The following is a 72,089-nucleotide window of genomic DNA, read 5'->3' as shown; positions in this document are numbered from 1 at the left end:
TGAAACAGACTAATCTGGCCCGCCAGTTTATTTACGGTGACTGCAGAAAATGGTAAAATTGAAGTAAATAACATGTTAAATTTTGGTCTGTTTCTGCACAAAGCCATGGCATGGCTAAGACTTAGGTTATACAGCCTATATATTGAAGTTTTTATTTCGAGTGAACAAGTATAACAAGTATAATGAAACCAAAGAACCACAAAGCGTGTTATTCACAACACATTCAATAAAACCAGAGATAAACGTGGTTTGCCTGAGGCTTAGTGAAACTCTAAAATGAAATGGACTTGAATAATGCAACATTCAGGCAAATTTATCTTTTCACCTCTGTTGAAACTAATTTGATGTCTAAAACCCAATGAGCTTCTGTAAATGTCAGCCATCAGTATCTTATCTTTCACTGTTGATCTAACGCGCTGGGTCTAAAGCAAGCAATTCTCAAGGAGCATGCATCATGATTATTTACCTACAGACCATTGCCCAGAGCTCAGCCTGAACTCCTCTCAGATTGAGGTCCGTCAAGGTATTTTTGGATGGTGAGACGGCTGCCGTGTGATCAGCTGTAATGATATTTTGAGGAAGAGCAATAAGACAGAAAGTAATGTGAAGGAAAGGTTAACAGTGGTCTGAGTGAGAATGCGTCGGTGCCAAATCCTTTGTAATGCTAATTAAAGGCAACTTTTATTCAAAACAATTTACTTTCTTAAAGCGGCCCTAACACATGTCGCTTCTGCCAATTTCATATTAATCTTGAGTACCTATAGAGTAGTATTGCATACTTCGTATCTTCTAAGAGTAATTAGTTTGATCACATCTATAAAAGATAGAAACAGCTGTACGATTATTTCCGAAAGTATACAGCGCTTTTAGGGGGTTGGGGTAGGCTGAACTAAGGCAAGTATGCACCCATTGCCAACAACACAGAGACATCAGTTTCACTCACCGCATGCGGTTCATGTCCAGCATCTTTAAGCTCTGGGACGGCTCTATATATCAGCTTCATGCGATCTCCAAATCCAGCGTTATATCCATCCGTTTATATAACGTTCATCACCCAAATGCAGTGAACAAACAAACACCTGATCATATTGTTTTTGTTTTAATTTCGCTGTATATTGTGCTTTACATTACTTTGAAAGTATCAACGCTGCATGCGGTTTATGGAGACTGTGTTATTGGCTGCAAATGGTTAGTTATGAATTAGTCAATCTGAGGTATCATTATCCGCACCACTCGAATGCCTAATAATGGATTCGCCGTTAGCTGTTACTGATTTAATTGCGGAGTGTATCATTTAGATGTGTTATATTACCCTTCACTTTTATTCATGAGGTGAACAGTGGCATTTGAATTATGTAAACTATACTAATCTCCAAAGTCATAGAGAGGAAAGAACAACTAAAAAGTATTAAATGAATGTTAGGTGGAAATAACCCCGCTGTGATATCTGATCATCAATATGTAGATTGTTGTATACTAGGGACTGACATACCCTTTGCCGATAGGTTTTCTTCATTATTGGATACGTGTCCTTTTCCCTTTAGGAACGGCAATGACAAACATAACCTGTTAAATTCCCAGCTATCATTAGTTTGTGGTTTTCTCATTGATTTGGTGCCGTGTGGTTTTGATTCCAAGCTTTTGTGATCCGACAGGTTGCATAATAGGTCGTCTTGCTCTGGCAGAAAATGAGGGAGCAATGTAACATCTAGTATTCTTCGGTCAAGCTCAAGAATAACTATGGCCTTTGAGCTGTGTCCTGATCAGATGAAAAGAAAACAAGGTTGTCCCCAAGACAAAGCAGCAATACAAATTATTTAGCGTGGCTGATCTTCACCTAGATTAAATCAATGTCCCAAATAAAGGGGAGAAAGGAGATCTACAATGGACAGATCCAACATCAATGATGAGTCAGTAATTATTTAACACGTTTACGGTCCCCGGGGCCGTTAACCAGGGCCCTGAAAGCAGAAAGATGGTTGTGGGGGTCCGGTGAGACTTATCGCAGTGAGTCTCGTGAGTCTGAAAGAGGCAGAAAATCAATCGAAAATCAGTACTATACCAGAACCACTGAACATACAGCAGACAGAGACGAATACGATTTCTTGTTGTATTGGTATAGTAACACCTCACATTGAAGTGCCCATGTTAATGCATTATTCCAATTTATTAATGCAATTGTAATATAGTGAAGGGTTCTGGTGTAACGGATAAAGCTAGTATGTGTTCATTGAGTGGTTAGTGGTTTAAGCCCTATAAGGAACGCTTTGGCATTATTCAGATTTATTCTGTTTACTTGGTTCGTTTGCATTCGGATTAAATAAGTAATTTTTGTCAGTGTTTATTTTGGTTCACAGCATGGTATGCATGCGACCAGATGCAGAAAATAAATATTGAATTTTAGTGCTTTTTAATGTGTTTTGTTAATCGTCAGTGTTTAATGTACCGTTACGTTGGGATTTATATCCAATTATTTATTACACAAATACCATGCAGTGCGGCGAACAGTGTCCTCCTTGTGGTTCCTATACTAACATCATATGTTACATTTATTATGCGAACGCACGCGTTTGCTTACTTCTAGATAACTGATTTCGATTCAGATTAATTGACAGAATTTCATTGGGGTTTACTCAATGAAGTCCGATTTTGGCTACACAAGTTATTTCAGTGAATATTCCAGAAAACCAGTTTAACCAAAAATGAACATTCTGTCAGCATTTACTTGCTCTTGTGTCGTGTGAAACACTTTCTTCTGTGGTTCACAGCACAATGACATTAAGTGATGACTGAAGCTGTCAGTCACCAACATTCTGTCTAACCCTTTGTTTGTCACGGAAGAAAGAAATTCAGAGGTTTGAAGCAACATGAGGAAATGATGACTGAATATTTCTTCTTCAATGAATTATTCCTTTAGGCAAGACTATAGTAAATGTGTTTTTAATATAAAATTATTTAATATCATATATTTTAGAAAATGCATGGACAAATAATTCAAACTCAATTTAACCTAGTATTCAAAACCAGAGTCTGCTCCCATACTCACGTGTTTTCAATCATCTCTAGCAACCTTGATTCTGCCCAGTGTTTTGTCAGTCTGCAATATTTACAGTAGCATTATTAAGTCATTTTCCTAATCTTATCTTTTGCACATTTGTCATTTTTCCCATCACATTTATATACGGCAGAATTTTGTGATTCATGAAAATTTTATGAGGTAACAATGTATTTTATTCATGTCCTGGTGGCTGAAAACAAGCAGTTTTTTCATAAAAGATGTGGTTCAGTAAATTTAAGAAATGTGTTCTCTGAACCAGCTATCTTCTCAGGCACAGTTTATTGTGCATTGTGAAGGAATAAACAGGGGTGGGGCAGGCATAAGAAAAATGAGTTTTGAGAATGGGCTCCCATTTTTCTGTTAAAGCAGTGCATACCCTCAATACGAAAGGAAGCAATTTAATCCGTAATTTCTGTGTATTTTAGCTGAATAGTTGTTTTAAAAAGTAATACACCTTCAGCTTTTATTTGTGCTTGTATTTCATTTACCGATTTAAAGTAAAAAAAGTCCTCGGTAGAGAACAAAGATAAACTGACTGATCATGATGTCATACAGTTGCTTCTCTAGGGCCAGTGGTTATTCAGGGTTTAGCACAGACATTTGTAAATGCATATTTTAATGGAATATTGGAATAAGCTACACTTTAAATATTTACACATTCCATCTGTTACAATTCATTTTTAATGACATGTTTTTTCATTATTCCTGAAGTTCAAACTAAAAAGGTCATACACAACCAAAAGTGATTTATATTGCTATATAATTTAAAGGTGCCATTCCCTGTGATGACAATTTTTTCAAACTTTAGTTCGTGTGTAATGTTGCTGTTAGAGCTTAAATAATATCTGCAAAATGATGAAGCTCAAAGTTCAATGCCAAGCCAGACATTGTCTTTAACAGATTTCGCTTTTCAAGGACTACAGAGAACGGCTGGAATCTGACTAGAGCCTTTTACTTCCCGGGTTCATGATGTCACTATTCCGAGTGCTTTTATTAACCTCCGCCCAAAGGAATACGCCAAAAATGGGGCGATGCCTTCCTTAGAGAAGAGGAAGAGCCGTTGGAGTAGTGTTTTGTTATCAGAGATTGTAAACATTTGACTGAGCTACGCGCTAAAGTTCTTTCGTCACAGTCCTACAGCTGGTAATAAGAATTCAGCTACAAACATTCTAAGATAACAAACAGTCAAATATCAGTTTCCATGACTTTTACATCGGCTGTGAAAGCTGTTCTGTGTAATACACTGATGCGCGCGCATACCTCTAAAACACTTCCATGAAAATCCTTTGAAATCCTGCTTGAAAATGTCTCTTGGCCAATCTGCTTGTTTTATTATCCAACTTGGTTCTAATATAAAATGGCAAAAATAACGTTCTGTTACTGTTTATTGCTAAAAGCCAATGCTTTTGAATACACATGCACTGAGAGGGGGACCGACCAATCACAACAGCATAAGAAGCGGAAGCTCACTGATATGGTATTGGTGGGACATCTTCAGGACTTCAAACAAACCGAAAAAAAATCCAATCGTTTTTTTGAAACTAGAAACATGAACATCCATTGTTAAACACCAAAAAAAACTTAATCAAAGCTTCGAAAACAGCTAAAGAATGGTACCTTTAAACACCATTGTGACACTTTTTTGTTTTTCGTGGTCTGATGCTCTTCGTTCGTCCATGAGTTCTGTTTAGCAGAATAAACAGAGCAATTCTGAAACTAAAGTTTCTTAAAGTTGGTATTGTGCATTATTAAGAAACTTCAAGGTTGCATCTTAAGGCATTTGCGGATTCCTCAAGCACAACAGTATTCTGCTATTTTCAGGGTTATACAAATATTCTGTCATTATTACATATAGATGGAAGAAAACGTCACAGACCATACTGTAGTTCCACTCATTTCTCCGGTGACCGCTGTGCTCAGCTTCTATGCAAAAACTGACGCATACTGCTGTTTATTCTGCAAAGTAGGAAAGTTGCTTGTACAACCAAAGTCATTTATTGTCGCAATATAGTGTACAAAGTACAATGAAAGGCTTTCTAGAATATTTCCCCACAGACTATAGACGAGACAGAAAACAGTAGACAGCAAGAAATGTGTCAAAAAGTGTCCCAAAAGTGGGAGTAGTGACCTGTGTCATTACTGATACTGCACTTTAAGTCTTGAATTTCGAAATACTTTTGAATAGTCCACATACATTGACAAGCAGCTTTGCAGCTCTGAATGCTTTTAATGTAAACAATTACTTCATTAAAATCTTGAACCAAAGTCTGACTTGAGCTGTCAGGTGTGTTTGATTCAGGTTGGAACTCAACCGTGCAAAGAATGGCCCTTCGGGACCTGAGCTAACTAGCCCTGGACTTGCACAAATAGCGATTCAGTTAAGTTTGCTTGCCTAGTGACTCACATTCTGTCTGCTCTGTGTCTTCGCCTCCCTGCCTCTCTCTCTTCTGAGGTGCACATGTAGCCAGTCTCCAAAATGCTTCTCTTAAGAACCCAACATTATCCGAACAGAAAGGCTGCTAATAGAAAAGCTCTCTCCTCTCTCTCTCACTTCTGTGGATCTGCAGAACTATCCCGAAGTGGTGGAACATGAATATTTATGAATTTTCACTGCCATTTCTGAAGGTGTCAGGGGGAAGTAGAGCATTTCACGAGCCGCATTAGCTTCTGCCTTCTCCAAAAAGAGCAGAGGAACCGTGAGAGAGAGAGAGTGATAGAGAGAGGTCGACGGAGGAAGAGGAAGAGGAAAGGGCACAATAGCTCACAGTAATGTCACACATCCTATGAGACCTCAAATTTAATCAGACGCAAGAAAAGCTCTCAAGAAAGAGAGCATTTCACGGCAATCGCAGAATGATAACCTTACCCCTTTAGAAAGCTGAAATGTAAACCAATTCGGAGGACATGTTTGACATTTTTTGTCAAGTTATTTCTGTTCGATAGGAGCGCTGAATAGAAATTGCATTCTGGGTCGACACTGGGAAAATTGTCGGGCATTGTGTTACCTTCTGCAATCCATTAAGATGCATAAAACAGTTCATTTGGTCAGTTTGAAAAAACCAAAGCCCTCAGAATAGATTTTGAGATGTCTTCCAGCAGTCATCTCTGATCTCTGGTCACAGAAGAACCGGCATGGTGAAGGATAGATGATAGCACAGATGGAAGCTGACATTGAGCTCTAACTGTGCACTATGTAGGTTCACCACCAGCTCTTACCTTTTAGATTTCTTGTGCCTTCACTCACCTGTCAGTGTTATCTTCTGTGTGCAAGCTGTATCTTTTGACCTTTGGCACTACGTGTATTTCATATATACGCTTTTGATAAAAGCATCTGCTCAATAAAATGAAACTGGCATTCGGTCTCTATACCATTTAAACTTAGAATTACACGAGTGTGTTTTCTCAGGCGGTAATTTTCTATTTTGGTTTCACATAATTATTTTGGTGAATTTGATCCTCTGTGGTTTTGCTGTAGCTGTTGGAACCCAATAAAACCATATTAGCTTGTACTCCGACAAAGGTCGACTGTGTAATGAAGGTAGAGTTTGTTTTTAGGGCAGGACTTTTTTTATAAATCTCAGGCTGGGTGACTTGTAATTAAATATAATTTATTTTTTATTTAATATTTAAACAAGTTGTTTATTCTATTGTATTTATTATATTCCACCCTGGAAAATGGGCAGAAATCTTTAATGGCTTCTTTGTAGCCTAACCTTCAAGACATGTTTTTCATGTTTCTTTCAAAAATCAAGCTACTCTTAAAAAGATCAGCTGGTAAAATGCGACTGTCTCTCTTTTGAGCGCAGTCATTTTTTGAAGTTTTGTTGAAGGGCGAAGGAGCGCTTACAGTCAAAATCGCTTGTCAAGGTCGGTGTTCGCTGATAAAGCCTGAAGTCCATCTTATATTTTATTAATGCCTAACCTTTTAAAAGATGCAGGGAGCACACAAACGTGTTAATGTGATCGTTTGTGCTCCTCTAACTGGTTATCAGCCAGTTTGAAATAATGGAAGAAACGACCTTGAATTTTCTTCCCCCTTGTGTAGGTTGTGAAATTTCAGTATGGCAAGCTTGGAAGAGAGCTAATGTGAAACACACATAACGCATGATATGATCATGCGTTATGTGTCATGCAGAACGTTTTTTTACATATTTGAAATGAAATAATTCTTAAAAATTTGTGCTCAACAAGCATCAGGAATGCATCTGCATCATTTCATTTCACAGTTCTCGTATATTGTTGTCGCCAGATGCTGACATGAGTCGAGAGGCTGTGTTAAGGGCCTTTAAGTTCAGTTTTACGCATGTCTCAGGTGTTGTTTGGAGATGGAAATGGGAGGTTGACAAACCGATATGGAAGCTGCATGCTTCTACAACAAATTATTCATGGTGTATTTTAAAACACACCCTGCTGTAAAAATCACCATCGTAGCATGAATTTCCACGAAGGTCCAAGACTGGTTGATTTAGGCCTTCCAAACTAGCTAAACAAGCAATAATTCATTGCTCAACCAACCCTAAGAGCATGCTGGTTTAATATGTTTTGCTGGTGCATGGCTAAACTGGTAGGGAAAGTCTAGCAAAAACCTAAATCATGTCATTCCATGCTGGTATAAGTGCATATTTTCAACAGGGGTACTCTTAACCCAGCTCCCCTTTGAAGACACCCCGGGCAATGGCCTTTTCCATTTATCAAAGTCAACACATTTTTTTTTGTTTTAGCACTGAGCAAACTGACATAACTGAGACAGATTATATGATTTCAGTCCCAATATTTGTGCTAAAATGAGAGTCTAGATATTAAGGCCGGAATAACCTGTGACCTCGACCATCAGCGAGCTTGTGACCTCATCATTTGAGATTCAGATGTGTGCGTGCTGTTGGACTCAATTTCAACCCTTTGTTCACTTATGCATGTCTCTCTAGTTCCCTCTCTGCCAGTTCTGTTCACGCAGGCTCCATTCCCATTCCAGACAGCACGCGGTACTCATATCAGCATCATTGCCATGCAGCTCGAGTTTGTCCTCATCCTTACTGGTGCTCAGACCTCTGCCTTCCACACCTGGAGTGCTCTGGAGGATTTCTTTTCTCAGCTGAGCTTGTGCAATAGTGAGTGAGAGAGCGGCAGACACATCCCCCCCCCTCTCTCTCTCTCTCTCTCTCCTTTGCTCTCTCTGTTATTCTATGGTAGTGCAAACATGAGTCCTGCCGAGACAGGACATTAATCCTGAAAACAAACAGAGTGTGTCTGCATTGCAGCTTCTCCTGTCTCTCTTGCCTGGCACACACAGGCTTGTGCTTCCCTGGAGTGCCAACTCGCCCTGCCGATTCAGTATTTACACTCCCAGGCACAGACGAGAGAGCTTGGTCTTGGCATAACTTTACCAACCCATCTTGATGTCAATAGCAAGCTGGTTTAACTACTGCTCAGATGTAGTTTTGTGTTTTCCTTTTGAAGATTCAGCGGAGAACGGTAGCAGAAAAAAATGGGATGGGTAGCATTTTGTGAGGATCTCAGAAAGAAGCTAAATTTTTTTGCTTTTCTGTTTGTGTTAGATTGATATATGATCACTCCATAAAGATCCTTTAACTTGAAGATCCTTTTGTTTCTATTTGGGGAAAAAAGGTTCTTCTGATTATAAAAAGGTAAGAAACAACTGGTTCTTTAAAGAACCTTTGACTGAAGGGTTCTTTGTTGAACCAGAAATGGTTCTATGGCATCGCCGTGACCTTTATTTTTAAGAGTGTTCCAGTAACACCCACAGTCATTTATTAAGTATCGAATCTTGATTTTATACGCTTATTATTATAAGACAAAGACTTTTGTATGTACTTCATAGAAGCATAGTGCAAAATAATAAAGTGAGTTGGGACAGGGTGGGTGGTTGTTTAGCATCCTAGACAAAAACAAGACTGCTTTAGTGAGGATGTCGCAGATGGCTTTCTTTACAAACAAAGAAGCACAATGTCTGACATGAGAAACAGACAAGTCACGTTTTGTTTGTCAGCTTGCCACACAAGGCAATGCACAACAGAGGCAAAAACAAAAAGGACTTGGGAGGTTCATTGTGCACGAATCGCTCACCTCATTATTGTCATTTCATACTGATTTGATCATTTTGGAACTCCTGGAAAATTGCAGGTGGCGCACCGGCTGTACAGCCTCACGCTGACTTTGTGCTGGATATTTTTAACATGCCTTGTGTGCATGTATATTTTTACATTTATTCGAGGACGACATGTACTGCAACAATCAACACAACCCCAAACAAACACTGTGATTTTCTACATAGTTTGGGTTTACACCTTGGAAAACCACAGCCTGTTATTTTTTCAAGGACTTGGGTTATATCGAAATATATGTCACTGTGTATGGGAAAATTTGTATCTGTAATATGCAGAATTGCATGTTTTGTACATTAACGGTGTGGTCTAACAGGATTTCACTTTTTTACTTTGGTTAGTGTGTAATGTAGTAGCTGTTTAAGCATGAACAACATCTGCAAAGTTATAATGCAACATTTCAATGCTCTCACATCCATCACGGCATGATGAGGAAGGGTTCAGTTGTATTAGTTGTGTTATGCAACACATAATTTGCCTCATTATACAAATACGTTTTTTGTTTGTTGATGTGTGGTCACAGTTATTCGTATATCAGCTGTTTAACAATGTCTTATGGCTTTGTGACTCATCTGATAATTTGTTTGTTGCTATTTTGAGTGTATTTTGTTGTTTGTCTCAATTGTGGTGGATTTCTCATTCTTTATGAATCGTAGCATTTGGTTTGCATGTCAACTTGATAAAATGAAATACATTTAAGTATTTCATTCACTGAATGATCTAAAAATGGCCACGTTTATTTAATAAATAATTGTTGATTGAATTTCTAGCCATATATGACCGTATACACAATTGTACGTTTGTTAGGAGATCCTATTAGGAGTAGATCAATGTGTGAAATTAGTTTCCGAAATACATAATGTGTCTGTGCTTCATAAGTGTTTCATAAACACATTTACGAAAATACATTTACAATGATACAATGTAGAGCTATGTATAGATTATCCATGCGCTGAGCGCTGGATCTTTTCTGGCCAGCTCTCTGCATGGATGGGGTAAGGTCAGGCAAGCATAGCGGATTACAGTATGTGACAGAAACAGATGCTACGGAGAAGAGAAGCCTGTGGCCAGAGCACAAGCAGTTATGAACACATAGCAGACATATTTACTGCAGCTCCTCAAACAAGCGGTGAGCTGTATCCTCTCAGAGCACACACACACAATACACAGACAAATTGTCGATCTAGTACGGAGAAGCACGGATAGTTTGTTCAGTTTTTTTTGGCGTTGTTAAAAGGAATATATTACCCTGAATTCATGAGATGCATTAAAAATAGAGTTTGGTATCGTTTGCATTTGATTCATTCCGATTCCACTTATCGATTCACAGTTTTGATTTAAGTTTTTAACAAATCTTAAAAAAAACTATTTTATTATTGTGCATTCAAATTAATATTGATCAAACTGTTAGTTTGTCTTGATTGAAGCCATAATAACATAAAAAATACAGCTAACCAACACAACATGACAACATTATTAAAAAACATGATTTTTGAATAAAACATTTTGTTATCTTCTTTGGAAATAAACTCTTCATATATACTGTATTTATATATTTTTTTGTTTTTATTTTTAATTGCATAATATACTGTATATTTATATATGTAGACATTACAATAATTGCATTAGTCCTATTTAATGTAATTTTTTATGTAATAAGTTTTGAAATATATATATATATATACATATATATATATATATATATATATATGAGCACCGTATAGTTTCTTTTTTCAAATATCATGGGTAATCTGTAGTAACTGTCATATAACGGTTGTAAATTTGTGGTTAATATGCTTGACTACAAATTCCATAGTTAAACTATGGTTCCCTCAGTTATAATATTGTGAATTTTATGAGATTTTATTGAGATATCAGCAAATCACAAATTAAAATAAATGCACATTTTTGAAAATGTGCTCGCAGGACTTGATAAGAAATATGTTCGATTCCCAACCCTTATTATAAGGCGCATTGCTCCGTCGTATGCTTAAAGCTTATTAAATGAGCCATAATGGAAGATATTTCTGACAGTTGACTGTCATGGTGGAAGAACGGAGAGAGGCCCAATTGCGGTGAAACAGCTGGTTTTATTTACCCTGCCCACAGGGGACACAAGAGAGCATACACAACCCCGAAGGGAGAGACAAAAACCCCGAAGGGAGAGATGAATGACCCCGAAGGGAGAGATGAATGACCCCGAAGGGAGAACTCTCAGGAGATCCTCTATCGAAGCGTCTGCAGCACAGGTGGTTGTCACACCCGGAGAATCCGGGTTCTAGACGGCGGCTGCGGACCGCAACGGTAGAGGCAGGGTCTGGTGCTAGGCAGGGTATGCTGGGTCCCAGACGGCGTGGCTGGGTAAAGTCCCGGGGAGCTGGTGGGAGAGCTTCGTGAGCAGCCGATGCAGGGAGTCACTGGAGCGCCGGCGGGAAACTAGCGGGCAGATGAAGATGAGAAAATAATAGGAGGAACACCAAACTATCTAGGGAAAATAACAATACTAGAAAAACCTAACTAGACTAGACTAAATAAATAACGCTAATGACAGATAGAGGAAAGCTTGTAACGCAAGTCTAGACACGACTGGACTGGACAGGACAAGAAGTCAGCTAACGGTAGTGCTAGTATAAACACACAACGGACTGACGAAGAACAAGAGCACACGAGGGAATGAAATAGGAAACCTCTTAATTACGTAATGGGCAACAGCCGCGTAGCGCAACCCGCGAGCGGGAAGCGCTAGCGAAACTCGCTACAGGTGACAGGGTGATCAGCGGAGTCGTGAGGGAAACCCAGTGAGGGAGACACGGGGGCGGGGCTGGTGACGCAGACACAGAACACGCGGAAAACTGTCAAACAATTCCCCACGTGTTCAACATGAAACAAAACACAGTCACGCAGGCAAAAAACTGAACCACAGACCCAGAGTCATGACAGTACCCCCCCCCCCCAGCTGCGCCACTGGGCGCTTAGGGAGGGGGCTCACCTCGTCGCCGGTGGAAGTCCACGATCAACGCACGGTCCAGGATGTCGCGAGACGGCACCCAACACCTCTCCTCTGCGCCATAGCCCTTCCAGTCCACCAAGTATTGGAAGCCCCTGCCACGACGGCGCACGTCGAGCAATTTCCTGACCGTGTAGGTCGGGGACCCATCCACCAGACGAGGGGGAGGGGGAGGGGAGCGGGACCCAGAAGGATTCAGGTGGGACACAAAGACAGGCTTCACCCTGGAAACATGAAAAACAGGGTGAACTCGACTAAGATTGGGTGGGAGCTTGAGCCGGACAGCCACCGGATTGACCACCTTGGTGATGCGGTATGGCCCAATGAACTTGGGAGCCAGCTTGCGAGAAGGCACCCGGAGAGGCAAGTCCAAGGTAGAGAGCCACACCCGCTGACCACACAGATAGGTAGGATGGGAAGACCGGTGACGATCGGCTACGGTCTTACTACGGCTAGCGGATTGAGCCAGGATCCTCCTAGCCTTCCTCCACGTGCGTTTGCAACGTTGGACGAAAGCTAGGGCTGAAGGGACCGAAGAGTCGAGTTCCTGGGAAGAGAACAGAGGAGGTTGGTAACCCAGAGAACATTCAAAGGGCGACATACCTGATGAGGACACGGGCTGGGAGTTGTGGGCGTATTCAATCCAGGCCAGCTGTTGACTCCAGGAACCGGGGCAGTGTGAGGTCAGGCAGCGGAGTCTCCGACCGAGATCCTGGTTGGCGCGCTCACATTGCCCATTGGTCTGTGGATGGAATCCGGAGGAGAGGCTAGCGGTGGCTCCAACCAGCTTGCAGAACTCCTTCCAAAACCGGGACGTGAACTGAGGACCCCTGTCGGATACAACGTCAACTGGTAACCCATGGAGCCGGAAGACGTGATCCACCATCAGTTGAGCGGTCTCCCGGGCGGAGGGAAGCTTGGGGAGGGGAACGAAGTGGACTGCCTTGGAGAAGCGGTCTACCACAGTCAGAACGACCGTATTTCCCCCGGAGAGTGGAAGGCCAGTCACAAAGTCCAAAGCGATGTGTGACCAGGGCCGAGAGGGGATGGGCAGTGGGCGGAGCAGACCAGCAGGAGGGCGATTAGAGGGCTTACTTTGAGCACAGACAGAGCACGCCAACACGAACTGCCCGACGTCTTTGGCCAATGATGGCCACCAATACCTCTGGCGCACCGTAGCCAGGGTGCCCCGATTGCCTGGATGGTTGACAAACCTAGAGGAATGGCTCCACTGAAGGACTTCAGGGCGCAGTGCAGTCGGCACGAACAACCGACCCGGCGGGCATCCCCTCGGCACTTGCACCCCCCGTCCGGCCTCCTCTACTCGCCGTTCGAGTCCCCAGGTAAGAGCCCCGACCACCCTCCCCTTGGGGAGGATGGACTCAGTCGCCGGCTCCTCCCCGAGAACCCCAAACAGACGAGAGAGAGCATCAGGTTTGATGTTCTTTGAACCGGGCCGGTACGAGAGGGTGAAGGAAAACCTGCCGAAGAACAGAGACCACCGAGCCTGTCGGGAATTCAACCTCTTGGCCGAACGGATATATTCAAGATTTTTATGATCCGTCCAGACCAAGAAGGGTTGTGTCGACCCCTCCAACCAGTGACGCCACTCCCCCAGAGCCAGTCGAACCGCCAACAGCTCCCGGTTACCGATATCGTAGTTCCGTTCTGCAGGGCTGAGGCGGTGGGAAAAGTAGGCGCACGGATGCACCTTCCCATCGTTAGCCGTTCGCTGAGACAGAACTGCGCCTACCCCAACATTGGATGCGTCTACCTCCACAATGAACTGTCGTTCAGGATCTGGAAGACAGAGCACAGGTGCAGAGACAAACCGGGACTTAAGATTATCAAAGGCTACCTGTGCTTGAGGATTCCACCTGAACAGAACCTTTGGGGAGGTAAGCGCGGTGAGCGGCTCAGCCACCTGGCTGAAACCCCGGATGAATCGCCGGTAGAAGTTGGCGAACCCCAGGAACCGCTGCAACGCTTTACGAGAGTCAGGGACAGGCCACTCAGCGACGGCCTTGATCTTGACCGGATCAGGTTCAATGCCTCTAGGGGAGATTATGTGGCCAAGGAACGAAACCGAATCGGCGTGGAATTCGCACTTCTCCGCCTTAACAAAAAGTTGGTTCTCGAGAAGACGCTGGAGGACCTGACGAACATGCTGGGTGTGTACCTGGAGAGAAGGGGAGAAAATCAAGATGTCATCCAGGTACACAAAGACAAAGCGATTGATCATGTCACCCAACACATCGTTGACCAGGCCCTGGAAGACGGCCGGAGCATTGGTCAACCCAAAGGGGAGAACCAAGTACTCGTAATGTCCCGATGGTGTATTGAAGGCCGTCTTCCACTCGTCCCCCTCGCGGATGCGGACAAGGTGGTAGGCATTGCGGAGGTCTAACTTGGTGAAGACCTTGGCTCCCTGTAACAATTCAAAAGCGGTGGACATGAGAGGTAAGGGGTATTTGTTCTTAACCGTGATCTCATTCAACCCTCGGTAATCGATACAGGGACGTAGGGAGCCATCCTTCTTCTGGACAAAGAAGAAGCCCGCTCCAGCCGGCGAGGAGGAATGACGGATGAGCCCAGACTGAAGTGATTCACGAATATACTTATCCATGGCCTCTCTTTCAGGACCGGAAAGGGAATATAGTCGACCCTTAGGCGGAGAAGTGCCTGGAAGGAGGTCAATGGCGCAGTCGTAGGGGCGATGCGGAGGTAGGGAGGTGGCGCGTGCCTTGCTGAAGACCGAGCGCAGACCGTGGTATTCCTCCGGGACCCCGGTTATGTCGGCCGCTTCTACCTGCAAAACAGGGGAGACAGAAACAGGAGACAGGGCAGGACCAAGACAAGATGCATGACAAGAGGGGCTCCAGGCCAGAATGGAACCATTAACCCAATCCACGTGAGGATTATGCTGTGACAACCATGGGTGCCCTAAAATGATAGGTGTTTTGGGGGACTCTAGGATGTACAGCTCAATCATCTCACAGTGGTTACCAGAAAGAAAGAGTCTTACGTGGGGGGTGACGTGAGTTATGGTGGCAAAAGATGGACCCGCCAGCGTCCAGACCGGGATGGGTTGAGTCAACGCTCGAAGAGGAATCCCCCATTGGCGAGCCGTGGAGGCGTCGAGGAAGTTGCCCTCCGCACCCGAGTCCAGAAGAGCTTGTCCACTGTGTTCCTGTCCCCCGTAGGAGACACGGAAGTCCAAGACGGTGCGTGAGGTCGGGGAGGAAGTAGGGATGGCGCCCACACGGATTCCCCGAACTACGGGTGGGCGCGTGCTTTTACTGGGCACTGGATGGCTTGATGACCCGGACCTCCGCAGTATAGGCATAACCCATGCAAAATCCGGTGTTCCTTCTGCTGTGGAGTGAGGCGGGTGCGGCCCAGTTGCATGGGTTCGGGTCCTTCGGCAGGAGGGGCTGTGACCGGCAGGGACGGTGTGTCGCGGATACGCCAAGGGGGTGGTGAGCGTTGTCTAAGGCGACGGCGCTTGAGTCGGCTCTCCACTCGGAGGCACAGGTTGGTGAGCGCTTCCATATCCTCGGGAAGGTCAAGGGTGGCCATCTCGTCGGCGATAGAGTGGTGGAGTCCCTCTAAGAACCGTGCCCGTAAGGCAGCTGTATTCCAGCTGCAAGCTGCTGCCAAGGTTTGGAACCGAATGGAGTAGTCAGTGAGGGATGACCTCCCTTGGGAAAGACGAGAGAGCTGGGACGCCGCTTCATCACCTCTGGCTGACCGGTCGAAGAGATGGGTCATCTCAGCCTTAAAGGCCTCAAAAGAAGAGCAGCAGGGAGCCTCAGCCTCCCAGACGGCAACTCCCCAGTCACGGGCTGGCCCGGTGAGGAGATTCAGGACGAAAGCCACTTTTGTGTCCTCCCGGGCGTAGCGGCGGTTCTGCAGGGTAAACACGAGCCCACACTGGGCCAAGAAAGGGCGGCAGGCATTGGGCGCTCCGTCATAGGGGGGAGGAAGATTGATATGAGGCTCCGGCTCCGGCGGGCTGGTGATGGTTGGACCTCGACCGCTGGCGACAGCCCCCTGGACCTCCTGCAGGGCAGCGCGCAGTTCTGTCATCTGCCCGGATAGGAATTCCATCCCCTGGGAGGCTGCGGTTAAGCGAGTTGCCTGTTGTCCCAACAGGACCCCCTGTTGCTGGATAGCCATCCGGACAGGGTCCGTCTCCGCTGGGCCTCGGGTTTGGTCAGTCCGTTCTGTCATGGTGGAAGAACGGAGAGAGGCCCAATTGCGGTGAAACAGCTGGTTTTATTTACCCTGCCCACAGGGGACACAAGAGAGCATACACAACCCCGAAGGGAGAGACAAAAACCCCGAAGGGAGAGATGAATGACCCCGAAGGGAGAGATGAATGACCCCGAAGGGAGAACTCTCAGGAGATCCTCTATCGAAGCGTCTGCAGCACAGGTGGTTGTCACACCCGGAGAATCCGGGTTCTAGACGGCGGCTGCGGACCGCAACGGTAGAGGCAGGGTCTGGTGCTAGGCAGGGTATGCTGGGTCCCAGACGGCGTGGCTGGGTAAAGTCCCGGGGAGCTGGTGGGAGAGCTTCGTGAGCAGCCGATGCAGGGAGTCACTGGAGCGCCGGCGGGAAACTAGCGGGCAGATGAAGATGAGAAAATAATAGGAGGAACACCAAACTATCTAGGGAAAATAACAATACTAGAAAAACCTAACTAGACTAGACTAAATAAATAACGCTAATGACAGATAGAGGAAAGCTTGTAACGCAAGTCTAGACACGACTGGACTGGACAGGACAAGAAGTCAGCTAACGGTAGTGCTAGTATAAACACACAACGGACTGACGAAGAACAAGAGCACACGAGGGAATGAAATAGGAAACCTCTTAATTACGTAATGGGCAACAGCCGCGTAGCGCAACCCGCGAGCGGGAAGCGCTAGCGAAACTCGCTACAGGTGACAGGGTGATCAGCGGAGTCGTGAGGGAAACCCAGTGAGGGAGACACGGGGGCGGGGCTGGTGACGCAGACACAGAACACGCGGAAAACTGTCAAACAATTCCCCACGTGTTCAACATGAAACAAAACACAGTCACGCAGGCAAAAAACTGAACCACAGACCCAGAGTCATGACAGTTGACGTCTGCATTAATATCAACATGGGCATTTATATTTGATATTTTTGAATTTGTTCTCTGATTTCATCCATCAGGAAGTAATTGGATTGTGAAATGTGGCTTCTACATGTTGACAAAAGGTTGGCCTGATGACATCAACCGAACGCACATGTCAATTCAGAGTCAAGGAGGATAACATTCTGATGATGGATTAAAAAGAGCAAACAAGAATTTATTTTCTTACTGTATAACATGCACCAATGAATCATTCGCAATACTACCAGGAATATCTTTAAGGAAAGTAAATAGGTACAATTTCATTTCACATTAGCTGTAAGAATGATTGTTTATTGTGATTGCTAAAGGAATAAGAAATTAAAGAAATTAAAGCAATAAGTCATTAAGGCAATCACCGTGACTTTGCCATAGTTGGTGGTAAATATGCTTTGCTGTACCTATCAACACCGTGGGAAACTCATCGTAATGCCCACTCTCTCATGACCTTTTTCTTTTTATAGACTGTAGAAAGATAGAAATCAGCAGCTTCTACCTAATGAAGCCTCAGAGGTCAAACGAGACGTGAAGAGAGATGCTCGAGCAGAGCGAGAGAATGAAAGAGCGCTGCTAGGCGCAAAGAGCGAGAGCATTTGTTTGTATCACAAGTCTTAAAAATCCCCTCGTGATTGGCAGATGGCCTCCAAGGCCCAGAAAGCTCATTAGTGCGACTAACCCGGCTAATCCTGTCACCTCGACCCGTCACCTTTAAATAAATGTGTTCCTGGCCCCTGGAACACAGCAGAGATTGTGGGTGTTCTATCAACAGTGACCGATTTCCGTCCGACTCCTTTTGATTGTTTACATGAAGTGTTTTACGGTATATGCATTGTATGCACGTTGTTTCACTTCTTAATATCGTGTTGATTTGATACGTTTTGTGATGCATCGTAACACAGTTTACTGTGTCGGACCTTTAGGCTGTAAAATGTCCTAAAGTTTTGCGCTTTAGTGTCTTGTTAGAAGATGAGGTTAAATCAAATATTACCCTGTTTAATTTTATAATGAATTATATAACCGTATTCTGCATGCTTTTCCGTGCATGTTAGTCGTAACCTTTCATCAAAATGAAAAATCTATTTTTGCCTGAGAAACAACTTTTCATTTCTGCTGACATAACCAAGGTCACACAGGTGGTGAAAAACAATATTAAGCACTAATATTAAACCCAATCTGGCATTTCCGGCGATACATTCAGTTTCTCTCCGAAATCCATCACATCACACATGTTAAATGCACTGCAAACAGCTTTCATGTTGTTCTTTGAAGGTTAAATAATCTTAAAATGTATCCTATATGAAATCCTGTTTCCACTCCAAGTCAATTTTCACCCCTCTGTATACCAATACATAAGGTTTTATACATTTACGACAGAACGTCAAGACTGATTCAGCTTGCGCATGCCATCACATCAGATTGTGAGTGCGAATGTATCAGGTCTCGCTGTGAGCAGACGCTGTAGTATTAAGCATTGTTGAGTCATATGTCTAAGTGAGTGAGCACCCACAATGCTTTTAGCACGAACTGAATCAGCCTCCTGGACCCACGGGCACACGGCCATTACATTACGCTTGTATATATTTCCTCTTAGCTGTGCTTGTTCACACACCCAGACTTGACCGTAACCCTTTCGCCGCTCTAATGTCCAGAGTGCAACTGCCCATTTACTTGGCAGGCTGAGAGAGATAATCAGCTTTTTGGCATCGCGAATGGCTTGGGCACATCATCCAGTCTCAACTAAAGTTGTCTAGCTTGTAGGAAGTCAAGGAATTTTCCAAAAGGGGAATTGTGAAATGTAATGTGAATTGTGCAAAAGTAAAAAATGAGTCCCACAGTTTCAGCCTCACTGTTAATAATGCGGTCTATAGTATGTCGGGTTCTAATATCATATGTGTGCTTTGGCTTCATCTGGCTGAAGCTCGGTCTCTTAAATTTTCTTTAATCCTCGCGGGATGCCACAGTCTGAAATCCTATAATCTAAATATTGCGTTTACGCAATATCAAACTCAGCAGCCTCGTACTGCAAAGGATAGGGAAACCTCTAAAAGTAATTGCTTAAAAAATAAAGAATTTTTCCGTGATGTGCTCTCCACAATATATGTGCTTTTCTGAGCATTGCATAACTATCAAGTACATTTCAGTGTATTTATCCAAGACAAAAGAGCTTAGTATGCACATTTTCGATTTAAAGCATACATAACATTTTATGTTCTTGTGAAATGAAAGGCGTTAATCCATTTTTTTCCATTTTTTTCCATTTTCGTAGACATACTGTTACACTGGGAACGATAAGATCTATAGTCAACCCAGACCCTTTATGAAAACCAATAATTTTTTTAATGCATTTTAATTTGTAACGTGAAATATTAGATTCCTTATTATTCAGAATGTGTAGTGACTATACAATTTGAGTACTGTTCAGAGCCATGGGCGATTTCACTTATATGTGTGGCGTTCACTGTTTATTGAATTATAAATAAGTAAGCGATTGAGTGATTTGAGACTTGTAGCCTACATGAATGTGTTGATACACAGATGCGTCTGATGCTTGTGCGGTCTAATGCTCCACACCAGCAGCGTAGCGAGATGTCAGAAATTGGCAAATTGGTCAATTTTCCGTCCTCTCTTCCTGAAGAAAGCTGCTCTTTTATGTCTCTTGGTGCTGTGCTGATTGATGTTTAAATCATTACCATGGCAACCGATGTAGATATACCCCATATTGACTACTCTGTCCGACCAAACTGCTCTTATTTCTTCCCTTGCACAGTAACAGTCGACCCCAAAGATCAGTTTTAAAAAGCAAATTGGATTTATCTGCAGCTTTTTCTAAATGTCTGAACGCTGTTGGCATCAGTACAGGGCCTTCCCACAAGGCTCTATCACAGGTACAGATATTTATATAAAGAACAAGTGCTAATATCCTCTCTGTGCTCCCTGTTGTGTGTTTTACCATCACACAAAGGCATGTGTTTTTCCTTTTTCCTGATTTCATCCAGCTCAGATAGGAGTCTCTCAGAAGGCGAGACCGCAGCTGTTTCACACCTTTCTCTGCCACAGATCACACATACGTGCACCAGTACAGTAGACACACAAGTCTCCAAACATGTCCATGAAAACATACAAAAGGCGTATTATAGACCGCTTCAGAAAACCTAACGCTGGTCCAGAAGAACTTCCTGTTTACATTTTTTAACACAGCACAAACGTTTGAACAGATTTCAACCAACAGAACATTGTGCAGCACAAAATGCTATCTTTGAGATTTAAATATAAAAATCTAAATTACAAATATTATTACTTGTCCGGTACAACGCAAAGCGGGACGAGCGGTCCCCCTAATCTTAGCCCTGTGTCAGCCTCCATAGTGCCTCGAAGGGGCGGGTGGAGTGAGCCGCTGGTCTCCGTGTGACAACATGCCCCAGCCTCCCCTATAGATCTTGAATGAGCTCTTCTGGGAGTCGTGGTTCCCTGCTGCAGGTGTCTCGGGCTGAGAGGGTTCACAGGAGGACCCATGCTGTCACCGCTGTGCATTCAGTGTGTGTATCAGACACAAGGGCATGACAGCCTGTATGCTTCATTAAGGCTTCGAGTGGCAGGTGACTGTATGTGTTTTCTGTCCTCTTTCGCACACGCATGACACTACACATACACACTCCATCTCTGTTTCTGACTCTGTCTTTCTATCATATCTGCTGTGCTGCTCATTAGTAGGAGCTCTATTGTTTTTCCAGAGGTGAGCGAGCGAGCGAGAGAGAGAGAGAGAGGTGGTAAGGGCTTTGCCTCTGTTTGGTGTCATGCAGAGATAACCTACACGCTCTGTTTCCTGTTCATTCTGTCCAGCACCTCTGAATAAAATTGTGCATGCTTTCACAAAGGTGTGAATAGGTCGTCTGCAAAATGTGACTGGGATAATGTGATTTACACCTTAAAGATTTGGATTTTTAAGACAGATGGATGCATAAAAAGAGATTTCTGATCTTTTCTACCGCAGCTTTGTTGTATATTTGTTGCAATACAGTTTTTTGTCGGGCGGTGCATTATTCACGTAAAGTGTTTATTCTCGTAAAATTATGTTTATTTCTCATATCTACGACTTTGTGCTTGCAATTGCGTAAGGGATTTTCCGTGAGGCAATTGCCCCTGAGCCTGAGTAGGACCATAATCCTTCCTCGCTTGAAATAGACAGCAAAGCATTGTGGGCGTGTAATGTACTTTTCCTTCTTTTGAGCTTCAGACTTAGCATGCTGCTTTTTGGACTGAGTTTGCTACTATATTTCACATTTAAAACAGTAAGCACAAGTACTCGAAGATTTCTGATCCAGATAAATCTATCGGAGAAACTGCCACACGCTGTCTTACCGTAAAGCTGAATTCCATGCAGAAATAGACTCGACTTCTCCCTGCGTGCAGTTGAATAAATGTCTGGTTTATGAATGTGAGAATCTTTGGAAAAAAAACTGGAAAAAGCGGTTGACCTACTGTTACTCATTTGAGGATATGCTGTCTTGATAGTGAAGGCAGATAGTATGGTGTTATTTGTATGTGTATGGGGTTGGCTGTGTGTTTGTTTATTGGGGTTGTGCTGGAGTTTTGATTCATCTGGCATTTATTCCTGTAAATAACAAACAGATCCGTTCGGTAAACACTTGGATGGGGTCTAAGAAGCAGGCTAAGCTTTACCCTGTTTTATTCCATGGACCCATGACACAAACTTGTTACATCGATTCCATTTTAACTATCTTGCTTATTTTTGTTTTAGTGGCCAAAAGACATGTCCGCCAATCTGAGATAATGTCTTCGCCCTTCTTTTAACATATGAAAGATGTTTTTGTATATGCGTTGCGTTGTGCTTGGAATGCGATCTGAAGCTCAGCTTTGCAACGTATTTTAGGAGGCCTGATAGAAAACACATGAGCAGAGCTTACTGAGTGCAGGCACAAGAGACTCCTGCCATAATAAAACAGGACAGAACACATCTTTAGGTAAATACTGATAACTGATTTAATTGTATTTAATGTATGTTCTGTTTCCAGCAAGCATTTCATTTATGCACTTTCTTTTTTTGGATATTACCAAAAGGGCTGTCAAATGATTAATAGCGATTAAAATGTCTGTGTAATGTGCATTTATTTTGTATTTATAAACGAATTATTTTTGTATATTTACCAATAATTAGAATTCTAGAAATTTTTACACATTTTTCTAAAATGTGTGCATGTATGTGATTGTGTTTATTGGTATTATCATGCACAGTACACAGATATTATGCAAACACAAATTTTTAATCTGGATGTGAATCATCAGTAATCCCTAATTACCATAAAATATTTTTTGTCTTTTGTTCAAATCGATCTGTAAAACCGCATTTTGTCAATTTTCTACCATGAGTGTAATAATTTGATGCTTTACTTGAACCTGTAGGGTAACTAAAAGTAAATATACATATAATTTTTGGGTTACAGGTGGAAAATGGTATATGCTTCTGTGACACCACAGACTGCTAGAAAACTAGACAGCCCGTCCGATCCGTCTGGAGTCTGTTCAGACAGCGAACAGAAAAAAGGTACAGCTAGCTGAAGTCACCATTGGCAACAAAGCTGTGTATATTAGGTACCAGGATGGTCCAATGATCACGTCAAAGGAATAACTGTTCACTGGATGTGAAAGTGTTTTCCAGGTTGGTGGCATCAAATCCTTTTAAAGAAGTTAATAGTTTTGCATCAGGTTCAATTTTGTAAAAAAAAATCCTAATTACTCCCACTGTGCATAAAAACAAACCATCCAGTTATCCGTTACTTTGGTTTGGAAAGGCGCACACTAAAAGTCAAAAGTCTGGGTATTCAACACATCTAGAAAGTGGAACAAATCTGTTCCGCCAGCTCATAGCACCAATGCTACGTTGTATTCTCCACTCCAGGCTACACGAAACCTGCCATCAGATTATTCTCAGTTTATTGGAGATTCAGGAAGGTTTAGTTTGACTCCATTATTTACAGCCATGGGTTATGGATCAGAGCAGGGGATGGTGATGCTTCAAACATATACATTTATGCACACGCGCACACACATATAGACCTCCATTTCCCATCATAGAAGGATTATTAACTTTGAGTGTTGAAAACTATGTATCATAACCTACAGTTTTCCACGGTGCACTAGTTGAAGTAATTTTTCTCTTACGGAAATGAACTGGGCCATTGGCCGGTGCACTTAAAACAGCAGGAAGCCGTCGAGGCTTTTTATAGCAAGCGAGACAGTTTGATATATTGTGTTTGTTTATTCACATCAACAGAACAGCAGAAAGATGTAGTTGTGACCTTAAAAAGCACCACAGATGTCTCCTCCCCTGCAGTGCTATGCATCAATAGATTGCTGCCTCACTTATCTAACAGGCTCGGTATAGGCACGCTTATTGCCTTTGTTATGGGGATGGTTTTAAGTCTCGGGCATACTGTGCATTTCTTAACCTAATGCCCCTGCATGCTTTCTGTGGTTCACGTCCGATATAGGATTGAGCTTAAGTTCTTTTACTGGGCAGTGAGGCCAAAGAGAATTGGCATTTACAGTAAGGCTGTCAACATTAGCGTTCAACTATGGTCAATAATACATACTGTTTAGTGCTTTTTAGTCTTGTCTTGCCAGACATTTGACTATTGGCATATGATTTGGTCCACTTGCAGTCAAGATCCCTCAACCAACAACCATCTGAGTTGCTCTATAAAGTGATCAGTCCCAGTTTGCTTTGTTTTGCTGTGCTTTTTAGGGGTGAATGTAATAAAATTTGAATAATTTCATAGGAATGTCAATGTGATACCCGGTTGTGTGCATTAGATGGTTATCGAACAGACAACAGGCAGTAAGTAGTCTTGTCTTGTCATGACTGTGACTATTGGATATCTGAACACTGTGTTGCTGTTCTTATTGCTGGTTTTCGAATCAAATCTTGGACTTTAACATTTTATTGTTGTTGCCGCAATGAATCTCCCACTCCTGCTACAACATAAACATTTCCGAACGGTCCCAGGAAGCTAGCAAAGAAGCACCTGTCCAGACAGCAGAGACACTTACTCCATGATCCTTAAAGCCCCAAGGGAATCATTCCACCACAACTCGACGTCTGTCTCTTTATTACTTAAGAACTACTGAGCTTGCTCTCTTTACACAAAGCCCTGCCGTATACCCCGTGAGGGAAGACTCTGAAAGTGAGAAACACACAAAAGAACATCTCATTTTCCCTTGTACTTTCCTAGCAGTAAATGCCTTTTACATTTTTACAAGGAGCTTCTGCAAAATAATGGCTGCAAAGGGAGAAAGTTACAGAGCAGGATCCAATTATAAAGGGCCGGCGAACAACCCCAGACATGACACTCAACGAAGAGCAGATAGAAAGGAGGCGCAGGAAACTAAAGCAGGTGTTGAGGCTCGCCTTTGACTGAGAGCGAACAGATTGCTTCCATCCTGCCAGGTACTTATCTGCATAGTTGCCCCCTGCTAACCAAACAAAATGAAAAGACCCTCTGTCACAAACAGTCCTGAGTAGTTAGTAGTTAGGGATCGTCCGAAAATTATCAATATCCGGCCATAAAAAATAAGACATTTTCTGCATCCTGAGTTTTCGGGAGCGGTTTCAGTCAAGAGTTTTACTTTCGGTCCATCACTACGTCTATGGGGAACATGTAATGGTTTTACTCAAGGGTGCCAGGTTTTAGCTTCCATCACACCTGAACCACGCCATCAGGTGACATTAACATTACAGGCAGTTTGTATTTTGTGAAGGCTGGAGCTAAACTCTAGACCTAGGACAGGATTGGATGGATGAATTCAAGGGTAGTCTTAGAAGTACAAGCTCCTAACTGCTGAAAGACTTTGAAATAATTGTTTGTCAAGATTATTATTCTTTTAATTTAGCTATGAAATCCGTCAACAGTGGTTTCAAAGTTTGCTAAATAAGCTGAATTGATGTTACAATATCATAATTCAAATCCACTATAACATTTGACAATGGTATCATAAATGTGTTCCTTTTGCAAACTGTTTGTCAACATTATGTTTCAATAGCATTTTTCAAATTGGCTATAAACTCTGACAACAGATAAGTCATAAACTTTCCAGTTAGCAAGCTGTTTCTCAGAATAGGAGATTCGATCCTCAAAATAAATACATGAATAGAAAATAATACATTGGTACTTTCTTTCACTGACAAAACACTGTTCATTTAGTTTTTGCATTCCTGCAGATCCCATATTATATTTTGTCCATTATTTCATCCCCAACCCCCTGTAGTGTTGCTGATGCAGTGCGATTGCTTTATATGCTAATGATGTCTCTGGATAAGCGTTTATTTACACAGGTTCCACAATTAACTCTGCCTAAGCACTGAATGCAACTAGACCCCATAAATGTAAGGTGTATGCCATATTTAATTTAACAAAATGAAAATTAGGCTGTGAGAGAATTAACTGATTGTACCTTACATCCCTGCTCTTATTTACTTCAAATTAAACTTGCCATCTACTCTGACTGAGGCTCATAAGAAACGACTTGACAGTTGGCCAATAATCTTATTAGGAACTGCAGCATAATACATGGTTTAAAGGGATGCTGATTTGTCGCAAGATGAATATCTTCCAATTCGTTTTGGAAATGTTTTTATTTTTGGTTTGTCCCCGACACCTGAAGTTGTTGATGTTGTTGTTGTTTATTCTCTCTAGAAATCGCACATTAAGCTGCCAAAACAAGATCACGTCTACAAAGACAGGAGACAGCGTCATATCATTGTTATGCTGTGACACTATGCTAAATAATAGAATTCTCACATTTTTAAATACCCAAAATGCCAAATTGTGTATGGTGGGTTCAATTCTTGTAAAAAATGGTTCAATTCTTGATTTGAGCGTGTATGCAGAGTTGGTAATATCATTACTTAAATCGTATTGGATCCACAATATCGACAGTGTCAATTGGCTCGGCTGTGTAAAACATTTTATCTCTGCGTGTTTAAGTTTACAGCAATCTAATGATGAGTGCAGAATCAATTATCTATTCCAAACACTTTGGCCTTTATTTGTCGTTCAATCCTAAAGTGATATCTACTCCACACTCTCTTAATAAAATCCCATCATGGTTTGGCTTCCTTTCAAATAACTGACAGTGTTGCCAAAATGTGTTTATTGTTGTATTTGATCTTAGCTTACTCATCAATATGCAGATACCTGACATTATAAACCACTTGTGGCTGGTAATTGGATGTGTAGGGCCAAGTTTGAAAGCACAGTCAACATAACACAGCCAGAAAAAATCAATCCCCAGGTCTGTCCTGGTCAGTGGCTGTGCAGAGGATTTGAGGATAATGTGACTCGGGAAGGTTTCTGCTTGGATGATCTCTACACGTTGGGTAACCAACAGGTGGGCAGAGGAATTTTCTTGCACATGGAGGAAATGGAACAAAATGGTTTCTGTGTCACCGTGAACAAATAGCACCCTCGATCAGACGGCACATGACCTGTCCGACACGCTGAATCTGAACACACAATCCCACATGACGCATAATTCCACCTCAACCCTTGAGCTGTAACTGTAGTAGTACAGTGACAACTCTGACCTTTCTGTAATTATATCCGCTGACCATTTCCCAACAGCCAACATAATTATTTTGCACGAAAAAGATTTTCTCACCCAAATTGTGTTCTACAACTGCACGCTGTATTTTCAAGCTATGTATTCAGTCCGAAGGGACACAAATCACAGTAAGGTTATTTAGATCTGCATTGTATGACAAGTCTTATGAAGTCATTTACTTGACTTGAAGTCTGAAGTCAAGAAATTTGTGTACATATCAGACGGCAAATGTTATCTTTATATATGACAATGCTCTAAAATCTCATTTACAGGAATGCCACGTTTCGATGGCTTTGATTTCTCCCCATGTTGTTGGAGCATTTTTACGGCTTCAGAAGACTTTCAATATAGTGAGAATGCAAACTACATGTCGGTCTTCTGTCGTCATTTACTCAACCTCTTGTCATTTCAAACCTGTATGACTTTCTTTATTCTGCAGAACACAAAATAAAATATTTTGAAGAAGGCAGGTAACCGAACAACGCTGGTATCCATTCACATCTATTGTACGGACACAAATCCAATCCAATTTCATCCAATTTCATTTTGGGGTGATCTACCCCTTTAACGGTGGTTTTGACAGCTATCTTCACTTTGATCTGTCATTGTATGTAAAATAACAGCATCTAGGCTCTCCGTTTGGGTTTTATAATGAGAACAACAGCACACAGGTGAGTTTAAAAGTTTCTTTTCATGTTCTGTGACCTATTCCTTTAATCTGAACGAGTTTTCTTGACACATGAAAACAGAAAGAGAAAACTCATTGCTTTTTTCAGCCAATTCATACAGCATTGAAATAACAGCTAGTTAGACTCCATCACAGTTATTAGCATCCCTTCCTTTCTAAAAACAGAAGATTTAAAACGCATGGCGTGATAAGAAGAAAAGCAGTCTCAGGAGTACAGCGACTCGGATCAGCTGCCTGAGCGTGTGCCTCTCAGGGGCTGCACCGAAGGCGTTCCTTCCCTCTGATGAAAGAATGAGATATAGCCCCAAAGAGTCCAGGTCACGCAGTGGGGACACCTTACATCTGTTTCTGTACAAAGGAACCTTAAGATGGATTTAATTAACATATTAGACATTGGAAAAGAGACACGCCTCAAGGGAAATCCAATAATTACTATATACATAAAGCTATCTTCTAAAATGTTCAAGAAATGAAAAGATATGGCTTTTCAACATGATTTTGTCTGTGTTAATTAAATGGTGACACCAGAACGCATAATTTTATCAATAAAAGGAAATATGCAGTGTATAGAGATTCTCTAGAGGCGAAATTAATTGACAAAAGGTTTTCTAATGCAAATGTTTCAATCAAGGTTCTATGCATTGACAGGTTGGCACAGTTACCCACTTACTAACAGTTTAATTGCATCAGTTTGGCAAACTTCTATTTAAGTACTTACTAAAAAATAATTTAGCTACATAGTTCTCAAATGTTTACCGAATTGAATGATCTTTCGCTACCTACACGGCCTTGCTAACAAAAATCTATGTTTATGACAGCTTTTCGGAGTGAAAAAATGTAATAACTAACTGCTAAACAAGAGCTTGATAGTCAGATGATCAGCAAGGGGGTATTTTGTTTTGTAGGCCAAACATTGATGGGCTGGTTAATGCTGAGTGGATGTGTTTATGCTGGATGAGTGGCAATATGAACGTACAAATAAGGACATTTCAGGGCCATTTTGTAATTCACCCTGAGAGAAAGCATAAAATTTTCAGCCTCGCGTATAATAAATGAGTGTACTGCAAGTGCTGAATGGAATAATCCATAGCAATATAGTGCTCAGTCCAACAGCACCCCCATCATAACAGACCTTGTGCACGCATGCTGTGCTTCGAAATTGATCCGGCACGTGAAACCATTTTAATGACGTGTTCTACTTGGACGCACTCTATATTACATGGAAAGAACTGGTCTTTATGGGGAGCAAGTGATCTAAACAACAGCAAATCGCTCTTTAGAAATTCAATTAACAATGTAAACCAAGTAAAGGAACCGTTAAACACTAACCAAGCACATACAAACGGTGGGATTAAATATATGTTGGCTCTGTGTTAGGGTAGTGGGTGGACCATGTATGATTCATTTGCCATAAAAGCATCACGTGTAAGCGCATTGTCAAAAACTGTGTGCAGTGTCAGATAAAAAGGTCTCTAGTCTAGGCATCTATTTAGTTTTTTATCAACATAGTGCTGGTCCATAATTAAACATTTACATTTACACACAAAAATTATTATTTTACTAAACCTGTATTTTTTCCTTACACACAAAGCACCGTACTAAACAGAAAAATAAATGACAGAAAATTTTGTATTGTTGTTTATATTACTGACCCCACACAGAAACTTAGAATCTGAAACAGTGGCAAGCAATGTATGGTCTTAGAGAAAACAACCGATAGTGTACGGTCCGGTTCTGCATGCTCAGTTCAGTTGCCTACAGAGAAGGCACATTCAGATTTCACATATGTGAGATTTTCGTGTAAAATCCCACGTGAAACCCCTGTGATCATTTACGTGGCTTTAGGGATGTGACTCTCTTGTGTTTGCGCTGTCCGAGGTGCTGAATGGCCACGCTATTGTTACTAAACACTTAACAACAATATAATCACATTATGATGTTTGTGGGCGGTATCTGTATGTGTAGTGGCAGTCATAGGTAACGTCATAGGCTCATTTTTAAAAAGCCTATTATTTAAACTAAACAAAAAATTGCTTTCTGTGGGAAACATTACTGCATAAATTGCATCTGTATCGACAGCTGAAATGTCAGGCGATATGTAAACAGTTGACTCTTGAAGCATATAGGTAGACACGACGTTAACGCTTTTATGGTATCGATCGCCTGTCCCACTAAACATCAAACGTGCGCGGACGCGATATTTTATTAGGAAACGTTTAAAGCTAAACCAGCTCTGTTTACTTGCTTAACTTGATTTCAGTATGCCCACTGCTTCCAATCGACACCATGACATTCCTGTACACAGGCATCAAAACGTTTGCGCTTAATCCTGACCATCTGGTCTCCTTGAACTGAGGGCCGGGGTAGAGAAGGCATTGCGTTAAATTGAAGTCAGATACCGTGGACAAAACCGTGTCCTTGCTATTCTTTGCCTTTTCGTTGGACAGCAGCATATCCTTTTCGTCTCTGAGCGCTACATCAACATCACTACCCACTGAAAAGCGCAGAGTGACACACGTATCGAGTATTGCGAGCGTCAGTCTGAGCCAATCCGTGATGACTTCCTGCGCGTCCCCCCCTATCCAAACAGCAGGGGAGAGAGAACAGACGCTCTACGGATGATCCCAGCTAGTGCAAAACTAGTTTGGTTTAACGGCTAGATGTTACGGGGCAATGGGTTTTGTGAGGGCTGGTGAGGAATTTGCTTCTTTCACGCGCCTTATGGGCAGTTAAGAGACCTTTCCATAAATGCAAAACATACCGTGTGTCTAATTCCGCGTTGCTGGAGAAATTTAGAGGTTTTCTATTTTTGATTTTGTGGAGATCGGAAAGGAGCGACACTTTTGGCATCTTTTGGATGGAGGGCAGGCGCCGAAGGCAATCAGTGACTGCGTGGATTAACCCGGCGTGGAGAAGGCAGAGCGCGGATAAGTACGCGTAAAGGTGCGGCGGCGCCAAGGTCTTCCTGCTGAGATTTCATTCGAGTTCTCGAGCGCAGCCGGGTTTAATGCGGACGAAAGCTCGCGGCCGAGCGAGGTGTGTCGACGGGCGGGACGAGAATGGAACGGGCTATAGCGCTTCATAGAGGGAAAACAAGTACTCGGCTTTCTTGAGGGGCGTCGGGCACGTTGCGCAGGAATTTGACTGTCCGTCACAGCAGGCTTTTTGGGATATCTAACCATTGCATCAAAGCGGAAACCATTGGATTTTAAAGGTTGTGGACAAAAACAAACCTCGTGGTTTTGGATATGGGCTTTCTGAAATCGGATGCCTTCAAATCAAGCGCTCATTGCTTCGAGAAAATTTTGTCTGAATCCAATGGAGCACAACAGAACCTCAACATGGGAAAATATGACAAGTGAGAAGATACGGTTCCTCTGACCTCGGTGCTTTAAGCAGAACTGGCGTTCCGTCTGCAAGGTAAACTTTTCTGTCTGAATATTGAATGGCTTGTCACATTGCGCTTTCCCTTTCGACTGCTTTGACGAATCGGTGCCAAGAGTTAAAATGTATCTTCTTGTCGTGTCTTTGGTAAATAGGAAGCATATGGTTTTCAAACGCAAGCAATGTCAATTTATATATCTACAGTAGTGGGACGTGTTTTCCTTGCTCTATATCCTAAGTAATAAAAAAAAGGAGAAATTGCAAATTGATGGAAGGAGCGCTCTTTGATGGTCACCCCTTACTCAATGTCATTTCGTAGAACATCAACTCCATATATAAAATATGTATCCGTGATTTGCATTTGGTTTAAGTGGTTGTATCAATTATTTCAATAATGGGATTGATGGGTTTGTGTTTTTTTGTCTCACTGTTGTTGACTTGATTGATAAAAAACGTGCTTTTATGCACCGACATCCCTAATCGGTTATTTTCTAAGTGATGGGAACATGAAGAGCAACGTTCTCCATATCATCAGGTAAAATATCTGGAAAATGCCATGAAGTAATAGCCTTCTCATTGGTAGAGATCCAATCGATGATACAGGAGGCGTATCCCTGTTTTATATCATTTTTTAATCTGGATTAAAGTGATTTTTTCTTTTGCTGTAGAACAAAACAGTTTTTAGGACTGGAAATGTGCTTTCTAATCTTAAGCTCGTAATCGTTTGTATATTAATAAATAAACTGTTGTCATTTTAATTAATAATGAATTTAAAGCGTCTTGGGTAATGTACTATGGGAGAGTATTGAAATTAACAAGCAGTATGCAGTGTCCATTGCCTGCAGTGTTCTCTGAATGTCACAAATAACTTTTTTTGTGTTTATTCAGTCGTTTAGATTGGATTTTTCATTATTCTGAACACTCAGAATAAAATGTCTGTCTATTGATGACGATTTTCACTACCCTGTGTATACCATTTAGCGTCATTTCTTATGTACCTGAAATATTTGAAGCAGTAAAGAGTGAGTATAATTTGTATCAGCTTTTATTTGACAAAAACAGCAATAGTTAAATGATGAAAAATAAAACGTAACAGGCACATTTATATATAAAAATGATTTAAACCATGTTGAATTACTTATTTAGATGTGCCATTATATTGTTAGTTCATACATTTAAAAGACAAAGAGGCATAAGGGATGATGTCTGGTGTGGTTTAATTTTATGGTTTTCTCAGAATACTCGTATGGCTGTCATATAGAGTAGATGAGTGTCTGACTGCAGCTCCTCTTTCACTGGCTGGTGGTGCTATAATTCAATTTATGCTTCACGCTGCAGTCCAGACGGCCATGCACTGTATTCCTGAAGGTGTGGGAAACTACGGTTTTAGCCTGCTGACAAGACAGTTTGTGAGGAGGGAGATATTCATATTGCTCTGAGTTGTAGCTCAGTTGGTAGAACATTGCGTTTGCAGTGCAAAGGTTATGGGTTTGATTTCCAGGTAACCTGAAAGTGTATAATCTAAATACATACAATTACATGAAAGATGTGTATGTTTTCATATGTTTGATATGTTTTCATTGTGAGAACATGCAATTTCTGTAATGTTACACTTTGTTACATATAAAATGTTACGTAAGGTTGAAACTAGCAGCAGCACCACGGACAGTTCCTGTAAACTACGCATACCGTTGGATGTTGTGTCAGAATGCAAGAAAGTTCGTCAGAATTGTTTATTCTCTCTCGCTGAGCTTAGACTTATGATAAGAGATGGAGCAAAGAAGTCAACAAGTGTGATTGTCTGTTTAAATAAGGAATTGACACAAGGAGGCTGGACAGATTCTGCATTACTTATTTGTGGAAGTGTTTTACCATATAACAGTGTGGATAGTTGTCTTTTGACCGATACGGCTCAATGGGTTTTGAGTAATTAGGGAACATGTTGACCGTACTGAGATGGGAAAACCTAATGTGTCTGGAGACATTACTATCACATTACCTCTGTTTTTCCTTTTTGCCTGTCTTGCTTAAAAATAGACCAGAGAGCCTGAAAGCTGTAGTATGTCTACGATCAAGTGAAGAAGAATCCTTTATTAATTCTTGTAGTTTACGTTGATGTGTTTGATGTCATGGACTATTAAGGTTAAAGCAAGTCCTTCAGTCCGTCGTCCATGTTGTTTCCTGTGGTTATTTGTGCAGCTGGTCTGGTTTGTCCAATCCGCCCCTGAGTTCATTGAAAGCAAACAGATGAACTAAACCCAATACAGCTCCGACCCCAATACCCCATGTTTAAATGTCAGAAAAGATTAGACTTCGTATATCAGGCCTAAGCCCAACTCCCGCCTGTTCTGACCTCATATCTATAACTTACAATATCACTGAAATATACATCCGCTCAGAATCTTTGTAATCCTTTACATACAATTCCAATTACATCAATATTACTAAAGTTATTTGGACAATAACAGTCCCCTTCAATTTGTCTTTTTATGATGTCTGCAGATGTGGTTAGACGCCACTTGAAACTTCTAGTTTCAAGTCATTTTTTAAAGTCACAGAGGACAGAGTCCACGGGATGCAAAATGCTTTTGGGCAGGCGACCCGAAAATATTGGCAAGCGTGCGAAACTGAAACAATTCCAGTGAAAACAGACAGACATCCAAGCCACGCATTCACAACAGAACCACGACAAGGTCGCGATCATCTCCAAGCATTCTGAATGGTGCTTTCAGGAGAGCAGGCGTGCACGACGTCAGGATGACGGCAGAGGTGGAGAGGTAAAATGGCAGAGGTTCGAGCGGGAGTCACTTTGGGGGGTGTTTGTCTGTGATAATAAGCTGTCACTAAAGCACTGGCGCCTTGTTTTGATCTGGCCACCCTGCTGCTTTATGCAAGAGAAAATGCCAATGAGGCTGTAAAGTCATTAGTTATTTGTATGTGCTGGCCAGTGGAGGTTTTTCCTGTGTTCTGGCATAATTTGGAGGATTGAGTTGGTGGTAGATGTGGTTGAGTCACTAGAACATGAAAAATGAATATGAATATGAATTAGAGACCGTCACGTGTAAAAAATATAGTGTTAATCATTAAAAGGAAGAGGAAGGGACCCCAGATGAGTTATCTAATCTGATAAAATCTTGATCGCATTATCGTTACTCATCTGGACTCTCTTTCAATGTCACGTCCTCCATTTGAAATGAGACGTATGGATTTCATTAAAGCACACTGATAAAGAACAACAGCCTTGGGTTTTTAATGTTGTTCAAAAGCTTAGATGGTTTTGTTTTTGGTCATAGAGGCATTATAGCAACAATGGAAATGCAATTATTTTATCATTCATAAAATATGCAGTGGTTGCAAAATACTTTCTGTTGTTTTAAAATAAATTTAAGATAAATTATGCCGGACTTTCCTGACATTTACCAACATATATACATTTTTTTGATTGATATAAAAGAAGATCACAGTGTTGGTGATGTTCTTTACATATATTAGATTTGTGTTGCGGCACCTTTACTCAGTCTTTGGTCACTGAAGCTCCATCAGAGTTCCCTGATCTATAAATAAATATCTTCTTCAAGGGATAGTTCACCCAAAATTGAAAATTCTTTCATCATTTATGTGATTGTAAACCTGTATCACTTTCTTTCTTCTGCAGAGCACAAAAGAAGATATTTTGAAAAACATTCATACGCCCCTTCTGACTTCTATTATGTGGACATAACGAGACATTTCTTTAAATATCTTCTTTTGTGTTTCACAGAAGAAAGAGTCATTTACAGGTTTTAAATGACATGAGGGTAAATAAATGATGACAGAATCTTTTTACGGGTGAACTATCCCTTTAATATGAGTGTGCATTAGCTGTCAGCTGTACTAGCATATTACTGCTAACCTTCACATTCCTGTGTGTGAAGCAAAGCCTTTTGCATCCATATCAGAGCTAATAAGGTTTAACTCACGAAAAGCTATCTCTTTAAATCATCCCTTGCATTTAAATCACAACGCCTTTAGATTTGACATTCTCGGCATCTTGTCAAATCTCTATAATGAGGCCTTTCAACAACACCAACCCCTTGAATAATCTGTTTAGGCTTGTATTTACAAGGTTAAAATGCAATATATATTTGTTATGTGCTGGAAAAGAAAGCGTTGTGTTGGTTGAGCGGTCTGATCTGATCATATTACAGACATACAGGAAGAAGCATCTTCGACATGGATGGATATAATCTGGCTCGCAATCATGCTTGCATGGGTATGTGCACGCACACGATTATATATCAAATGCAAGTGCAGAGTCATATGGCAAATTAGATTGCGGTGCCTAAATCCTGCAGTGTAACCAAAGCCTAAGCTCTTTGCATGGGATATAACCAAATGCAATACTGTTTCAATGTGTATCTGCCTCTCGTAACATCTTTTGCACATTGCCATTCATTCTCACTCGTATCTAGGCCAAAATATCTATCATTGTTTTAGACGGCTATAAGATCAAAGCACTACGAATAGGACCGTGGCACCCATTGCATTGTGGGGTTTTGCACAGGCAAGAACTACTAATCTTGGTTGATATATGTCATCAGGCCGCTTTTTGCTATTAAGATGTAAAAGCTCTTGTGTGTTTTTAGATTTACATATTTCCTTGCTCACAGGCTGAAGCTTTTTCTTCGTAATGGGTCTCGGGAGAACCCGATCAAGGTAGTTTTAATATACATACACAAACGTACTTAGAGAACCATATAAAAACAATAGCACAGTGCACATTACTATAACTCTGATAAACCGATATGGAGGAGTAAAGCGCTCTTAATCTGATCTCCAGCATCTGATACGCTTCCCCGGCTACAAGCCTTCACCCTTGCGCTGGCCTGCCTCGGCTGGCAGTAAGCAGATCTGACTAAAGTAAGCAGATATTGAGTCATAAAAGAATCTGCCGCAGCTATAAAATGGGCCAATTCCAGCTTGCGTGCTTGATATATTTTCTTAAGTGGTAAAGAGCACATTAAAGCTCCCGCTGTATCCCTGCGCCGGTTTCTGGTAATGGAAATGCGTGCTAATCCAATGCGTCTGCAAGGACAGACTATATGCAGCTGCGGGGGGATATGTCCTATAGCACGAGACCCTAATTGCACTTTAGTCAGGGCAGCTGATGAAAATAAAGATTTAGTGGGTGCGTTTATTGCGTGCATGATTATCTCCTCTGGCCTCTGTCTCTCGCACGGTGATGTTAAATGATGGACTGAAATGATGGTCGTACGCACATCTGTATTCTGAAGGAAAGGCCGGGCTATAATGGCTTAATGCATTCTCTCTCTCTCTCTCTCTCTCTCTCTCTCGTTCTACAGCCATGAGAGGTTCAAAGCAGACAGGGGGCTGCCAACAGCTGGGCAGAATACAAATGCACCACCTCCCGCTCTCTCATTATCCTATGATTTATCACTCACCGCAAACTATTCCTGGCCCCAATTTAATGGGGCCGATGGTACTATTTTTGTGAACTCTGCGGTTCAGCGAGTTTTATTTATTTATCTAAAAAATACATTTTTGGAAGGACCGCCCCAGTAGCGTCCCTTAAATAACAAAGGAATGATGTGAGTTGACATCCGAGCGATTTAGGGCGGTAAATATCTGGGGATGGCTAATTTGGCCGGTTGGATTTTCAAGTATCCCACACAAGGATTAACATGTGCAAAATCAGCTCCGCTTTGTTGAGGGTCTCGAAATCCCTCTGAGCCGAGATGAAAAGAAGCTCTGAGTTATTTGCTCTGTCGATTGAGCAAAATTTTACAGTAAAATTAACCAGTCCACTGATGCACAAGTGGGATTTGCATGAGTCTAGATGTTGCTGTGGGGTTAAATTTTGCTCCCTGGAAGACAAATGTGGTTAATTGGTGTTATAACTCCGGGTGACATTTTACGGGAAGCATGTCTAGAAATGAAAATATAATTCTAATATAATTCTAATATAACTCATTTTCATATAGTGACAGTCTATAGTGATCTACTGTACGTGCATTTGAGTTTTCTGAAGGAAGCAATAACTTTGTCTTCACATTGAAGCTTTAAAATCTAATTTTTGTAATTGTGTTCAAAAGGTCAAGCGACGGAGTTGAACATGACAAAAATGGTAATTTTGACTGTTTTTGATGCATCAGCCTTTGACTAACACTTTAAAGGTCCATGCAACGTCTTCCAGTGGTGAGGTTGTGAATTGCAACCAACAGCTCTACGCACCCCTTCCCCTCCCTTGTGAAGCACTATAGCGGCTCTAACTAGACAAAGACGTCGTTGTGTTTCCGAATGAGATCTTTAGAGCAGTTTGTCCGTTTAGGGCCACTGTAGAAACAACATGGAATTCGCCAAGCGGACCCAGGGTGTATGTAGATTAAAATAGCTCATTCTAAGGTAATAAAACAACGCTTCATTACGTAAGGTCTTCAAACACCTCTAAATATATAGTTATGTTTATTATGGACCTTTAAGAAGGCCTTCAGGAGTTCAGAGACAAACTAAACATCTGTAAATTCAGGTTATTGTAAAGAAAACAAATTTCATCGGCTGGCATTCATTGTACCACATGGAGAAGAGATGAATTTAGTGAAAGACAGGGAGACTGAATTTAGAAAGCGTTGATGCATTGTTGATTCTCATTAAGGAGCTGAAGGGCTGAATAGTAGTTGTAGGAGAGACACCTGGGAGGCTGAATAGAGGCTGTCACAGAGAGTTTATGTCCCAGAGCAGACAGACTCATGAGCTGAGCAAAAGCCTTCTGTCACTCCAGAGGTGCCATTCAATGTCTCGAGAGATGCCACAGAGTACAAAGAGCACCTGTGAGGATTTAGAGACCCTACGATGTGTCAATCAAAGCGCAGTGAGAGGTCACTCCGGCTCTATTAGAGGATAAAATCGCTGGTTACGAGCAACGCTTCATTGAACTGAATAGCGCACATTAAAATGTGCAAAGCTATATATCGTGCAAATGTCTACATAAGTGGTATTCAAGCTTTTTGACATTCAAGACCACCATTGTTCCCTTATCTAAGGGTTCCCCAACTTACGTTTCCCAGCCAATAAAATATGCTTGGCATAACTAGAAATCTAAGTATTTTTTCAGTTTATTTCTTTTTTTAATGTTTGTTTTGTCCCTCTGGCAGTAAGACACTGAAGTGTTTAACATTGGCTGCCGGTATCTGACACATCGCGACATCAAATGTGATGGTCGCATTTCTCTGTGCTGTTTAACAGCATTAGCATAACTTTGATGTCGGTTTCCACTGGCACGGTGTTGTAAAGCTCCAGTTTCTCTGCTTGAAGTCTCTCTTTGCGCTCACCACTTTCTTTGTGATGCCCATCGGATTGCTCATCTGATTAATTGAATGTCGTGCCTATATTTGATGCTGCTTTTTTTTTAGCTCTGGCCGTTTTTAAATAATCGCCTCTCTTTGTTTTGTAGGCAATTTCAGCTGTGTACTTTGTTTACATTTTGTTTTTATATTTTGGGTGCGATCGATTTTTATGTTTTTAGAGAATTGTTTTGCTTGACCACATTAGAAGGACAAACATAATAGCTTTTAAAGGAAAGTTTTCAGGCCATGCAGATGAGCAGGCGGTAAGCAGTCATATGTTTTACCTGCTTTTCTGCAAATTAGTTACAAGCATCTGTTACATCATCTTTCATTAATATTCATAAATCAGGCTGATGTTTATACAGTTCAAATTCTAGCCCCGGTCTTGATTAACATACAGAATTACTTTTCAAGTCTTCTATCATGCACTTTCAACTTTAACACTATAATTTTGCTGTCACTTTTGGAAGCGCTGTTATTTTTGTAAATGCAGTTTACAACTGCACTGTTATGTACCTTGACCTTTTTATGGAAATGTAAAACCCAGATACTTGAATGCATGAATACCTCCAATTCACTGACTCCGGTTACACGGCAGTGACTTCGTTGAGTGGAAATTGAGGGCAGGAATGATGTCATAATGGCAGAAAAAAACATTTATCTGAGCAATAAACTTGTTGGTTACTGCCTTGGTTACTGTGGTAACCGTCTTGAAAATCTCAGAACGTCTGACTACTTGAGAGGTTTCACTAAAAACACATGCACACGCATGTGCACACTGACTGTGTTAGCTAACTAAGCGGAAACATGCTGTTAACTTCTGTTGTTTTTAAACCAGATTATTTTCGATATGTTTATTTTGGGTCATTTAGATTCTTTGCATTGTTACATTTTTTTAAGCACATACATTTTTATAGTCTACATAATTGATGTAAATAATACTCAATCATTACTGTAATGCGAGATATGTATGTGGGTCAAAGAGGTTAAGATGTCCCCATCCAAAGACATTTACAAAAGTTATTTTATGTCCATAGAAATGTAGTTAAATGTAAGTCAAATGTCTACCTTATGGTTTCACGTTTTTGGAGAGTAAAATGACAAAATTTGGTTGCAATAATGTCACATTGTCATTCAGTGTAACACAATATTTATATACAAATTAAAAAACATGCTTATTGTGACTTGTACCTATTAAAATATTTAAAATAATAAGGGAGCAGCGTATTACACTTTATTGCGATTTAAATGAGTAAAAATTCTTATTGACAAATGGGCAAAACCTGTTATAGTGGCAAATAAAAAAATGAAAGATTACAACCATTTAGCATTTGGGCTGAAGTCTTTTAATTAGTCATAAATTGATTTTTGTTGTAAATATCCCTGACAAGATTGTTACACTGAATGACATTTTAGTGGACGTCTTCAGTAAATCAGGTGAAAATGTGTGATATAATTTTTTTGCTCAAAGATCAAAAACCAAAATGCAATTTAATTAAACAGAAAACTTAAAACAATTTAAACAACAACAACTTAAAGCAGTATTACACATATTGTTTTATGCTTAAACCCCTTTTCGTTTTTGACCCATATACAGTAATTTACATTTTTGATTTCGACCGAAGCCTTTATCTAACATGACTTACTGTATATTGCATTCAAGCAATACATATTACCAGTGTTAACTTGGGATCAAACCCTGACTCAATGCTCTAGTTGATTTACATTGTATTTTCAAATTTTTATTATATAATATAAGTATTTCACCCATTTTTGTCTAATTGAAGTTTAATGTTTTCTGTTTGAAATAAAACGAATATTTTGACACGTGGATATTACAGCAAAATATAAATGCTAAATATTTTTTTGTGTGTGATCTATTGTTAGTTGACCAATAAACTGCGAAAGTGTTCGGTGTGACAGCAAAACTTTGAATAATATTTACAGTATATTTATAATTTAAAATAGCATTAGATAGATTTATCTTCATTCATTCATTTTTGCTTCGTCACTGCCGTTTACATTTGGGCATTTTTTGCAAACTTTTTTAAAACAAAAGATAAATAATAGGGAGGCAATCACAAAAGAAGTGTCTATGTGACTTGTTATAGACCATGTTAGACAAAAACAAGAGAAAAGGGTGAAGAAAATAAATATTTTTTGGCTCTTTCAAAACTCCCCAATTTTTCTCTATTAACCATTTTTCCATTCGAACACCTCACCCAAAGAAACTTTTTCAACTTTGTCTAGGGACATTTTTCTGCAGTTTTGTTCTCATAGATATACACAGCTAGATCAGAAACAGTATGTCATCTCTCCTCCCCCCAGGTGATTTGTACTGCATGAGAACAGGCCAAATCATCAGTCTCATTAAACTCTAATGAGCCTGCAATGATCCCCTGCATCTATTGCATAAATCTGGAGCGCATTTATCTCCATTCTCTAACCATATTGTGCTTTGTTGGCTCGATCACCCCTAATTTGTGGCTTGTCATCTTGACCTTCAGAGGAAGCAAATCATTAGGATGCTGCAGTATATTGATGATACAGGGGTTTTTATGCTGAGACACAATGTCTTGTGAAACCTTCTATAGCCCTTATTCATGTCCCTCGTGTGCGTGCATTCCTGTATGAGTAATTATTTCAATCTAGAGAGCTTGCGATGTGTTGTGATGTAAAACACAACGGCCTTCTTGCTTTTCCTGACCGACGGGTATTATGCGTCATCAAGGTAACATTGCTTTAGTTAGGAGGCACATCCACCCAATGGAGTGAGAGTTTTTTTATTTTTGCTATATTTATTTAAGGTTTAGCTAACTTGTTTGGCCTTAGACAATGTCAGTACATCGTACATTTTTGCTAATTCTAGGTAAAGGGTGAGATACCAATATCTAATTTTTTATTTTGCATTTTTGTCACGACTCTTGTAGTTACAGGACACAATAAACTAGCAAAGAGAAAAATAGTTTTCAGCATTTATTAATCTTTGTTCATTCATGTTAGTTAATGTCAATAGTTAATACAAACTAACATGAACAATTATAATGTCACGCATGACGTTTAACATTGTAAATAAGTCAGAATGCATGAAACCCCATTGCATGACCCCTTTAACATTAACTAAGTTTAAAGATTTTTGGATTATGTTAGCTAATGCATTAATGTTGACAACTATACATCCTTACTGTAAATTGTTACCAAAAAACTAATTAGTAAATACTTTTACTCAAAGTATAGGCTTTGAAATTATTAACTACATAAATAAAAACCAAATTAATATCTAGTCCTCATTCACAGGTTATATATTTTATTACCATGGAAAGACAACCAAATGTGTACTGCATTTGAGATAGATAAAGCACCATTACATTTGATATATTTTCATACATATTCAGAGAAGGTAAGTGAGAAGAAAGTGGCTGGGACTGTTTCAATATTAATCATGGGCGGGACTTTGTGCAGAATGGCCTTTGCAACCTCAAAAAAATGACTCTGAGAACTCGAGAGTGCTTGAAGGAATGTGATATGAGCCTGATCAATACGGCCTATGATTTCTGAGCTTGCTGTGCCTTTTCCCCCTACTGTTGCCTTTTGAGATGTGTTCCGAGATCCTACGGTTCGCATTTATTGAAGCCACAAACGCACGCAACAAATCTCTTTTTACATAGCGGTGTAATTAGCTTCTGCATTTTTGCTGCTTCTAAATGGGCCGTAACCGTTTGCTGGATTCATCCAGGCCACCGCAGAAAGACACAGTTGAAGGAAAATGGCAGAATAAAGCAGGTGGGGGGAGGACTCGTCTTGGCTGTTGTTGTAGATTCTATGCCCTCCTTAAGAGAGCTTAGCAGCTGTGTTTCTGTGGAGAGATGCTATGTGAACGTATTATGGCTTTCAGGCCAAAGAAAACACTGAAAGGTGGACAATCAGACAGTGTATTTGCGTTGGGCAAGTGCCTCTAATGGGCTTTAGTAAGTGATCTGAATGACCCCTCGGTTGCTGTGTGGTGCTCACAACAGGACCAGCCGCTCTTTGTTCACCAAGACAGACATTGTGACATAATTGTCAGCAACACTGTGGAGACCTGACTTCACAAGAACCCCCCATCTTTCCGGAGAGATACATACGCAAATTTTTTACAATTTAATATGTACCTGAAACTAGGCTATAACAGTTATGTTGTTACAAAAAATACACATAAAAAACGATGACATATTAGCATCTTCATCACCCTTTACCTAGAATTAGCAAGCAGCAAAAAAAAGCAGCTTTTGAAACTATATTGAAGGAGTTCACATCTATTTTGAAGACTTAATGGATCCTTTTTTCTACGTAATTTAATCTAAAAGATTTTTTAATAAAGTTTTTGTTTTGTAATGAAAGAAAGAAAGAAATATGTTGGCGAATATGTATGAAAAGCATTCCAGTCAACTGAGCCTAAACCTTTGAACGATTCTAAGGCCAAAGTCCTTCAAATTAAATAAAAAACTCTCTCGCCCTAGATATAGACATCCTGTGTATTTTGTGTGTGAGCCTGTAGTATATAAAGTGTGACCTACTTCTATGAATAATGGGATGTGCATCATTTGCTTTGGATCGCAGGATAGAGTGTGACCTCAGCTGCACCATTGCTAGAAATTGGCAGCAATGTGTGTGTGTGTGTGTGTTTGTGTACACCACAGGCAGCTTCAAAGTGAGATGGCGCCCCTGATCCAAGTGTCATTGATCAGAGAGACCTCCACCTCGTGCCTTGCAGCCAAACATTGCTGAAGAGGAACTAGAAGGGAAAATATCTGGAATGTTTGAGACCGGTGAGCCAGACGTAGCCACGGGCATCAAGGTTTAGATTCAAGCTGTAGAGCGCCGTAGATAAGAACCCACCGGGAGATGGGAGGAAAGGTGAGAGGCAGGGGGTTGGGGTGGAACTCCATCTGTGAGACCCCAGGTGCAGCTGGCACAGGTGCTGGAGAACACAGAGGAGCTAAGACAGCCTGCTCAACCGGACCTGGGTGTAAAAAACATCTAAAAGCCCACAATGCAGTACTGACAAGTGCATGCTGCGTGGACAAAAACATTAGCTTCAATTTGCAGGAGGAGTAATTTTTTATGATGCTTTTATATGCTGTGTTTTTCAGTGAAAATAATAATAGTTGACCAAAACTCTTCAAAAAGGGATGGTTTACCATTTTTGTGTCTATCGTTTAGTCAACTTACCCTCGTGCGATTCCAACCTGGTATTATTTTCTATTTTGTCTATTTTTATTTTCTGTGCAGACACAAGGCTTGTTACAACAAAAGTGGGTGGTGATTTACTGTTTCAATAAACTCCAAAAAGGAATAAAAAACTACTGTTAGACTACCATAAAAACCACTGAATATGACAATCGATTTGGAAAACTGTCTCTTACCCCGATTCACAACAATAAGCTTATAAGTTGAGCTGTCGCATAAGATTTGGTGGGAAATATCAATTTTATTTCATTTGACTTCAACCCACGTTCAAACCAAGTGTCCCTAAAATGTTGTATTTCAAACAGATGATATAGAGGCAAAAGCAGTTTTACAAATTCACGAGCAACGGGACCAATCATAGTTTTCAGCATTTATTAATCTTTGTTCATTCATGTTAGTTAATGGCAATAGTTAATACAAACTAACATGAACAATTATAATGTTAACATTTACAACTTTTGATTAAAATGTTAACATTAAAGCTGCCATAACACACACAGTTTCTGCCAATCTCATATTAATCTTGAGGACCGTTTGAATAGTATTGCATACTTGGTATCTTTGAAGAGTATTTTGATCACATTTATAAGAGATGGATACAACTCTACGATTATTTCCTGAAAAATACGACCTCCTGGGTGTGTGTGGGGGGAGGAACTAAATCACAAGCACACAATACATCATCCCAGCATAACTATTGCTTCACTATAAGTTTGTGTTGTATACATTATGCGCCCCCTCTTGCTGTCCGCCATTTTGTCGAAACAAGTCCAATCGCTCCTGAATTTGTAAAACTGCAATCCAGAACTTTTGCCTCTATATCATCTGTTTGAAATGCAACATTTTAGGGAAACGTACTTGGCTTGAAGAAACCATAGAGTTTAACTGGGTGCGCATTATGTGGTTTTAAATGTGGTCAAATTTGATCTTCATGGTCATAATCACAGTTTCACCCATTGCCTAAAATGTCAGAAACCAATGACTCTATCCAGATGCTATGTCGTTGAATCAAGCGCAGTACGTTGGCTACAATCTTTATTTTGTTTACTGTATTCTGAGTCACTTACACATCCTAAATATGTACCTAAAATGCATATTGCAGACTTTTTTAAGTACACGTAATTTCTTTCCAGAAAATTATAATTTCACGATAAATATTCTTTAGTGCAGTGGGAGCGCTTTGGCTGATGTCGGACATAGCAAAAGGGAGCGCGCTTAGTGAAGGGTCAAATCCGCAAACCTAAAAGAACACAAGGGTGAGTAGACGACGACAAATGTTTGCTTTTCTTAGAACTATTATTTTAATAAATGAGCAACACCCCTATTTTGTGGGAATATGATGCCTTCCAACATCAATTCGAAAGGAAAATGACCTGCTCGAGGAGCAATCTCGAAAACTTCAGCCCTCAAGCAATAAAGACAAGCCAACAATTTGCCAAAAGCAACAGCAAGAGATGCTGCAAAACAAATTGATTATAGATCCAGTCCGTCCCATCCTTCTGATGCCGGGCAGGCTGAGAGGGAGGCGGCTTGCTATTCTCACTGATTGTCCATTAGACTCTGCATTAATCCTTAAATGCAAAATCAATACCGGGAGGCAAATGAGATCAGAGCTCTTCTACAGAGCGAAACACACGCTGGTGCAAGTCATGCTTCCAGAAGATGTTTGTTCATTTTGTCCCACACTGTGTGTTCTTGTTTCTTTAGAGCAAACGAGGAGTCATCCAACCATCTGAGACATGCATAGATATTGAGAGACTTTTATACTCTTTAAAGACGAATGAGGATTGCGACAGGTTATTTCATGGGGTTTCGCCATTTACACTTGCAAAAAAGTTACGAAACCCCAAAAGGTAGTAATAATAAGACGTTGATTCTTTTGCTCGTAGTCTGTTTCCAGAAGTCTCCAAGCTACATTTGTACAGCCGATAATTATTTTTGCTTTAAATGGTATTTTTGTTTGATTCTCAGAGTTTTTGGGCTGTATATGTGTGGTCTTTCAAACTGGACTGTGGCAGGTCCATCTGTTCCAGGTTTTAATGTCTGCGCTCATGGGCGGTGCGGATAGCTGAAGGGTCCAAGTTAAGCCCATCGGTTCAAGCTGTGTACATACTGCAGGCACTCACACAGATGGCGGTGATCAACTGTACCGTGACATTCAGGGTTAATCTTTAAAGTTGTCCTCACACCCGAGTGGACAGCATTTGTGAGAAAAGAGGGTTTAGAGAATAAAACTAAACACAAATGCATCATTGGAAAGTGTGTACATGAGTGTATGTACTGTACGTGAGTATTTGTGTCAACACCTGCATCTTTCCATGCTCAGCAGTGCAATTCATCTATTCCCAAAGGAACTTTAAAATGAATGGTCGGATTGTATTGGCTAACACAGTCCACCTACTTACTCTGAAATGTGGCCCTATTTGTTTTGTTTGCTGTTTGGATGGTAATTGATTTCTGTATTATTGCATATTATTTGAACTTTGGTTGAACTCCTTTCACTGCCTATATTAGTCTGTTTGTCTGTATGGAGTTGTGTACACCACGAGTGAGCTCTAACGGGTCCGGTTGGGATTAGCATTAAGAACCTTTGCAATAAAAAAACGATTTAGACTTCACAGGAGAATGAATTAAACTCTAGTTCTGCTTAGTCTCACAAAACAAACCTTTTCACTTTTGGCACAAATTCACATTATGTTGACCATGACCCTTCTACTCACACACATCTATTCAACATAAATTGGTAATGATAACCACAGATCGCTTTCACATTTAGGGTTTAAAAATCTAAATTTAGCCATACCACAGTTTAAGGTCAATCCAGGAAGGGTTTCATTTTGTTTTCAGGACAGTCAGCACAAACTTTTTTTGGGTCACTCAGCACTACTTTTAATAAACAGCCCGGGAATGTATGTACATATATATTTTTAACGTGACATCAAAGTCCTACATATTTGGAGCTGACTAACCAACACCTTACCCTGTCCCAAACCCTGAAATCAGAGCCACAAAGGCAAATTTAGCTAAAAACGTGAGTTTTAAAAAACGTTAGATTGACAGTTGTGCTGACTGACACGAAAAAAGGGGGAACGCCGTGTCCATGAACACGACTCAATAGATAACAGTTCATGACAATATCTTGAATTCCCGTGAGATGTGTTGGATTACGACATCTGAGATTGACACAGAAAATGTCTTGGGTAATTTCATAATATTACATAGCAAGTGCTGTCACTGACCTTCCATTCTGTTTTTGATACCCAACGCCTTTAAGCGCCAAATCCTAACCTTTTGCTTGTTATATTTTCAGCTTCTGGAGCGATTCATTGACAGTTACCTGCAGGGACACTCACAACCGCGTTGGGTGAAATGTTATGAACGTTACTCATATTTAACCTCTCCTTTGAGGTGCACCAACAGTTATCCCGTACTCATCCTTCTGCTTTCCACCGGTATTCTCCTTTAATCCCATAAAGCTTTGCTTGGCTGAACGGGTGCTGTGAACTTCATGCATGAGGTAATCACCTCACTGGGTGTGTTTTCTTTCCTCGCACGCCGAGACCCGACAAAGCCAGAGAGAGAGAGAGAACTATTGATCTTCATAAAGCCCAGCTTTCCCAGCTGTGAACGCCGGCTCTCGGCTCAGAGATAAGATGCTCGCTTCACTTTACATACTCAAACGAGACTTCGATGGCAAATACATTCAAGCGAAACGCCAAGCAAACAAACACACCCTTCTGTGCACATCACGAAGCATTGCGGTCAATCTCAACTCATAGAGACGCTTTTTCTTTTCTGTTTTTACTGTAATTTTGCGGTGACATTATGTTTGTCTATATGTTTTCATTATTAGGTAATATACCACAGGTATATCCATTTTTCATGTTGTCCTTCTCTTCCTACTCGGCAAGAAAAATTTGTTTCCATAAAGCTCGTCTAAATATTACGGAGAATTGTGTTGTTTTACATTAAAAGCTTTTCGGTTCTTTGACAGTAAGCCTCGTTCAGTTCCTACTCCTAAGTAGTTATGGATTTGATATGCAGCTGCTGACAGATTTCGCAGAGGTTATGACACAAGCCATTTTCAATCGGGATTTCTGTTGGCGTATTAGTCATTTATATAACATTTGGAGAAACGCTTACATAAAATCGCTAATGTGATATAATCGCAAGATGGTAGATTGAAATCGAAACCGCCGTGGATTATAACATTAAACAAACTTGCCAATCAGACGAGATCCCTGGGGTTTAAAAGGAGATAACTCTATCTCAAGCACCCCCCTAAAACAAAATTGGGATCAATTACTCAGATACGCAGCCTGCTAAACCCTGCTGTTGCGGATCTGACGGACAGATTAGGCAAAAAAAAAGTTTCAGCCCTTAATCTCACCCTGAAGGACAGGTAGTGTTTGGGACAGGCTTTTATGTTTGGAAGCTTAATTCACAAATTTGTGATATAACTTTTCAAGTTATTTGCTATTGCCTTTGTCTTTGGGTTTGTCTTGTGTTGGTCAATAGTTTCACGTAGTGGGCTTATCTATGAAAGTTATGTGAATTGGAAAATGTAACTTTATAACATTTACAGTGAGACTATAGACTCACTGTGAGACCATGTGTTGCAACAGATTAAATACGTGCCGGCCCAATGACGGTGAAACTTCCCCGGCTGAGTCCTGGTACCACCCAATGTTTCTTTATCTCATCTCCATATACATCTAAGGGAGTTTCTTCTGTCACCTGTGATACGAATACTATGAGATTTGTTAGCATCTTTGGAACGATGTGTATTGTGAAAAGCGCTATAAATAAACGAAAATTGGAAACATCGTTTCACGCTCACTTCCCAGCCAGAAGTGCTACAGATGCTCTGTTGGAGATTAAAAGAGTTCTGCTGCTCTGTTTCAAATCAGCAGGGTCATGACGGCGGTCCAGCGGAAATATCTGAAGGCCTCTGTGACCATCCTCTCCCGCAGGGCGCTCTTTCCTCGCCTGGCTTCAGTTGATGGTGCTGGATGTGATCTGTGGCCAAGGGGGCGGGGGAGGACTCAACGGGAGTTGAAGGATCTTCTAACAAGCTGTGAGAGACAGGCCACAGGGGGCAGCAAGAGGCTAGAGAGGCTCCGCAATTGGGCTCGAGATGCGGGTGTGTTTGTGTGTATAAGGATGCTCTGGGTCGCACCTCCACCAGACAGCTTGAACATTACAAATCCTGCTGAGCTTCAATTTTCAGACACAGGAAACCACACAGAGAATTTATTAACATGTGCCAGAGTGACACGTGAAGTCACATGCATGCCATCAAGCGTAGTCTCATTCGTGTGGAATCTTCAAACTGTGAATCATACGAACGTATTGAAAAGAGACTCAAAGAAATGGCTGCATGTTGTGTAAACGTTAAGATGTGGGGATTTTGTAAAATTAATTTAAAACTAGACAGATAAGTGTTTCTCACCAATTTTTATATTCTATTTTCACCAATTTAGTTTATTTTTATGCTCTTTTACTAGAAAACTTCTATTATTAAAGGGATATTTCAGCAAAAAATGAAAATTCTGTCATCTTTTGCTTACCCTCAAGTTGTTCCAACTTGTTCTACAGAAGAAAGAAAGATATTTGGCGAAATGTAATTTTAATTTCTTTGACGTAATTTACTCACATATTAGGAAACGTTTAAATGGCAGTCAAAGGCATTCAAGAACTGTTTGCTTAAGAGAATAAAAATATACAATGATTGTTTATCTACTATGGTAGTGAATGATATCCCAGCACTGAAAATGGCTGTGCTAAGTCATCACTGTAAAAAAGATAGATTTTAAATCAGGCGTTCAGAATAAAAGTTTGAGTTCACACAATATGTCTGTTCACTGTGCACGAAATTTTGCATTTATAAACACATACCCATACATATATATTGTGGTGAGGAAGTGACGCGGGGCCGGTGGCGTGAGTGATAAGTGCAAGCAGCTGTGCGCGCACCGGTCCCGCATCTTATCACGGAGGAGACCGGGAGCTTAAAAGGACGATCGGCAGGACTGTTGACGAGAGAGGACCGGGCCCGGACATATGTTTAGTTTGTGTATGTTTTATGGCCGGCAGTCTACCGTGAGGTGGCTGCCGGTTACTTCCGTGTTTATTTAATTAAAGTTTTAGTGTTTGAATGTTCGCCGGTTCCCGCCTCCTTCCTTCCCTTATAACGAACTTTATTACATATATATTTAGCAAAACTATAAAAATGAATCAATGTTTATGTACAATGTTTAAAATATTTAAACTGTTAATATGAATATATACAGTGCATGCAGATGTTTCCTAAATATACTGTACATGTACTGTATGTGTTTATAAATACAAAATATATATGCACAGTGCACAGACATATTGTGTAAACACAAACGTTTATCCTGGATCGTGATTCAGCCCTAATTTTACAGAATTATCACATATTGCAAAAACATGTCAAATAGAAATACACTGCAAATTCAACTGTAAAATATTATGTAAAACATGTACGTTTTCTTCGTACTAATTTTTTTTGTTTTTTATGGCTCCCCTGCCGGCCAGAATTGTACAATTTTTTACAGTGCATCTCTTCCCACAGTAAAGATGTTCAGGTATTAATGCACATCTGCTGCTTATTGTCTTATTAATTCACTAGTGGAAGAAAAATCTTATTTTTATGATAAAATGGGTGAAAAATAAGACAAACACTGAAAGATTAAAAGGCCGGAATATCAAAGAGACTTAAGGTTGGCCTTTTCGATCTAGTAATGCCCTAGCTGGCAATGACACACAGCATCCTCACTATGTATCGGTGAGTATTACATCTGCAAGCCTCGCCTTTTCTCCAGAAACTGCACAAATCTAGTTCCTCTATGACCCCAAACAAAAGAATTGTTGAGCATATTGTCTGATGGTATCGTCTCCTATTTATAAACAGGCAGAGCGGCATTACAAGGGTCAGTGGACAGAGATGCAGCTTCTTTGTGTCTAATTCCAGCCCGCAGTCTTTTACTCAGGGATTACACACAAACCAAAAGAGAAATGAGATTCCCCGATAAGATCTGTCCTGTGTCACAAGCTTCACACGCTATATTAAAATTCATCTCATCGCATGCTGAGCAGAATTCATTTTCCCATCCAATTAAGTGACCCAGCTCTCTCTGTCTCTAGCAGTTGCGTCTGCGTGTGACACGCTCACGTGGTTTCTTCCTGTTTGATCAGTGGCGAACAATAGGTTATCTCACCGGAGCGCAGATTTCCCATGATTGCTGCACTCCGCTCCCCTTAAGCGTAACTCTTGAAAATTGGGAAAAGTTGGCGGAGCAGGCCGAGGTGTACAATATTGCTTTATTTTGACATCTTTTCATACAACTGCAGGGATCACGAGAGAGACAAAGCAAAAAAAGTGGGACTCACTTGAACACAGAGGAAAATGTTGCTCGGAGATTCATTGGGTGATCATGCGTGGCTCTGGGGATTCTTACTTGTGTTTCAAATTAAATATTAAAGGACGTTTCTCCTTAAATACGCAAAGAAAGAGTATGTATGTATACAAGTAGATAGCATAGTCATTCGAATTTGATTTGATTTGGGGGAAATTCGATAAGAAATTGAGCATATGCAGACTTTGGTGTCTTGGCCAATGAATCTTGCTTTGTTGAGTTCTGAAACTCTAAAAGAGACATTAGAGAAAACAACTGAATATTAAAGACCCCCTCATGGGCTGGAGAACCAGAACACAGTTTGTGACATTGTTGAGATCTGGAAGTATAAAGCTGTAATGTGAGATGACTGCCATCTTCATTCTTCATTTGCTCTCATTGCTGTCGAGGAGATGGAATTGACAGAATAAAGAGATCTAATGTGTGATTTCTCTTCCCTGAATGAGGGGAAAACTAATTATTTTAGGGCAGGCAGCAAAGCCAGCTGGCCAGAATGAAGGAAGCGATCTGAAGATGAGGAGAGATGTTTAGTATGGATGCTGTATTGTGTGTCACTGGCAGTAATGCTGTGGGTGGTCATTGCTCCAGGCAACCACAGCGGATGTTTTGATGATTTTTTCCTCTCTGTATCTCAATCCATCTCTCTCAGTCTGTACCTCTCTCTCTTTTATGGAGATTTTAGCACTCTATTTTGCCATTAGGTGATGATTAATCTTGAATAAGCAGTCTGAAAAATGCTGCTGCCATCCCTCAGCGCGAGGAAAACATACAGCTCCATTTTTCTCTTGTTGAAGTTTGAATCTGCGTCCTCTGGGAAAGTCAGCCTCCCTCTTAAGACTGTTACAGCAGAACATACACTATATTCACAGAAATTGTGAATTTCTGAAGCAATTCAACTGGGTATATGTTTAGTGTTGTGGCGTTGTCAACACATACTTGAGCGAACTGACAGCCCTCTTCTCTTTTCTCATTACACTGGCTCATCATGCATTTTATGAGTGTTTATTGTGCATGCATCATCTCTTTGATATTTACTTTAGTCACTTGTCTTTTACTAAGTTGTCCTTTTATACGAAGTTGCTTTGAAAGTACAACCCTTTAAAAGGTGCAACTCTGAGAATCCCATGAGGTGGTGAAGACAGAATCTTTATGCATGCAACTGAAATTTGCAAGGACAGTGCGGGTGTATGTAAATGCATTATTGTTTTATCTAACCGATTGGGATTGGTTTGCTGGGGTTTTCAGATTCGAGTGAGAACTTTGCACATGTTAGATTTATTCTTCACAGCTCGTAAAAGTATCTAGGTAATGGCGCTACATTCCTGGATGAGAGAAAAACGAGTACCCACAATGCATTGCAACACGAGCAGCTAATAACGGACACGTAATTTACCGAAGTTAGAATATGTTCCTTATTTGGGGCACATAGTAACATCATTGTGTAAAACGTAGAGAAGCTGAACAGTTGAAGGTTAGGTGTGTGTTTCCTGCATCACCAACCTTGCAAACTAGTGATGACCTTTTTTTTAAGATCACATCTTTAATTTAGAGAATCATGTACAAATTTATTCAGAAAAGGAGTAACGATAAAGATAAAGCGGTTTTGTGCTTGTTCAAGATGCACCAAAAAAATTCTTCATTTTTTGTCTCAAATAGGTTTGCATTCGAATACTCTTAAAGGGATACTCCACTTAAAAATTTAAATTCTGTCACGATTCATGATTCTGTCCCCAAGTTGTTGCAAACCTGTATAAATGTATTTTGCTCCGTTGATATTCGCTACTGAGATTTTTGGGACATTGTTGACTACCATAGTAGGAAACATAAAAACGGTAGTCGGTGGTGCCCTAGAACCGTTTGCTTTCCAAAATTCTTCAAAATATATTCTTTCTTTTGTGTTAAAAAAACAATCATATGGTAGTCGATGATGTCCTGAAAATGTCCGTTGCTAACATTCTTCCAAATATCTCTCTCTTTTTTCAACCGAACAAAGATATCTATACAGGTTTGGAACCACTTGGGGGTTAGTAAATGATGAACGGATTATTAGTATCCCTTTAATGAAGGACAAAGGATGTTGATGAATCAAATGATTTAAGGACATTTGGAGCTTGGAACGGTAGACAAAAACACTTTTGAAAAACACTTTTAGCTGTTCGGTAGGAATGAGAGGTTCTTAGCATGCAGATGAAATGCAGCTTCTAGTCACATTACAAGTGAAATACGTGATAAGATTGACACTGTTACAGTTAATACTGGTAAATTTTGAACCTGTTTTAAGGGTTGACTCTACACTGTCATGCAAATTCCCTCAATTTGTCCTATGATAAAATAATAATACAAATAATTCTGTCATATAACTTCTTCTGAAGATCCACTGCCATGTATTACAAACTCAACATACTGTTCATATGCGCAGTATCTTATTACTCACTATCTCACTTTGCCTTTCCTCTCTCGCCCTTCTCGCTCAAATCATGTGGCTTAATTCTATCCACAGGGTGGAATGAAAATCAATAGTAAAGACTTACAGTGTGGGAAAGAACATGATCTTTGCATGTGCTCTGCATTGGGTGGAATTACAGAATTACATTTGTTATACTTGTGTTATTTTTATCGTGCATGTGCTGAGGTTAATTTCACAGAATGAGTCATCCTTCTTATTTAAAGAGATAGTCCACCTAAAAATGGACAGTCACTGATTGCTCACCGTGGAGAACAGAGGCTGTGCAAGTCCAAAAATGATGACATAAAAGCATCATAAAAGTTGATTGTATACGTTGAAATAGCCCTTCAATCTTGTTTATGTGATTTGAATATTTGGTAAATTGATGCATGCCGATCATTTAATTTGACGAACTTCTTGTGACGTCTTGGATGAGGTAATGTTAGTGACTTTTATTTTGGTCCTCACTTAAAGCTGTGATCATTGTTAATGTAATGCATTTGTTTTGGTCATTTAAGAGTAGTACTATATAAGTAAATGGGTACCGCCGTTATGGGTTACCAACATTTTTCTAAATGTCTTCTTTTGTGTTCTGCGGAAGAAAAAAAATCATACAGGTTTCAAATGACAAGTGATGACAATCCCGTTGCGGTTGAACTTTCCCTTTAAGACTCTAACAACAAGATGATGTAGTCAGTCAGAAGGTCTCTTGTAATTTCACGTCTGATACTTAGACAGCCTCTTGTGTGCCCTTACGATTTTTTAGTCTGATGTCAGATTCTTTTTGCATTTAATGATGGCAGTTTTAATGCAGTAGCCTCTACGAGAGCTGACCCTGTATTGTGTCACTATACACTCAGCTCGGTGCAATTATATAATTAAATATAATACCAGTGTCCCCCCTCGATCAGGGTCTCACAAAAGTCTTCCCCGTTCACACTCACAGTCATTATGAAACAGCTCTTCTGCACACCCACATAGTTCTAATGCAAAGTGAAGGACTCTACAGTGGGAAAAATGAGTCACACCTTTAAGAGATGTGTTGAAGCCCGAGGAGACGAGAGGAAGAAGTTAAAACCCTTGAAATCTCTGACCAAAAGAGCACATTGAGTGTAGAATGCATTATTCGGGTGCTTAATTGGTAGAGCTTTAATAAACCGAGGTGTTGAAATGATTCCTGTGTGTTATGAGGATTATTAGTCTAGTGTTGTGCTGCGCCTGAAATAAATGCACGCTCCTTAGAGACAATGCGGGTCTATTTTGAGTAGTGTTGCCATGTTTGTTTATCTTAAGCGATTTTTTAAAGTTGTTTATAAATATGGACTGTTTTTAGTAATTATTGCTTGGTCGATATTGGTGCAATGAAATTTGACCAACAAATAACTATTGCCCCTCTCTTTTGTATTATATATTGTAGTATATTATTATGTATATGATTATTATATGATGTAAATTATGTATACATTATATTTTTATGTAAATCATTATACATTTTTTGCCTTTCTACAAATATGAAAGCACACATTTGTTTTCTTTCTCCATTGGTAGGTGTGTGTTCACAAGGATTATTTAAATTCTTGTTTATTATAGTTTTATGCTGGAATTGCGCTAGAATAAAACTAATTTATTCAAATAATTCTCCTTATTTTTCCGTAATGCTCAGACAAATGTAATAAGAACAATGTGGCAGCTTATTAACTATACGCTACTATTTTGTTGAGACGAGTCCCGTATAGAGATGATTTTATCTGAACAGGTTGGTTGTTTTTCATAAGATCTGGCAACACTGGTTTTATGCTTGGAACACAGCTGTGTTTCAAAGGTGCTGATTTCTCACATCTATTGTGGAGTTTTGTTTGTTTGTTTCTACTGAACAGGATAAACTGCTCAAAACAACTAAAATAATAGCACTCTTACATGTGTTAGATAAGTCCTGGACACTTGATATTTCACGATAAATCAACAAATCAATGCTGTCTTTTTGAAACCTTGAATCTCCATATTTTAAATGTTTTGCCATAAATCATTATTATTAGTCACCCTTTGTCACTGGGCTTTGCAAATATCTAGCCAATAAACGTGTTTGTCCACTTTGAGAACAGAGTATTTCATAATTTCAAAAGTACAGTGCTTTTTCCATTTCCTGAAAAACAGCTAATTTTGACGTCCAAGGTTTTTGAAACTACAGCGACGAAATGTAATAATGTTCTAACAATAATAAAAGTCTGCTTTGTATAAAATTGCTGTGTAAAGTCACAATCGTTTTATAATCACACAATTTCTTTCTCTTTTCCAGGTGTAAGAACCTGATTTACAATGGAAAAGCTGCTTGTCTGCCTGTTGGTTATTGGAATGGCAGTGAAGGCCCAGATCTGTCCGAAGCGCTGCGTGTGTCAAGTTCTGTCCCCCAACCTCGCAACTCTCTGTGCCAAAAAAGGGCTGCTCTTTGTCCCGCCCAACATTGACAGGCACACCGTGGAGCTCCGGCTAGCTGATAACTTTATCACCAGTGTAAAACGAAAAGACTTGGCCAACATGACCAAGCTGGTGGATCTCACTTTGTCAAGGAATACGATAAGCTACATCACCCCACATGCGTTTACGGACCTGGAAAACCTACGAGCCTTGCATCTCGATCACAATCGGTTGACCCGAATCTCCAATGACACCTTCAGTGGCATGTCCAAACTACATCACCTGATTCTGAACAACAACCAACTGACCCTCATTCACATGGGAGCCTTCAATGACCTTTTAGCCCTGGAAGAACTGGACTTATCCTACAACAACCTAGAATCCATACCCTGGGAGGCCATTCAGAGAATGACCAGCCTGCACACCCTCAGCCTGGACCACAACATGATCGACTACATTCCCGAGGGAACCTTCTCCCTTTTGCAGAAGCTCAATCGCTTGGACGTGACCTCCAACAAGCTCCAGAAACTCCCACCGGACCCTCTTTTTCAGCGGGCGCAGATTCTTGCCACGTCAGGTTTTATGAGCTCTGCCATGTTTGCCCTGAGTTTCGGAGGAAATCCTCTACACTGCAACTGCGAGCTTCTGTGGCTCAGGCGACTTAGCCGTGAGGACGACTTGGAGACGTGTGCCACGCCCTCACACCTCTCCGGGCGTTACTTCTGGTCCGTCCCGGAGGAGGAGTTTCTTTGCGAGCCGCCTCTCATCACCCGCCGCTCCCACGAGATGAGGGTTCTGGAGGGCCAGAGAGTGGCATTGAAGTGCAAAGCCAGGGGAGACCCGGAACCTGTCATTCACTGGATATCTCCAGACGGGAAGTTAATTTCGAACTCGTCACGTACGTTGGTTTACAATAACGGGACGCTGGACATTCTAATAAGCACGGTAAAGGATACGGGCTCTTTCACTTGCATCTCCTCGAATCCCGCCGGGGAGGCCCATCAGACTGTGGAGCTGGTCATAATCAAGCTTCCACACATTAGCAACAGCACCAACAACATCCAAGAGCCAGACCCCGGCTCTTCAGACATCTCCACTTCTACAAGGGCTGGAGCAAACGGCAGTAATCACACAGGCGATGCCAAGACCAGTCCGGATAAGAGGGTGGTTATCGCCGAAGCCACTTCATCGACCGCTCTCATCAAATTTAACTTCCAGAGGAATATACCTGGAATACGCATGTTTCAGATTCAGTATAATGGAACTTATGATGATTCTCTTGTTTACAGGTGAGAATAACAAACTTTCTTTTTTAAGTTGAAGGCTAGAGAAACACTCATTCCTACTTATTTGATGATCTACATTGAACATAGAATTTAGTTCACCCCAACAAATAACAGTTCTGTCACCATTTACTCACCCTCTTGTCATTTCAAACCTGTTTGACTTTCTTTCATCTGCAGAACACAAAAGAAGATATTTTGAAGAATGTTGGTAACTGAACAACGGCGGTACCCATTGTTAGTTTTGTGTGCAAGTCAACAGGTACTGCCGTTGTTCGGTTACCAACATTCTTCAAAACATCTTCTGTGTTTTTTGCAGAAGAATACGTGAATTATAATATGTGAAGTGTATACAGTATAAGTATAGAGGGGGTCCGGTCGCTCGTCCTGTTATGCTCCCAATCTCCTCCATGATACGAGACCGAATACCGGCTCTCGTCCTGCCTACCTCATTCCAGGACCTATATGTGTATTTTAAGTGTAGTGAACGTTTAGTACGCAACTAGTTTTAAACTACGTTTTTTCTAATAAGAAGTGCATAAAAACGAATCTCTCATAAAATAAAGTGTCACAGGGACGGTACCCTTTTTTCACGGACATCGAATATTACAGTTATGTTGCACAGGTTCAGGTTTTTTTATATAGCATATGATCATCTTATTTTCTGTAATTATTACCTGAATGGATCCCTGGATGATATGCATAACCTTGTGTTAACTGGAATTGATTGGATTGTCTTTATAAAAACACAGGTGACAACCGCGTGGTGTTAAAGAAGCCAAACCTGAAAAACAGCTTATGCACAGTGCATTAGCACACAGATCCATCACCACTGTGTGTGTTGTTCTCATGAAGGGCTGGATCAGTTGCGTGCTCTTTGTTCAAGTGAAACCGGAGCACAGAAATCCATTTCTAATTTTCTTTTAAGCAAGAAATGCTGCGGTACTTAAAATGACTGCTGCGTTTAAATAATATTCCTTCCCTGCTTATTGTATACAAGAACTACTGTATTCTACATACATGTATTTATGAATGTCTGACACAGCTTTCAAATACTCAGCTGCAGTTCTTGTACACTGACTTCAGATTTTGTCTTGTTGAAGCGGGTGTGTAGTTTTATTTTCATGGTACAAAACCCATCCCGGGTTGAAATGCAGCGCCAGTTAGATAAGTCATTTGTTGGTTGTTATCCGATTAGTGTAAACAGTACGCTAACAATTAGTGTAATTCGTGTAACAAAACACTTGTTTGAGCATCCTTACTAGCCTGACACACCAACATCCAATAGGTTTAAATGAGTGTCAGGGTTTGGAGTGGGGCCGTCTGTTTTTCCATCCAATGAAACGAGGGGTGCGTCTATAGAAAGCATCTTTGACATCATCCTTTATTTCATTTTGTGTGAAGGTGCAAACATTATCAACCTGATCTCACAAGAAAATGTGATCGATTGAGTCTGAGATTTCATATTACTTGTAAAATGTGAATTGTACAAAAGTACTTCACTTAGAAGCTTCACTTCTAAACCTAACATCACTGGTGTAAGAGCAGATCACACTCAAATGTACAATGGAGATTGTGCGATCTCTTACGAACGATCCACCTTGTAAAATAGATTTGAGTTGCCAATTTTAAAACATTGGGCTGTTGGAGCTTTCAGCATTCGGTTTTTACTATCATATCATTTCCTGAGACTGAATAAAATCTGTAGACCTCTGATTAGCATTAGCGAAAGTGTCTTGTTAGAGCACATAAAACTGTACAATTAACTAATTACTTAAGTTTACAGCAGCGATAATATTCCGAACCATTGCACGTCTCAGCCAATCTCTGTTTTAGTGCTATCTCGAACATTATTCCCTTTCATATTCTCTGTACGCCCTAATATATTCTCATAATTATGTTCTATTCAGACACGCTTGAGGAATCAAAAGAGAGTCGGTTTAGGGTTTACTTTATCTCAATGGAGATGAGCCGCTAATCATAATAACGCACACACTGCCCATGAGTGTTCAGTTCAGTCAAACCCACAGTACTGCAGTGAGGCCATTACCTTGTAATTTGTGTACTGAGAACATCTTGTGGGAAGTCCTTTTTGAAATGATGAGAATGAAGCCCACGGAACGACTACAGATAGATTTTGACCTATTTTCCTAGAGAAGAGCCCAGTGAGGCTTATACCCCATGTTATTATCAAATCACTATACTACACCGGCTGTTTCGGCAACACTTTTGGCAGCTGGACGGTTTTATGGAAATTTACAACAACAGAATTTAATAGACATCACAAACAGGGCAGAAATTGCCAAGTGTAACGTGAACGTTAAGGGATAGTTCACTCAAGAATGAAAATTCTGATTTATTCACCCTCATGTCATTCTTTCGTCTGCAGAACACAAAAGAAGACATTTTGAAGAATGTTGGTAACCAGACAACATTAGACCCCGTTGACTATCAATGTATGGACACAAAACCTCTGAGACATTTATCAGAATGTCTTTTTTGTGTACCACAGTCAAATTCATGTTAAAAAATGAATTCTTTATTTATCTGTGATCGCCAATCCTACAGCTTTTCTTCTCTTAACACCAATTTGTGATGCTAATGATTCACAGCCAGTGCTAATAAGATGTTATATTTAACAATAAAGCTTCTATAAATGAGAGAAAATTCTCAGACTCAGTCCACTGAGAACAGTACAGTTCATCATTTATAAAAACATTCATATCAGCACTCGCACCTGTTAATGCTCCTATATACATTTTTCAACTGTTTTGTGAAACTCGACCTGATCCATTAACCTCTTAAGAGCATTAAACACACTTTGTGTTAATTATAACAACCCCGCAATTAAAAACCTCCCTTGATTCATTTGTATGGATGGTGGTGCACACTATCAACCAGTGCGCTGAAACGTTCCGGGGCAGAAGAGCATGAGCCCATTTCGACTGAGAGCCTTTGTGCTCCAAATACAGTCCGTTTGCACAGGAAATCACAGAGCAGTTCATTCAGAAGCCTGAATGCGCTGAATGTTTGCCAGGCTGTGAAAGAGGCAGGTGGGGCACATGGGGACGAATGATAAGAGATGCTATTGTTCACGTCTGCGACAAACCACTCGGAGAGCGGTAGCGGACCCTGGGTACCCGCAGGTACAGCGGTACTTCCTGTAGATACAGATTTTATGCCGCATCGGTCTCACACTCTTTAGATGATGTGATTAAACACGCCTTCAGCAGGGTAAACATAAAACCGATAAGAGATCCTGCAGATATCACAGTTTGCCCAGAATAGCATAATACATTCTCCCTTAGGTCTGAGTTTGCCATATTAAAAAAAAAATGCTATAAAAATATTTATGTGTGAAGGTCTTAAATGTGCACTTTATCTCTGTTCCGTATAAAAAATGTAAAAACATATTGTGTGTAGAGTGTTTTTTATATACAGCTGCAAACATGGTTGCAATGTTTCTTGGTTGCAAATTGTATAATTGTATGTTTTTATTATTAGTTAGTTTTAATATGAATTCATTAAAAATTAATATTGTGTACAAAAATATAAATTAATTGTTAAAATATTAATTATTTGTTCAGAAGTTTTTTCTTTATTAATTAAATAATTCATATTTATTATTTATTTAAAATATTTAATATTTGTGAATTTAGTTAAATGGAGCTGGTGTCATGTCTTGTCTAGGCTAAAGTACCACGCAATAAATAACATCCATTATGATGACATAGGTGTAAATTAACATTTTGCAGGAACTGGTTTCACTCTTGAAGTTGCTAAGACAGATGAATGAAACGTCACGTTTTATTCTAACACTGTTCTTTCCTTTGCCCAACAGAATGATTCCCCCAACGAGTAAAAACTTCCTGGTGAATAACCTGGCTGCAGGGACGCAGTATGATCTCTGCGTGCTGGCCATCTACGACGACGGCATCACCTCGCTGACGGCTACGCGGGTTGTGGGCTGCGTGCAGTTCACCACGGAGTCTGAATATTTGCGATGCCACTTCATGCAGTCCCAGTTCCTGGGCGGCACCATGATCATTATCATCGGGGGCATAATCGTTGCCTCTGTCCTGGTTTTTATCATCATCCTCATGATCCGCTATAAGGTGTGCAACAGCGGTGGCGCCAGCAAGGGGACCTCGGTCAACGACGTGCACTCGCAAACCAACGGGGCGCAGTCACAGGGGTGTTCAGTCACCCCCTCTGTGTCCAAACAAGGTGCTTTGAGCTTGGAAGGAGGAGAAGGTTACCAAAAGAGTTCTACCCCTCCTCCAGATTCCCAAACCCATACGTCAGAGACCTCCGTTCTGGACTGTTCCACTACCACTTCCCTCGTAAGTCAAAGCTGGGCGACGCCCGGCTCTTCAGGATCACTCAAGCCAAAGCGCAAACCGGCGCCAAAGCCCATTCCCACGGCCGGCGCTGAGCCAAAGGTGGAGGCGCTACCCAACGCAGAGACGCAAAACACCAACCGCAACAACTCCACCGCCCTGCAGCAACCTCTCCTACCCGCGCCCTCTTCTCGCTTCAAAGACACCCCGATCTTACGGAGGGCACGCCCCTCTGCGTCCAAGTATATGACACTGCCTGTCGAAGGAGTGCGGGCCAAACGCAGGTACTCTTTAAATGAGAACCTGTCAAAACATCACTGCTATGTGGGTCCGCAGAAGCTGGGAAACGTGTTTTGCAAGCGGAGTATGTCCATGAACGGAATGCTTGTACAGATGGCAAACTCGAATGTAGACAGTGAGAAAGCCACATTGTCCAGTTCAGAGTGGATTTTAGAAAGCACGGTTTGAATGTACAACTGCTGTTCAGAAGGCCGTGTGCCTACATTTCTCATGTTGTGTATGTGCATTTGTTTGCGCGTGAGTTTGTGCGTGCGTGCATAGGTACTGAAAGTATATAAATGTGAGAATGAGTGAATGTGCCTGAAAGCACGCGATTCAGAGATTTGCACCGTTTTGTTTGTTTCCACCTTCAAGTCATATCTTCTGCCGTCATTACTTTTATGTTTTCTGGAAGCCCACGAATTATGCGGATGCTTGCCTTGAGGGAGTCCTCTCCAAGGGTCTCCTTCCTCTGAAGGTGGTAGCTGCTTAGATTGAGATCCACCACCCCCATAGCAACCATCAAAGATACTCACCTCCACCTTCACTACACTCTCCGAGCATCATGGTAAGAGGAAAACATTGGTGCCTTCCTGTGTCCTCTTGCCAGGGGCTCCTATTGGATATGAGCTTTGTCTAAGGATGGAAATAAACATGAGAGTTTTCACAAAAAAGCCTTTCTATTCAAGGAAATGACATTTCCTGCATATTATAGAAAACTTTAAAACAAGTATATAAAGACTCGGTACTGGGACCTGTTATTAAATTGATATTTTTTAAAATCAAACCTTTTCTTTTCAGTGACGTTAATTTTGCCTTAGTTTTAAGGCACAAAAAAAATCCATGTACAGAAAGACAACATCTGATGTGTTCTTATGTTGTGTAAAATAATAAAAAAATCAAACTATTTCCCCGTGTCATTGTAAAGGCTGAACAAATGGAGGTGTCTGTGTAACATGATTTGTGGGTCAACATTTGAAAGCCCTGCTCATAAATCCTGTTAAATTGGGAGCTGTGGTTTCCAGATATTCACACATCACTCGGGCTAATAAACAACAATTTTACATAGTGTTACCCCTCTACAGACACATAACACACGGCAAATAATGCAGTCAATATTATCAGTCATAATTATATGACTTATCTCAATGTAGATAACAAATGACAAGTAAAGGGACTGTTGAACTGTTTAAATCTAATCACATATGTTTGGTCTGGTTATCCTCACACTGTGAACTCTAAAATCATATCTAGCATAATATAAGGAAATAACCACTTCATCAGGAATTATGATCTCATCGTTTATTAAAGAATCTGCACTATAAGAGATTTAAATACTAAATCTATCATATTAGTTTTGAAGACATGTTAACAATTATGCAAAAAAGGGAATTTGCGTCTGTATAATGACAGTTTTCAATACCTTTGAGAAGTGGGACTAAAAAAAACTTGCAGGGAAATGCATCCATACACTCAAAAAAAATGCTTCGTGGTGTTAAAACATGGTTGGGTAAAATATGGACAAAACCAACCTTAACAATTTCCATAAACTGTGTACCATGGGCTGAAACAACCCAGCATATCTTTCGTTGTCCTTCCAAAACCTTGGATGTCCAAATTTGCTTTTTTTCAGGAAATAGAATATAACAGTACTTAAGTAATAAAATACTGTTGTCAAAGTTGACAAGCACTTCTGTATACTTTTTATAGGTAAGATATTTGCAAAACCAAGTGGCAAACATTAAAGGTGGCTAATAATAATGATTTATTAAATAAAATAAATAAAAGTATAGCAGTAATATGTGAATTTAGTCCATATGTTACCCAACCATGGGTCGAATCAAAAAAGCATTGTTAGGAAAATACGAAATGACCCCATCTAGGGTTCCACCAGTCAATCTCAGCCATTTCCACTACTGGTGCTGGTAAATGTTTACAGTAAGAAATCATGTGACCAAGAGAGTCGGAGACCTTAACTTAAAGCCATTTAACATCTTAATGAATCCACCCAAAATTTAAATTATTTCAGGAATTTCTCACCCTCTAGTTGTTCCAAACATGTATGAATGTTTTGTTCGGTTGAACACAAAGAGAGATATTTTGGAATAATGTTAGGAACCAACAGTTCTGAAGCACCATTGACTGCCATTGTAGGACATTTTAAATGGTAGTCAAAAGTGCACCAGAACTGATTGTTTTCTTACATTTCTCAAAAGACCAAAACATTACTAAACAAATGTCCTACTATGGCAATCAATGGTGCTTTAGAACGGTTGGTTGCTAACATTATTCCAAAATATCTCTCTTTGTGTTCAACCGAACAAAGAAATGTATACATGTCTAGTACATCTAGAGGGAAAGGGTAACTTTCTCCTGTGGCTCAGGGGTTAGAACGCGGGTGCTAGTAATGCAACGTATACAATGTATAGTATAATGCAATGTAAGTCGCATAGCGTCTGCCAAATGCATAAATGTAAAATGCAAGAAATGAAAGAAGTTCCCCTTTAAAGCCCTGGACTCCTTATGGTAAGTCACTTTTGAAAGCTCTCCGATCATGACCACATATGGTTTCCAGTTGGCGGTTTTAGCAGCGGTATGTCCCACGTCAGCTTTATTGTCTCATAGACCCACAAGTCATGTGTCTCTGCCATCAAGATTGTGCCGGAGGGCAATGGCATTTTAACAACCGTCACTCCACTTGTTCGGTCACAATTAGTCCAGAGTCTTTAATCGGCATGTGTCAGCTCATTAGGCGGAGGAAAGGTGAACATGCAGAGAATTGCAACTAGTCTTCAGAGGAAAGTCAATCTATAAATGTTATTCATAGGAAAGCCTGTTGGCACAGTGGACACAGTTAAATTAAAACGAATATAAATATGACAGATATTATATTTGGTACTGCACTGATAACCCCTGTTAGAATAAGAGATCTGACTGGGGAATAAAGGATTTCATTTGATGTCATAAACACAGATGTGATTTCACAAAAAAAGGCTTAAAGAGATTTTTCCTTACTGATGAGATTAAAACTCGACAGATGTCTTTGTATCCAAACAGTAGTCTGAGGTTCAAAAGCTGTAACTGGAAAAAAACATTTCATTGTGATTCATCTTGTTTATTTTGTAGTTCTTCTGAGACGCATTTGGTACGGTTAACAGTTAAAGACCAAGGAAAAAACCTTGTACATATGTGTTGGATCTAAATTGGACTCTTTTTTTGTACGAGCATTTAAAAAAACGAGTTACAGAAGCTCAACCTTCTATCAACCTCAACCAACAACATTTTCTTGAAACGTATTTAATTCTCTGTGTCTACTGTATTTTTTTGTGGAATTGATATTGACTTTACATTTTAGTCTGATACTAAAATGTATTTTGTTAGGTAAATATCGCATAGCCTTTTAAAACACCTCAATACATTCGCAGCGCGTCACAGAAACAAACAGCTTTATTTTGGTTCAGTCACTGACTTTGGCTTGGAGATTCAGTCAAGGTTTGTGTCAGAAAGATTTTACACATGAGACAACCTTGACTGCCGCGTCGACTCTTAGCGGTTCGTTTCATTACAACTTCGCCAACACTTCATAATCTCTGCTGGCTGCTGGAGGGGAAAATTCACTCAAAGTATTGATTCACCGTTTGAACGTACAACATATAATGCATATAAATAAATCTGTCCACCCTCATTTCGTTATGAATGCCAACATTCTTATAAAACATGCCAGAACCTATAAAACAAACAAGCTGTATACAACAATATAGAATGGGCTTTCTAATATAAATGACCCAGCGGGAAGTCCCACCCATACTAAAATATATTGCTTTCATGGTGATGGTTTTGGAAGATAACACCATAGCAATATAATATATTGTAAATGGGTTTTTAGCATGGTATTTACAGTACATATTCGTTCGAATGAATTACATGAATAAAGTCAAGAACGACCATGGTGGCCCACCATCTTAATTCAGAATACACTGCATTCAGGAGGTAAGCTTAATGTTATTAATAGTCATTCAAAAATTGAAACACACACCAAAAACAATTGCGATCTGATTTGCAATGTTTAATGATATGCCTGATAAGAGCCACAATGATTTCTTATAGAACTTTATTTATGAAAATGTATGAAACCATTCGAGAAATTAAGAGTCCCTGGTGAATGCAACCAGCATTATTTTATGCACATAAGTACCACAAACAGACTGTAGGGTTTGTGTTAAAAGTTCGGATTCTCGGAATCTCGGATTCGTGTGGTTTCTCATAAAAACACGATTTGAGTCTTAAATATGTGCACATTTGTAGTCTATATATTTAAGTCTAAATTCTCTCACTTCAGGATTTAACTAGGTCTGTTGAACACTGAAAGCTCTTAATTTTTTTAACATCCATATAAAAAGGTTAACTGCGCTTCTCACGCTTAACTAATGAAAATGCTCACGTTCAAAATAAACATGCCTTGACTAGAATTTTTTGTAGTCTTTGTGGTAAACAAGGGTGGCATTAACGTCACATCACCATTCACTTGCAGTTTGGGGGAAATGTTTGGTGTTTGGTATATTAGCCATATCTGTAAGCTTCAATCGGGTCACTGCCACCCCAGCGCAGCTAAATATGTTTCTATTTTCCGATTTCCATTTAGCCATTATTCAAAAATCCACAAGTTGCAATGTGTCGGTTTTCCCCAAAGTCTCGGCTGAGAGGTCTGAAAAGCCCCACTTGCATACTCCAGGAAAGTAGTTTTGTTTTTGTCTGCAGTGTCATGTCTGGAGACTAATGAGAATGGATGCTTGTAGGCGGTCTGATTCCTCTCCATTAGCATTGATTTGCACTTTAAGGAGAGTGTAATTTAACCACATTCCCCCCTACGTCTCTCTCACTTGAGCAGAACGGATGGGTGATGCAGACACAAGTGAAGCTTCAAAGCTACGAGGGCTGTGTGCTTCAAAGAGGCGTTCAGCACCAACACACAGGCTCTGTGTTAAATCTGTGAGACATTCGCTGTCAGTACCTCAACACCAGAATGCATCCGTAGCCAGAAAGTTTGTTTGTTCAAAAAGTCGAAGTGGGGTGCCGTTTTTCTTTGACCAACTTTCTTCAAAATATCTTCTTTTGTGCTCTGCGGAAGAGAGAATGTCATAAAGATTTGCATTAATGTTGCAGAGATTCTGAATTATTAGGCGATATAGCAGAAATGTATAAAAACGTACTGTTATAACTTTAACTGTAATATTTATGACTGCTTATTATTCAGTCGCGGGAAAGATATGACAAAAACAATCAAGCATTCTTTCCAAACTTGTGCCCATGACTATATTTATAGACTTCGTGGGTTGCACACTTCGTGTTGCGATGCACAAAATGCTAAATATAGCATCATTTTCAAATTCCTCGACTTATTATTTTCTAATCCTATGGTTTGACTTTGATAAACGAGAACGATGATATTGATCCGTGTAGTTTACACTGTGCATTTATTATGTTCTGTTATGAGATGACAGTTATATTGAGGTTTATAGTGCCGGGGTCTCTCGTTTGAAGAGCTGTGAGTCGTATATTCCTGTTTTAAATTGCCTTGAGATAGCTCGCAGCACCAGACTAATATTTCTGCACGTGACAATATCACACGCGCATCTTCATCTCGACAGCAGTCAGACGGTAACCATGCGCCCCTGCCCTATATTCACAATGCACATCTAAGGGGAAGCGTTTCACAGCATCTTACAGTCAATCTTGATTGACATGGTCAATTATCCTCACATAATCCCGATGCCTTTGATTGGAATATTTTCTGGTGAATCTTTATCTGACGCAGTCGACACACTATGAAAAACGTTAAAATGACCTTAGTGTCCTTAGTCCAGACAGTGCACTTGACAGGCATGTCATTTTACATAAAATATTAAATAAAAAACAATACAACAAGAACTCCAAATAGATACCATCACAGAAGTTCTAATAGTTTCCTTTTCATGCATTATGATAGCTTGCTCCATTAAAACCAATACAAAATTCCCTTTTGTTGTGTGTCTTGGGGATTATTCTAATAGGATTAACACCCCAACAATATAATCCATCACATATCTGTAGACACCATTATAGTTTACATTAAAACCAATACAATAACCATTTACCGTTAAATCCATTACATTTTCTGTTGTGTTTTGGGCAGGGTTCTATGGTTTTATTCAGCCGGGATACACGTAAAATGGAATGGACAAATACTTTTATTTATTTTTTGGATGTAATTCAGTGTCCAGTGCAAACAGTTGAGCACAGAATTAGACTTACAGTAGCTCAAAGTTTGTTTAACAGCAGAATTGGTCTCTCTGATGGTAATGTTTCTGACGACTGAAGTAGAAAAAAAAAGATTTTTTCCTTGCCTATTAAAGCCATGCAACATGAATGAATGTCAAAACTCAGAGCAAACTCTCTTATCAAACCCCGTAGTGCATCAAAGCCTTCCTCGGAGAGGATTTTTCCGCGATCCCCGGGCAGAGCCGTAGACTCGCATCGCAACTCATTAGTGTGACTACAAAAGCAGAGACTTTCCATCAATGTCATGGCAACTGCCCGAGACGAAGCTCAAACAGGCAGCCGCGCACAGCTCCTTTCCCACTTCTGCTATCGATCATGAGCCACGAGCTCCTTCGACACTCCACTCTCAACAGGAGAGTGATGCATTTATGGAAGGTCAGGGTTATCTGCGAGCTATATGCGCGTGATGAGGAGGAACGAGTCTTTGGTGAGATGCTTCGTCTTTATGTTACATATAGTCGCAGAGGCGTGATGAATACACTCAAACAGAGATATCAATGTGGGATCATTACTCTTAGGAGTACTCTGTTATATTAACCTTACAGGTGTTAGTGAACCAACCCGTGAAGCCTGCCGAATGAAAGTTTGAGCCGCCTGCAGAAAATCTATAAAATAATTTCTTGAGTCTATTTACCGTCCACCTTTGAAGTCAGCATAATTAACATTTATAAATTCAGCAGATGCTTATACCCTTTATGACCTACAATGTGTTCAGTGTGCGTTTTGTTATTTTTAATGGCGTTTTAGCCAAACCCACGGCCTTGGTGTTGCGAGAAAATATATGAAGAGTTTGCTTCCAAATAAGATAACTCCTTTTTAAAACACGTTTTCAAAAATAATGGTATTTATTATCATGTTTTTATTGTGTTTTATTGTGTTAGTTGACTGTATTTTTTGAGTTATGGCTTAAATCAAGTTCACACAAAAATTCTTTCTTCATTTACTCTCCTCAATATACGACCAAACAGTTCTGGCCACCATTGACTACCATAGTAGGACAATTGCTTTGAAAATGTTTTTTTTAAGTATCGTGGGGCACTTTTGACTACTATTGTCATTTTTCCTATGTTAGTCAGTGGTGGCCAAGAAACAAAAAAGAAATGTTTACAGATTTGGAACAATTTGAGAGTGCGTAAATGATGACACATTTCTTTGGGGGGGAACTGTCCCTTTAAATGAATAAAATGAGCTTAAAGTGCACTTATCTTTGTAAGGAAAGGTGTGATTCCTAGCGCATACTTCATTAAATGTAAATAAGGCATAAAGTGTGCAAGGTTGCATCCCTCTAACACTGTGATTTAAAATGATATGTTATCTTTTTTTATCTCCTGAAAGACTAAAGGGCTCAGATGGCCCTGGGCCAAGTTCAGGTCATCCCACGATGTGCCGGGCCGGATAAAGATCTAAACACCTAAACGCAGCTGTGTTTCCAATTCTGAGATTAAGCTCTGAAGCTGGAGGCTGGGGCAAGAGTTTGGGTTAGTTTTAGCACAATCTGTCCAAAAAACCCCCGGCAGCCTATTCTCTTTTTTAATCTGTTCAGGGCTTCACCCTCGCCTCTCTTTAAATTAAAACTTGCCGCTGCAAAAATAAGGTTATGTCGCCTTCTGCAAACGTGACAGTTCAGCACACAGTTGCAGTCATCAATTTTGGGTAAGAACAACACTTTAATACGATTTCCAAAGCACTAGGCTTCAAACTGTGATGGATTCAAACAGTGTCATATAATTTTGGATCATTACTTTTTTGTTTTGTCTTTGAACCATTATATTGGTTTCTCAGCATTATAAATTGAAAACTGCAAAGTCTTGCAGTTTATGTAGAAATGCATTTATTTATGAAATTCAGAAGTATACAGTAGGAAACATTTTACATTGTCAATGGGGACCAACGGTTTTCTGTTACCAACATTCTTCAAAATATCTTCTTTTGTGTTCTGCAGAAGAAATTATGGTGTAAAAGATGACCAAATTTTGGGGTGAACTACTCCTTAAAGGCTTTGGGTATGAAATCCAACAACGAGCAAAGTGGGCACAGATACTGTATACGAATTATGAAAATGATGTTCTCGCATTTGATAATTTCATAAGCATGCATGTTTATATACCACAATAAATGCAACATTTTTTGCATTATTAATTCAGTATTAAATCTTTAATAAACAACAATTGATAACATGTTTACATATTTCATCAGCAGAAAATTCAAGGATAAAGATGCACACACTATACCTTATCTTGAAATGACGAAATCACATACGAAAAAGTAATTTGCTTGCAACCATTGTAAATCTGCAATGACGTAAGCACTGGCTCAACTGATTTATTTTATTAGACATCTACAAACAAGCATCTATCTTATTTGCGTGAGAGCCTTTCAAAAGACGAACAGAATGCAATATTCCCTTGTGTGTTCTGCTGAAGAAAGCGTGTAGACATGGGCATCTCATTACGATAGAGATCTGTGGGACAATCCTTTTGAATATCCGTACTTCAAGGACACAGAAGCGTCTGCATGGTGAAGCATCAGATGAGACGAAACCCCAAAATCACGCTCTGAGTTGGTGCGTGGCTCTGAGAAATTCCTATTAATAAATGATGGGGGTGCAATCCCAGCTTTGAGAAAGACAGGCGAAAACTTTCATCTGAAGTTATTTGGAAAGCCTTTATAATTTGAAAGTTGCCTTTTTTGGTGCGGTAAGCACTTTGAAACACATTAAAACGCTTCTGCAGGTGTGCATTATGCAAATGCTCCTTTAAAGCTTCTGGAGTTTCAGCCAGTGTAACGGCTTTCAAAAGAACACTAGAGCCATTATACTGACTATAATAGTCAATTCTCGCTGTTCGAAAAACCAACCTGAAAGTGACTTTTTTCGCCATCAAACGGCTTATTAATGACTTGAATAGACTGTTTGAATGTCTACATTAAAATGATGGTATAAAGGTTTAGACGTGCAAACAGCGCAAAGATTGTATTTGAATCTGGAGTGATGCATTCACTTTTTTCATTGGTAACCAATTAAACTGTGAATATGTTATACACTATAGTCTAATTTGAACTAATTTGACAACTGTTTTCATAATTTTGTCACTATAGCACATTACTAAATGTATTGAAATAATGCGTGACAGTTGGTGTGAAATATGAGAAAGTTAAGTATAATAGCTGAGCTTCGTGGCAGTTTGTGTTGTGTCGTTGTTATATTCCAGCTGTATAATATCTGTTATTAAATCACTCACGTCCGCCAGACAATTGAAACAGATTTTACTCTCTTATACACGTTATCGCTCGTGAGCACATAAAAAGAAGTGCTGGCAAGCTGATGGTTTCTGTTTTGTCATCAACAAGCCTCCACAACGGGGTCCCATTTACCTTTGGAGGGGCTTAAAAATGAGGAATCGAGCTATAAATGAGCCCTCAGTGAATTCTAACGGTTGGCTTTCGGTCTAATGATTAAAGAGAGCTTTCAATCCAAACAGCAAATCCTTTTCAGGACAGAAATGAAATAACTCGCAATGATTTATTTGGGCACACAGGTGTCCCCACTCACTTTTTCCATCAGAGATGTTGCTGTAATGGGCTGGTTGGACACTCAAACAAAAGACAATGTCACAGCGTTTAGACCTTTCAACCTTATGCATGTAAACATAGCAGTTTTAATCGATGAGGCTACTAGTCGCATGCAATACATCATGCAGAATCATAATAAACAATTTACAAATAATACTCGATCGATGAAGCGATTTGAACTGTTTAACTGAACTAACATTACTGAAAAAATTGTTAGGTTAAATACTACTAATAAAAACATAAAAAGTACTACAGTTATGAAATGTAATTTTTACATTTTGTTGAATGGTATTGCATAAACAAACTAAGACTTTGTCTGTGCTTTTCTTGGAATTGTTTTACATTGAATAAATATTCATCCATGTTTGCAATGTAAACAATGTA

The 72,089-nt window shown here is 40.3% G+C and overlaps 1 protein-coding gene across 1 annotated transcript; it reads left to right on the top strand.

Moving 5' to 3' along the window:
- Positions 1-30,283: 30,283 nt before the first annotated feature.
- lrfn5a (leucine rich repeat and fibronectin type III domain containing 5a) lies at positions 30,284-62,701 on the top strand. Its single transcript, XM_079457899.1, has 3 exons — positions 30,284-31,076; positions 55,797-57,204; positions 61,040-62,701. Exons 2-3 carry the CDS (start codon positions 55,817-55,819, stop codon positions 62,004-62,006), a joined length of 2,355 nt encoding a protein of 784 aa, XP_079314025.1. The 5' UTR covers positions 30,284-31,076; positions 55,797-55,816; the 3' UTR covers positions 62,007-62,701.
- The last annotated feature ends 9,388 nt before the right edge of the window (positions 62,702-72,089 follow it).

This window comes from Barbatula barbatula (assembly GCF_947034865.1).
Source record: "Barbatula barbatula genome assembly, chromosome: 6".
Taxonomy (NCBI): domain Eukaryota; kingdom Metazoa; phylum Chordata; class Actinopteri; order Cypriniformes; family Nemacheilidae; genus Barbatula; species Barbatula barbatula.
Note: the sequence above shows the minus strand (reverse complement) of the source record. Positions and strands in the feature narration are given on the sequence as shown.

What these genes read in the sequence shown, in the direction of transcription:
- lrfn5a (XM_079457899.1), top strand. Translation starts at nt 55,817, where the DNA reads ATGGAAAAGCTGCTTGTCTGCCTGTTGGTTATTGGAATGGCAGTGAAG. An exon ending in GATGATTCTCTTGTTTACAG is followed by an intron (nt 57,205 to 61,039) that starts GTGAGAATAACA and finishes TTTGCCCAACAG; the next exon opens with AATGATTCCCCCAACGAGTA.